The sequence below is a fragment of the Rutidosis leptorrhynchoides genome, chromosome 2 (genome assembly GCF_046630445.1).
Source record: "Rutidosis leptorrhynchoides isolate AG116_Rl617_1_P2 chromosome 2, CSIRO_AGI_Rlap_v1, whole genome shotgun sequence".
Lineage (NCBI taxonomy): Eukaryota > Viridiplantae > Streptophyta > Magnoliopsida > Asterales > Asteraceae > Rutidosis > Rutidosis leptorrhynchoides.
Window position 1 is genome coordinate 397,641,020 of NC_092334.1, and position 72,089 is coordinate 397,713,108.

At 31.6% G+C, this 72,089-nt stretch overlaps 1 non-coding gene across 1 annotated transcript; it reads right to left on the reverse strand.

Moving 5' to 3' along the window:
• Window positions 1–42,275: 42,275 nt before the first annotated feature.
• LOC139894820 (small nucleolar RNA R71) lies at window positions 42,276–42,384 on the reverse strand. Its single transcript, XR_011775301.1, has one exon. It is a non-coding gene; the product is annotated as a small nucleolar RNA R71 (small nucleolar RNA).
• Window positions 42,385–72,089: the final 29,705 nt, after the last annotated feature.

Sequence of the window (72,089 nt, forward strand, 5' to 3'; positions counted from 1 at the left end):
TCAATAAGAACGGGACATTTCACGTAGCCTCCTCAATCATTGGAGACAAGAAGAAGGTGATCCCTTCCATCCACCAAATTGCCCTCTTGACGATGAACCTGAAGCACTTACCGGCGAACCTGTTCGAGAAACCATTTTCTCTCTCATTTTCAGAGTATCTCGTCACGATTATATACTACATCAAATTCTAGATTTTATTTATCCGCTCGTCCGAACCGACAATCACCCTGGTGTAATAGAAGAAGTCAACGAGCTTCGCACTCGGGTAGTGGCTTTGGATAATACAGTACGAAGGTTACAAACACCATCATCAGCATCAGCAGCTTAACCAGTACCGTCAATAACATCAACATCGCAAGCCTCAATACCCTAAGCACCAGCAGCATCACCAGCATCAACGTTATCACCATCATCAACATCAACAGGATCATTACCACCACCAACAATCACATCCGCATCACACGCCTCAATATCACCATCCGTACCTCGGATATCAACGTCACACGCATCATAGATACCAAGAAGTACCAACAACAACAAACGATGAAGTATTGATTCATAACTTTATCGGAGAAACATTCTATGGTGATTATGTAATCTCTAAAGACATAGAGATTACCTATTTCTGCCTTAACCATAAATCAGATGAGTGGACAGAAATGATAAAAGGAAGAGTAGAAACCCCGACAAGAATGATGCGTAAGGTACAAGCTAGACTTGTTTTACCAACAGCATCAGCAGTACCCTTAGCCTCACCAACACAGTCAGTGCTGTCAACATCGCTAGAATCGTCAGCAACTTTAACATCACAAGCTCCACCAGTTCAAGAATCACCGTGGACATCATCAATAACGCGTATATTGCATCAACGAGTTATGAAGTATTAACTCATTCTTCTGAAGAATTTATATAAATATTTTATATATATGAATTCAGAAACCAAAATAAATCTTTTCGTACTAAGCTATTAAGTATGAATTGAAAAAGGGTAGATACTACTCGTTTAAATTCATACTACAAATATGCAATGATGTACGTCCTTCGTCAGCAACTTAATCATCGTTAACTACAATCCCTGTTTCAATTCAATGAATTTCGTTTTATAATAAACCAAGTGTATTATTCAATAATATGTTTGATTTTACACTTTCATCATCAATGTACTCGAAGCTTACTGGGAAACAACATTCATATCTTGCGAAGTTTTGCAAGAGTTCAATGAGTATCAGCATGATTCACTAAGGAAATATATATAAGAATAAATAATGAAGTATTGATCCATAACTTCATTAATATTCTGTGAAGAATATGTGGTTCCTAATCGTTTTAGAGATTACTTATTCTATCTCAAACCGAAAATCAAATGAGTCTAATATTATATTGACTTATTAAATTCATGATTACATCTGAAGAAGATATATATGTACATATATTTTCATAAAGATTGTAATAAAATTCTCTGGTACAAAACATTACTTGTGAAATTTTTTTTAACGGGTAGGTAATACCCGAGAGATATATAAATTCACAATTAATATGATTATATTCTTTGACTCTGATTCAACAATCATCAACTATACTCACTACCTTCACAATAATATACATTCTTTCATAGAAATCAAAACAACCATTCTCATCCAAATTTGATTACGACAAAACGAAATCCAAGTCAAGACTTAACAGAAGACATCACTCTTAGGACTCTTACATCTTTCAAAACTATACTTTGACTTCAAAACTATGCTAGAACATCATTCGATTCTTGGAACCCAGAAAAATATTTGTATCATTCAAAGTCCTAAAACATCATATGTATATTAACAATTACAATCTATGGTCAAACCCTTCGAAATTCCTGAAGACACTTCAAATAATGGACAATCGAGATGATGATCCAACCACACATTACCCGCAATCTTGCACCTGAAAAGCTCTCGAAACCAAGGACATAATTTAACACGTATCCGCGTTAAATCTTTTAGCATTTATTAGCAAAAATAACTTTGCGATTCCTTTTCAAAATAGCAAATTTTGTCACAGTTTCAGCAAGTCAACCTAGACTTTTCATTCGAAGTAGCCTTATTATAACCTGTAATACATACGATTACCCCTTTGTTACCAGGGAACCTTTTATATTCCACGACATTATCAGCAGATGTACCAGCAACTCGTTACCCCTTTAGCAAAATGAACAATTGGTATTTTGAAATCTCGCAGCATTTCTATTTCGACAGTTATATATATATACAACGTCTATCCCCAAGAATTACATATTTCAAATGTGAAGTTTCTGAAAAATGCTCCAGTCTACGAATTAGTGCTATTAAGTTTTGGAAAAGACTGATAAAGTGGTAAAGACAGTAGACAACAATTAAGGTCAGAAGTTTGACAAATAATAGATTGGAAAAGCTCGAACGAAAAATTTGGTACTGGAAAACGGATTGAGAAAAGTATAAAGGAGGTCGTGGACAAATCACAATGACGAAATCTACCTTCAAAGGATTCAAATGATTCAGTGTCTGCTGAAACCGTTAGTAAGAACCTTACTCCTTATTCTAAACCTTCACATACAGATTTTCCGCGTCATTCCCTGATCTTAGATATTCTAAGATATCTTCGTATTTTTAATTATAAATATTTCCGATATTCCGGAAGATATATTCCCAACTATCCTCATCAAAAATCATTTATCTCTTCACAATATTTGCGTTACAACATAAAAGAAACTGTGTTAGTTTCTAAATTCTGAAAAATTCGAGTTTAAAATATGAATGTTTTGAAGTAGTGTTGGAAACTGAAGCATGAATTAGTATAATATAATGACACTTGATCAACGTGATTATATTACAGTAATTCATGCGGAGTTTCTAAATGGAACATAATGATTCACGGATCATAACGTCATCATGTGCCATGTTACACAACTCTTACATTCTACCCAATCTCCAAACATATTAAGAACATATCTCCTTGATAATTCTATCTTTTCGGACATTCTGGTAACTTACCAAATCAAGATCGTTCAATTACTATTTCCTTCTTAGAACATTAACTATGTTTATTTCAAAATCCATACCTACGAATTCCGGACCATTATTCGCTTGACTCGAAGTCGGGAAGAGGAAACAGAAGTATGGAACTGTTGAATATAAAAGAAAATATAAAGCTCGACAAAAACAAATAAATTACAAACCGTGTATATCAATACGTATTGCAACGTAAAGGAACGGGAGAATTAACAATACTATAACCCCAAGGTAATAGTAGAAATAAATAAAATCCTCCGGAGGTAGATGAAAAAGAAGAATGACAGAGATGAAAGTTAAGAATATATCCAGGATCAGTACTGGATGAAGCATACTGATAAATATTTTAAAGTATGAATTGAGGTAGGAAGAATAGAAGGTATGAGTTGTAAGGAAATGAAGGGAGGTGGATTTATAGTAAAAGATCTGACAGAGCAATCAAAATAGATGATCGCATTTAAAGCGGATTCTAATTTCCTTGATTATCGAAGAATCAAATCTCATTATGAAGATTTTACTCCAAATCTCTTGAACTTGGAAATCAATCCTATCTACGTCAAAAGATATGACCAATCTATACCTACTCATTTCACACTTTGGTGATAGCCTCACTCGTACTCTTCACAAAAATCAAATTGCTTTATCAATATTACTTGATGATAATAAAACTCTAATTTCCAACTCGTATACGTCATGAAAACATACTTATTTTCAGCCATGACCATCCCATTCAAATTTCGGGACGAAATTTATTTAACGGGTAGGTACTGTAACGACCCAGATTTTTCCAATCATTTTATACTTATGAGATTAATATTTACATAAATTAAACCTTACCAATATGATAAGCAATCCAAATTGTTGAGACTTGTGTTTTTGAAAAGAGTTTTACACAACGTTTGACCGTCCAATTTGACCGATGATATCACGAACTATATAACATACGATAATTATACGTTTGTGTATATATATGTATTTATATATATTTAACATGATCTAAGGATGGTTTAACATCTCATTGTATACTAATGACAATGAGTTATAAGTATATTTTGAAACTACTAACTTAAGTTTTCAAAACGATAACTATACATAACATTCTTTGATATACATACTTATAACCTATAATGCTTATACATGTATCGTATATATAATGTATTTAATCACTTTTTAAGGACTTAAATACATAAAAAAATATAAGTATATTCACAAAAGATAGCTATATTTGAATTCTCATTCCGTTTCCTCAAGATTTCTATACGTATATCTAGGGTATATGTACCCGTATCATACCCAGCTTCTATATGTATTTACTGTTGGTATATACACATCAAATCAACATCCTAATCAACATTATTACTGCCCTAGATATGAGGTAACTAGGATTTGTCAAGTAGCATGAATTATTAGTAAGAAAATAAAATTAGGAATCTTTTTCTTTCTTTATAAACTAAAAACATTTTTATGAATGAACACCATTTCTTCACTCCATTTTCTCATACCTACACCCTCATTTCTCTCTCAAAATACTCCTAACTTTATACTTGATCATCTCTAAGCATTTTCCCCATCATTTAGCTTCAATTACAAGCCTTAAACACCATAAGAAAACTCTTTCAAGAACATATCAAAATAACCACCCATTTGAAGAAGTATACTTCCAACATTTTGATCTAACTCCACCACTCTTTGATTCCAAGATTTTTTCTTATCTCTTACAGTAATTTTGTCCAAGTAACTTGAGGTAGTAACCTTGTTCATAATCTTGTTCGATTCATAATTATATAGCTATCTTATTTTATGTTGTAAAATTTTAACAACAAGAACATGGTTTGAATGATTTCAAACTTGTTTGCAAACTAAATAGATCCTTCTAACTTAACTTTTAAAACAGTTCAAGACCTGTAATATATCATAATGATATGCTAACTTAACAAGATATAACTTGGTTTTACAAAGAACACCTTAAAAACTGAATCTACATCGTCGGAGTGCAACCGGGGGCTGTTTTGGGTTGGATAATTAAAAACCATCTTGAACTTTGAATTGGAAGTTCATGTTCTGGAAAAATGATATTTCTTATGAATATGTTAACACATAAAAATTTCATGGTTTAACTCAAAGTGTAAGTATTTTTAGAAAAATGATCATTAAATGTTGTTTTTATGATGGAAAATGATCACTTTCATAAGTTTTACCAAAGTTTGACCTATAACCTGTGATTTTGAATACAAACTAAGATATGTTCAGTTCATATTCTTAAAATTTGACTCGATCCAAGGAAGTGGCAAGTTGAACCAACAAAAACGGAGTTGTAATGAAGAAACTACGACTAAAACAAGATTGGGTATCCGAAGCTAGTTTAGCTACGAAAATATTTGGAGATAAAGTAAATTAATCATATATTTTCTAATTAATATGATATTTTATATATAATTACTTATGATTTGATTTTATATATTTCAGGACCACCCGTAAACAACACGAGAAGATTAATCATAAGACCTCATGATTGTACGCAACACGTCATTTAACAACACGGTACTTTATGTACGCAACACGTCATTTGACAACATGGTACCATGGGTCGAGATTAATTCTGATCAATACGAATACGATGGGGTCTTTATTTATTTTATTGAGCAACTAATTGTGGACCACTAACATCGGACTACTAACTACGGACTAAGAAAATATTAAAAGTATTATAAGTATATATATATATATATATATATATATATATATATATATATATATATATATATATATATATATATATATATATATATATATGTAACGATTACTTGAAAAGAAAATATGTTGATATATTATATATATATGGTTAGGTTCGTGATATCTATCGGAGACCAAGTCGAGTTAAATACCTTCAAGGCAAAAGTGAGTATATAGTCCCACTTTTAAACTCTAAATATTTCGGGATGAGAATACATGCATTTTATGATTTACGTTATGGACACAAGTGAAAAAAATATATTCTACGTTGAGTTGTACCACTGGCATACTTCCCTATAGCTTGGTAACTACTATTTACATGTGGTATTGTAAACGCGAATCCTGTTGATAGATCTATCGGGCCTGACAACCCCAACCGGACTGGACGACCAATATTCAACGGTTGCACAGTACTTCGTTTCAGTGACTACACTTGGTACAGTGTAGTGAGATTTCATAATAAAGGGAATATGCGACGTTGATTAAATGTTAAGTATGGTTATCAAGTGCTCAACCACTTAGAATATTTTTATTAAAACGTTTATGTATATGAAATCTTGTGGTCTATATTTATAACACTGCTAGCATTAAACCTATATCTCACCAACTTTATATTGACGTTTAAAGCATGTTTATTCTCAGGTTCCTAGAAGTCTTCTGCTGTTTGAATATATGTTAGAGAAACCATGTGCATGGAGTCATACATGTTTTATTCGAGGAAGCATTGCATTCACAAAATCATCACCGTGTATTTATTTTGACTGCATTGTTAACGGAAGTATTCTTGTAAACTATTATTTACGGTGATTGTCTATATGTAGAAATCATCAGATGTCGAAAACATTGAATTTTAAATATTCATTTATGGTATATCTTTTCAAAAGAATGCAATGTTTATAAAACGTATCATATAGGGGTCAAATGCCTCGCGATGTAATCATATGTTATTGTATTCGTTCCTATGGATTGGGTCGAGTCGTTTCATATACCTTCTACACCTTATAAAGTAAAAGTAAATTTAGGCCCCGCAAAATATAAATATACGATGACACTGTGTGCTACCGAATCGGACATCCTGCGACCTAACGACACCGCACAAATAAAACCGTCCGTTAGTAGCATATCAACTTCTATCGAACCTTGAACGACAACTAGCAAGAAAAGATTAGTGTAAACTCGGTGAAAACTTTTGATGAGTTGTTCAATATGGCCAAGGGTTTTGAGTCGCTCGTTTTGAGAAAGAGTGGCTTTACTTTCGGCAAAAGGAAGTTTGAAGCTACTAGTCATTCGAACAAGAAGAATAGTGGTGCAACCGAAAGTGTCGGTAGTGTGAAGAAGAGTGTTTCTGGAGGTTATCCTTATTCTTGTCACAATTGTGGGAAAAAGGGGCATATGGCTCCTGATTGCCCAAAACCATCTTCAACAACCAAGCTCACTTGTTTTAATTGTAATAAAGGACACCGAAAGTCGGAGTGTCCTAATTTGCGCACCGATCAAGTTAAAAGACTAGAGAAAGTGGCAGGTACGGCTAGGGGATGATATCATTTGATGACGAATGATGAAGCCAAGCTATCCAATGAAGTTGTCTCAGGTACTTTCATGGTTAACTCTAATTCAGCAAGGATACTATTTGATAGTGGTGCTAATTTATCGTTTGTGTCTCTGAGATTTGTGCCTAAGTTAAATAAACCACTAGCTATGTTGAGTCATCCGGTAGAGGTCGAAATAGCGGATGGTAAGACGGTGCTAGGGGTTGATGTGTGTGAAAATTGTAATGTTGTGTTTGGTGCTGAAACCTTTAAAATCGATCTTATTCCGATGACCTTGGGTGAGTTTGATATTGTCATTGGTATGGATTGGCTCGACCATTATAGTGCCGATATTGCATGTCATGAAAAGTCTATTCGTGTAAAGACCCCAAGTGGGGGAGAGTTAATCATTAATGGCGACAAGCGAAGGAGACCGTTAAGTGAACTAACCTTGTGCTAATTATTTTGTGTTGTAATTGCAATCATCAAGGGAGATAGACATTGTACTTGCGAGTTAATGCAACGTTCTCGCGTAACAATGACTAGCTACCATTGTTACGAGTTCAAATCGTGTCAAATAAGCGATGTACAACGATTCTTGAGCAAGATGGGGCGGTGAGGTGTATGTGTATATTTATGTCACATCTTTTCGTCTCGTTGTTTAACCTATTCCGTTTTATAGAATGAAGATAAGAAACGGACATGACACCAATGACGGAAGTACGAGCGAGGACGCCGAGTTCACGGCCAAAGTTGAGGCCAATATGCAAATGCGTCATGCGGCCTTTTTGGAGGACGTTAAGAAGATGTTCTTAGATTCGATTGATGAGCAAGTAGTTAATCTAGTCAAGGAGCAAGTTAAGGTTGTCATTCACGAAGATAATGTTGGAAGGCGGGACTTCTATTATAAGAATTTCAAGGATGCTCAACCTCCCACATTCGAAGGTGAACGTGACCCACTTAAGAGTACCTGTTGGATCTCCGATATGGAGGGGGCTTTTCGTACTTGTGAATGCCCTCTCGATAAGAAGACGAGGTACGAAAGTAGCATGTTGAGAGGTGATGCCAAAATGTGGTGGGATGAAAAGATTCGGCTTTATGGTGAAGAACAATGTATGGAATTCATGTGGGATGAATTCAAAACGGAATTTTTCAAGGAGTACCTAACTTTGGCCTATCTTTCTAGGCTTAAGGATGAGTTACGTGCTCTAAGGCAAGGGTCAATGGATTTGAACACTCTCAACTCCACTTTCTTGTCAAAGACCTAATTTTGCCCGGAGTATGTTGGTAATGATCACATGTTGAAGGAGGACTTCTATCGAACCTTGAACAAAAACTATCAAGAAAAGATTAGTGTAAACTCGGTGAAAACTTTTAATGAGTTGTTCGATATGGCCAAAGGTTTTGAGTCACTCTTTTTGAGAAAGAGTGGCTTTACTTTCAGCAAAAGGAAGTTTGAAGCTACTAGTAATTCGAACAAGAAGAATAGTGGTGCAACCGAAAGTGTTGGTAGTGTGAAGAAGAGTGTTTTTGGAGGTTTTCCTTATTCTTGTCACCATTGTATGGTCGAGTTTCTGTAATGATATTTGAACTATTTTGAAACTATTTTGAATCTGTTATGCTTTAATATACTTGATTGCTATGCTTAATGATTAGATAACATGATTTTAGGATTGATTAATACTTAATCCGATGATCTATTATTCGATTCATGCTACTTGTTTAGATCTAGTCCATCAAATTTGTTAAATTGAATTGCATGCAACTAGGTTAAGCAACATAATAGTGATAAACTTGTTTAATTTGAAATACGCTTATATAATATAGTTTGATAATGTCAGGTTTATTCGAAGATCCTTTGTTTGGATATGTCTAATTAATGATTGCATGAAAACTTAGTAGTAATTGACTTTCAGCTAGTAACTTGAGTTGATCTACTTGATGTTTAATAGCTTATATAATTTGTCAGTCTATTTGCCTGTTGATCCACATCATAAGGTTGATATGTATCATGTAATTGAATTAAACATGAAGAATTGAGATGTTAGTTATGCACATCACATATCTAGCATATGCTTTCAGTCTTGCTTATTGAATGATATGCAAATGCCTGTCTTAACCTGATTAGGGATAATAATTGGTCTATGATTATTATTTTGCCATGTGTGAATATAAGTTATGAAACCTATCTAATATAATTCCTGTACAAGTTATTTGTCCATGTAACTCTTTTTATTCACAATTGCTTTTATTTAATTTCTTGCTTTATTATTTCATTGTTTTGTTTATCTTTAATCATCTCTTTCCTAAGAGATAACAATCTACAACCTAAAACCACATAAAAATCTATCTTTAGTTCTTTAATAAGAACTAAGCTATATAATAAACAACAACTCTTATCTTCTTCCACGCTTTCTTGGGACGATAACCTAAAATACTACATCTGACCGGGTTTTGTTGCTCGTTAGGGTGTTAAAGTGTATTAAATAAAGGTTTTATAAATTTAAAAGTTGAAATTCAAATTAAGCACTACTGCACACACTTTTGACACATCAACTTTTTGGCACCGCTGCCGGGGAGCACGGTAAATACGGAAATTGGATATATTTTGGTTATTGATATTTCTTGAAAATAAGTGATGACGGTCTTTCTTTAGGGGAGGGTTGCTGGGGTTCTGATTTAAAGGCTCCTGCTCGAACCTAGATGCTGACAGTCACTTAAGTATTGAAAGATTCAATAGGCTGATTTATGTTTGATTATTCGTTGTTATGCGATAAAAGTTGTTATTTAATTTATTTATAAGGTATTTATATTTTATTACTTTAAATTTAATCTATTTAGTTATTTTTTAATTACTTAAATTATATTTTCTCATTCAAATCTTAATTCCTCAGATAATTAAAACCTCCATTCTAAAATCTAAATCTCATATCTTATTTAAAAATATGAAATAACCAATAAATAGAAAAGAAGAGAGAACTTTTATGGGAATGGCTAGAGAATTTATTAAAGAAAATGAGGCTGAATATAAGGCTGCTCCATATTCATAAAAACAAATACAATCGATATTAGAATGGAATGAATACATGAGACAAGTAAAGGAAATTAAAGGAAGAAAATGTTCAAACTCAACATACGATAACTGTCACACCATACTTTTCAATGCGTATTATTGGACTAATGATGAGGAAGAGTTGGTTAATGAGGGGTTCAAATAGGTCAAAGAAGAAGTAGAGGGTTTTGGGGTAAGTATTAGAAATATGTCGATAGAAGAGAGGATGTTAGTCGAGGGATTTTGCCCGTGTTTTTGTGGATCTTTGCAATGTTGCACAAATCCGGACGTCAAACATTCGAGTACCCCACCTACTACAAAGCTACCTACCAATTCATACCTAGAACAATTAAGTGTGACAGAGTCTATACTAATTCCACAACCCATAAATCCACCACCTATGCTAGTAGTCTCACCATTTAAGGATGAAATTATAGATGAGGAACCAACAGGTATAGATTGGGACATTTCAGATACAGAGGACGATGATGAGTTTCATCCGATAAAATGGGACTCTTTGGATGATGAAGATGAGGATTTGTATATTAAAGTGTAGGTGGAAAAGTTGCCAGAAAACACTAAGTTAGTGGAAACTGCTCCAATTTTAAGATTATATGACATTGATTCTTCTCTTGAGGAAGACTTTCGGGAATTAATGGATGTAGACACCGGGGATTTTACACCTATAAGTATTAAGGATGAAGATCTAGATACCGAGTTTGACAAGTTTATGAAAGTCAACATCAATGATGAATCCGATGATGAATTGTTTGAAATATTTACTAAGAAAGAACTTATACCGGATACCGGATACACCACTTGAAATATGTATAACTCCGATAGACTTTAAAGACCCATTTTGGAAAGAACCCGCTACGAAAACAAACTTATTGCCACAAGACCTACACAATGGGAAACTATTTATTGACACTCCAGTTAATTTCAAAATTTTGAACAAACAGCAAATTAAATATATCTTTACAACCAGAGATATTAATGACTGGTTAACGTTACTAATTCATGGAACATTTCCACCAATTTTATATGTCACCCGATAAGTGTGGGGGAAGTTAAACTCCACTAAGGAAAATTTAAATGTGGTTGAGTCAAGCTTATGACTTAATAAATAAGCATATTTTATGGTTCGTTTAATGGCCTTCTATGAGCAGTAAGTTGACTGGCGCATGCTGATCTTCGCGCTCATCTTTTCACCTGTTCGCATACAGCTTATAAACTCGGTGATGTTCTCGCTCCTTTTTACTATTACTTTTTCCTTGTTTTATTTTATTGTTGTAGTCTAATTTCATGCAAGTGAGGGCATTGCACGATCTTAAGTGTGGGGGGTGGGGGGGGGGGGGGGGGAAGACGTGAATTCTTCACTTAATTAAAAACTTAAGATATTTTTTTTTTTTTTTTTGAAAATTGTTAAGGAAATACTAATAAAATGAGGTTTTTATGATTTAAGAATCACACTTGATTTTGTTTGTCCTACATTATAAAAAATTGTTGATTTTTGATTAATAATTTATACCTTTCAAAGTAACTAGTTTTTTTTTTTTTTAACTCTCTATATGGTGAAAATTTTGAATTTTGAGATGGAATAAATTGTAAAGCAATATAAAACACCTAAAATTAAGGTAATTAATGTAAATGATAAAAAAATATTTTAGGATTTTAAGTTAGCATTTTTATTTTAAAATCAATTTTTAGCCAGTTTACCCAGGTCGTTAGCACCCAGTATGCGTGCTAAAAACAAATAGTTACCGTGGAAACCAAAACTTTTTTAGGAATAATCTAATTAACCAAATTCTAATTCCTAACACTACTTTGAAAGTATAAATTCTTAGTCAAACTTATGTGTTTTCATTAATCTAATCTTAAAGCTAATAGAAATACTCTCAACTTCGAGATCGGACTACCTGTTTAAGATAGGAAGTAAACGCCAAAAATTGTGAAACGATTGCAAACTTATAGCCAATACCATATGACATAATAAGCATGGACCACTGAGGCAGCAAAAGAGTCCTAATGAGGGCCAATGTTAAATGTAAAGCTAATGCTAAGCATGAAAGCAAAAGAAATGAAAAGCAAAAGAGCCCAATGATGGCCAAAAGGAGTGATGAGAGCGAGAGAAAACAGTTCCAATGAGAACCACACACTTTTAAAAGCTCTAGTTAGAAAATAAAAGAGTCTAATGATGACCAACTGTTGTATAAACCTGGTTTAATGAACATTAGGACCACTTTTACTCCTTGTTCTGGTTCAGACTAGTTCTTATAATAATAACTAAACTTTAATGATTATACATCTTTTTAACTTTGCATTTTGCTTCCACTTTTAAAAAACCAATTTTATCCGTGTCATGACCACCCTGATAAACCAAATTCCGATATAAACTACCCATTAAATATATCTTTTGATACATTAAATAGGTGAAATTCATAAATAAGTGTTAATATTTGAAAAACTTTTGAAGATATTATTCAGCTAAAAACACAAGATTAACCAAAGTATTGTCAAGACATCTCATTAAATACTATGTTTGATAAAAAATCCTAAAGGGGTATACTTTTAAATGTTTAAATCTTTATTTTCTTAGTGTGGGGGATTTGATAACTCCTAAATTATACATATTTTTCATAGCATTTTAAGGAGTTATTTGGTATTTTAAAGGCATTTTAATCCTAAAACACACTAAAACGGGTAAAAAGGGGAAAAAGGTAATTCTAATAATTTTATTGAAATTATATTTCAAACAGGATCAAAAACAGGTAAAAACTACTAGAAAATTGGATGAAGCCGTCGGCTTGGGCAGAATATTCCAGAATGTTCCAGAATTGATCGTAGAATTTGATGAACTTGTTAACCAAGCAAATGCAGTTAAAGCCCCCGGCTTCGCACTAAAGCCGCCGGCCTAAATTATGTGACAATCCGAAAATTTCCAACTAAATTTAAACTTTAATCTTATTATGTTTCCGACACGATAACTAATATTTGTTAAGTTAAATTTCAAGAATTTTAAACTATGTTCATACATTCATTCAACCTCGACCAAATTTCAATGATTCACGAACCATTAAATGAACATATATGAATAGATAGGTTTATGTAAATATTATAACTTGAAAACGTCAACAAAGTATTAAACATATAATACTTTACATAAACGTAATCGTTTCAAAATATATATTCAAATAGTTATTGATGGAATTAGAAGATGTTATCAAATGAGTGATTTAACAGTTACATTGAATTAGGATTACGAGTCTCTGTTAAGAGGTCCACTTTGATTTTGAAAACTTTTCCTTTTTAACGATATCCGGAATATTTGATAAAAGTGATTTACAAAAGTGTCATTAACGTGAGTTAGTCAAAAGTTAGTAATCATTTCCATTTAAATTTCAAAAATATACTTTACTTGATTAACTCGTGTTCCTATATAAAGCAACCCTTTAGTTTTCATATTAAAAACATTATTTGGTAAAATAACTACTATTATTTAAAAACGAGTTAAAACGAACTTTGAAATCTATTTGGTTTTAAATAAAAACATATATATTTTTTTTAACTTAGTCATAAAACGTCCCAATTTAAAATAATATATTTTGGTAAACAACGACTCACTGATTTATAGAAGCAAATGACCACGACGCTCAAATTTTATAAGATACATTTTTTACAAAGTAATTTATTGATGAATAAATCAAACTATTACTAAAGGTACACGTCGCGTAACGTAAAAGGCTAGTTTTCTAAACGTACGAAAGTGCGCTCGAAAAACCAAAAGTGGTACATGAGTCATGAGACCACGATCGTGTCATTTTTGTAAAAATTATATTTTTACCAGGCGCGTAAATATAATATAATATTTAATTAATTCTAAACATTAAATATATTATATATTAATTAATATATAAATAAACGTATATTGTGTAAAGGAAAGAAATGTCGGCAGCCTTATTATGTGAATGTGGCCATGATTTTTTAACCATGCACTCACATGGAATTACTTCACAAACCCCATGCAATCGCATGGGGGGTAGGTGAGGGTCAGGTTGTTTAAAATTACGATTTCGGTTCCAGTTTATTTTTTCATTCATCCATCTTCTCGTACTCTCTCTATATTATATATTTATATTTATATTATGATTATTATTAATATTAAGATTTTTAAATATTAATCTTATTATTATTAGTATTAGTAGTGTTAGGAGTGATATTATTAAGTATTATACATAAAATATTACGACGAGGTCATGAGCGAGCTATTTTTATGAGTAGGATAGGGCTAAGGAAATTATGGGTTACAGCTATGGAGGTGATGGGTATGGTTCATGGGTATGCTCGTGAGGTCAATTTAGTGTTTATCATTTCCGTTGCGTTTACGTACTTTTCCTGCAATATTGAATCTCAATATTGATATGTGAGTACTCGTAAATTAATTTTAAATACTAATAGTGTATCCCTGACTAGTGCTCGAGAATATAGGATTATGCATATTTGTACTTTTGATATTGCCATTAGATAGGATATGTTGAATTATGAAATAGTTACGTATGCGGTTGAGATAAGGTATAAGATATGCATGTCGTTGGAAAGCTAGCGAAAAATTAAGAACTTTTCATTTAGATATCGAACAGTTTCGATGAACGGATTTGAAGTTATAGTCAATCGAATCTTTGTGTTATTATTAAAAATGATTATTACTATCGTCGTTACTATCGTCGTTATAACTTTTATCTAATTATTATTATTATTATTATTATTATTATTATTATTATTATTATTATTATTATTATTATTATTATTATTATTATTATTATTATTATTATTATTATTATTATTATTATTATTATTATTATTTTTATCAATAAAAAGTGTTAACATTAAAAATTGTTATTTTTATTATTATTACTATCGTATTTATTGTTAAAATTATAATTAGAATTTTTATTATTATTATTATCATTAAAATAGTTATTAAGTATTATCATTAAGATTATCATAATATTTATTATCATTAATATTATTAAAACTAATATTAGTAACACTTAATTTTTATGATTACTATTATTATCATTAAAATTAAAATGAACACGTTATAAAAGATAATTAAAAGCTATTAAATGAAACGATTAAGAAATAATGAGTATGAGTATCATGATGAAATTAAAATATTGTAAGATATTGATTTAGATAAAACTATCGTTCTTAGTATTTTTATCATTACCATTATTAAATGTATCGTTAGTATTGAAACTATCATTTTAACAAAAATTATCATTTTAACGAAATGTCATTGTTATTATAAAATATCATTATTATTATCATTTTAAATAGAATTATTATTTTAAAAATAATATTAAAAAGCATCGTAAATATTAAGGTTATCATAATTAGAATTATCGTTTATTCATAATGTCATCTTAGTAATTATAAATATTGATATTTTTATAATAATTATTATTATTACAATATAATACAACTTTTACTTACTATTATTATAGATATTATTTTATCAAATAAATATGTGATACAAACATATTTTACTACGAGTAATAAATTACTTTAATAATACCTATCATATTATCTTTATGATATTAAATGAACTCTATAAATTTTATTATTTGATATATTTAAAAGTATATTTTATTATACAAATTTTAATATAAAATTTTATTTATTAATAAATGAATTATATTATTTACTCTAATAAATCTTTTGAAAATATTTAAAAATATAAAACGACGATATTTAAAATATATTATAATCATGTATAAATTTTGGAAATTATTTTAAATCAAATTGAATTTTGTTGACTTTTGCATATTAGTCTCGAGCATTAGGATTGTGGTACACTATGACTTAACCTAATATTTTTAGACAAATATTAACCAACACATAAAAACATATAATTAATATAGGTTCGTGAATCCGAGGCCAACCTTGCACATGTTCAATGACGTTATATGTATTTTTACTACGAAATACAATAGGTGAGTTTCATTTGCCTTTTTACCCTTTATATTTTTGGGCTGAGAATACATGCGAAATTTTTATAAATGTTTTACGAAATAGACACAAGTAATCGAAACTACATTATATGGTTGAATGATAGAAGCCGAATGTGCCCCTTTTTTCATGGTAACCTAAGAATTAGTAAACCGATCTACTAATTGACGCGAATCCTAAAGATAGATCTATTGGGCCTAACGAACCCCATCCAAAGTACCGGATGCTTTAGTACTTCGATGTTGTTTTATCATGTCCGAAGGATTTCCCGGAATGATAGGGGATATTCTTATATGCATCTTGTTAATATCGGTTACCAGGTGTTCAATCCATATGAATGATATTTTTGTCTCTATGCATGGGACGTATATTTATGAGAACTGGAAAAGATATTCTTATGGTCTATTAAAATGATGAAAATGAATGATTATGATAAACTAATGAACTCACCAACCTTTTGGTTGACACTTTAAAGCATGTTTATTCTCAGGTGTTAAAGAAATCTTCCGCTGTACATTTGCTTATTTTAAAGATATTACTTGGAGTCTTTCATGGCATATTTCGAAGAACGTTGCATTCGAGTCATTGAGTTCATCAAAGATTATTGTTAAGTCAATTTATAATTGGATAGTGGATATTATGAAATGGTATGCATGCCTGTCAATTTTTGACGTAAAGGAAGTTGTCTTTTAAAAAGGAATGCAATGTTTATAAAATGTATCATATAGAGGTCAAATACCTCGCGATGTAATCAACTATTGTGAATCATTTATAATGTATATGAACGGGTCCTTTCAGTTGGTATCAGAGAGGTGGTCTTAGCGAACCAGGTCTACATTAGTGTGTCTAAATGATAAGTCGTTAGGATGCATTAGTGAGTCTGGACTTCGACCATGTCTGCATGTCAAAAGTTTTGCTTATCATTTTGTGTCGGAAATCATCTACTTATCATCCGTAGAAAATTACCTGCTTATCATTCTTAAGTCTAGACACGTCTTGCTGCATTGATTGCATTAATAGTATACATACAAAATTCATATCTTAGCGTATCTGCTAAATCATATCTTATCGTATCTATTACTGTAAACTTTGCCTAAAATATTTCGTAAATTCCTCCATAAACTATGAAATCTTTTGTTCTATATATATGGATATTCTATATAATTAGAATATCATCCGATAGCTGGAAACTCATTTAATATCAAAAAATCCTTTATTCAATCGTACGAAATGGAATTCGTCATTAGTTCAAGTCACTCGGATTCTGAAATGGAATCCCACTCCAGCTCCGAAAGCAATGTGACCGGAATGGATCAACCAATCAGCCATCATCTATTCTGGATGAATTGGGGATAGGTTCGTAGCCTCCTCAATCATTGGAGACAAGAAAAAGGTAATCCCTTTCATTCAACACATTGCCCTCTTGACGAAGAACCTGAAGCATTTACCGACGAACCTGTCCGAAATACCATTTTCTCTCTCATTTCCAGAGTATCTCATCACGATTATATACTACATCAAATTCTAGATTTTATTTATTCGCTCGTCTGAACCGACAACCACCCCGGTGTAATAGAAGAAGTCAACGAGCTTCGCGCTCGGATAGTGGCTTTGGAGAATATGGTGCAGAGATTACAAACACCAGCAGCAGCACCAGCAGCATAACCAGTACCACCATCATCACCGCCAACAGTACCATTACCACCTCCAACCACAACCGCGTCGTAAACCTCAACTTCACAATCTATCCCACGAGCATCAACCTCATACGCACCATAGATACCAAGGAGTACCAACAACAATAACTGACGAAATATTAAATCATAACTTCATTGGAGAAACATTCCGCGGTGATTATGTAATCACGAAAGTCTTAGAGATTATCTAATCTAGCCCTAACCATAAATCAGTTAAGCGAACCAAAATGATAGAAGGAAGAGTTGAAACCCTGACAAAAATGGTGTGTGATTAACAAGCTAAACTTGTTTTACCAACAGCATCAACAGTACCGTCAGCGTCACTAGTATCGTCAGTACAGTCAACATCAGAATCAACAACACCAATAACATCACAAACTCCGTCAGTTCAAGAATCACTGTGGACATCATTACGAATCAATAATGCGTATATTGTATCAACGAGTTATGAAGAATTAACTCATTTCCTCTGAAGAAATTATATGTATATTATATATATATATATATATATATATATATATATATATATATATATATATATATATATATATATATATATATATATATATATATATAGATATATATATATATATATATATTTAAATAAAAATAAATCTTTTCGTGCTAAGCTATTGTGTGTGAATCTTAACTACTCGGTTAATTCATATTACAAATATGCAATAATGTACGTCCTTCGCCCGCAACTTAACTATCGTTAACTACAATCTCTGTCTCAATTCAACAAATTCCAATTTCTAATAAATCAAGTATATATTTGATTTTACACTTTCATCGTAGATGTAACCGAAACTTTTCAGATAACATCATTCGTACTTTGCGAAGTTCACAAGAATTTAACGAAAACCAACATCACGCCTCAACAAATAACGAAGTATCGATTCATAATTTCAATATTATTGAAGAAATACTTATGTAATCTCTAAAGCCTTTAAGGGATTATTCAATTCTGGTTCCAACCATAAATCGAATGAGTTTAATTTAGTATTTAAATCTATGTTACATCTGTGTAGAATATATACATATATATTTTCGTAAAGATTGTAATAAAATTGTTGTGTACAAAATATTAATTGTGAAATTTTTTTTAGCGGGTAGGTAATACCCGAGAGATATATAAATTCACAATTAATGTGGTACATTCTTCGAATCTGATTCTACAATCATCAACTATACATACTGTTTTCTCAACAATACACATTCTTTTATAGAAATCAAAACAACCATACTCATTCAAACTCAATTACATATTCTGATTTTGAAACCTCAGAAATCAATTCGAGATATAACCGGTACCATCACTTTTAGATTCCTACATATTTCGAAGCTATACTTTGACTTCAAAACTGTGTTAGAACATCAAATGTATGTTAACGATTACAATCTGTGTTCAAACCCTTCGAAAATTTCTGAAGACACTTCAAATAATGAGCAATCGAGATGATGATCCAACCACAAATTACCCACAGTTATGTACTTAAAAAACTCTCGAAACCAAAGTCATAATTCAACACATATCTGTGTCAAATCCTTTGACATTTATTAGCAAAAATGACTTTTCAATTCCTTTCCAAAGTAGTCAGTTTTGTCACAGCTCCAGCAAGTCAACTTCGACTCTTCATTCGACACAACCTTATTATAACCCTGATATATATGCGTGCTCTTTTATTGTTACTGGGGAACCTTTCATATTCCACCACATTAGCAATAAACTTATTCATAATTTCACTGATCTTTGACCTTCCGAAGAATCATTATATTTATTGGAACTCCATCATTTACTCATTCGCATCTTGTAACGAGAATTGCCATACGAATCATTGAGAATTTGCAATCAGTATTTTGAAATCTCGCAGCATGTCTACGCCAACAGTTATATGTGTATATATAACGTCTATCTTCTGGACTTAATTTGAATGTGAAGTTTCTGAAAAATACTCCGAACTACGAATTGGTTCTCCGAAAATGGAAAAAATGCTGATAAAGCAGCAAAAACTATAAACGACTTTAAACGGTAAAAGCTGGATGATAATGAAGAAGTGTGCTGGCAAAGCGCAGAAAAAGAGAAGTTTTGGAACTGGAAAACGGATTGAGCAAAGTATGAAGGAGGCTGTGGACAAATCACAAAGACTGAACCTGACTTCAAAGGATCCAAATGATTCAGTTACTGCTGAAGTCTTTAACGAATACTTTGCTTCTGACTCTAAACCCCTGTGAACAATATCCTTCATCATCCTCTGATATTAGAAATTCTAAGATATCATCGTATTTTTTTCATTATAAATATTCTCCATATTTCTGAAGATATTTTCATAATTATTCTTATCAGAAATCATTTACCTCTTCGCGCTATCTGTATTACATCATAAAAGAAACTATTTTAGTTTCTAAATTCTGAAACATTCGAGTTTAAAATAGGAATATTTTGAAGTAGTGTTGGGAACTGAAGCATGAATTAGTATAATATAATGACACTTGATCAATGTGATTATATTACAGTGAGTCATGCCGTGTTTCTAAATGGAACGTGATGATTCACAGATCATAACATCATCATGTGCCATGTTATACAACTCTTGTATTCTATTTAACCTCTAAAATATCAAGAAAATATTTCTTGATGATTCGTCCTTTTCCAAGGTATTTAAAATATCAAGAAAATATTTCTTGCTGATTCGTCCTTTTCCAAGGTATTCTGGTAATTTGACAAGTCAAGATCATGCCATCACAATTTTCTTCCTAGAATATTACCAATGTTCATTCCAAAATTCATATCTGCGAATTCTGGACCATTACAAGCGGTGCTTAATCGCAAGCAGAAGAAACGAAAGGACAAAACTTCGAAATAGAAATTGGAGTATAAATTGCAGCAAATAAAAGAGAGCATTAATTGTGGATGACAATGATTATAGAAGACAAAAGCAGAGACTTTGAAATATAAGGGAAGATATAAAGCCCAACGACAAACCAGAAATTATAAACCATATATATCGATGCATATAGTAATATAAAGACACGGGGGAACTAGAAACACTATAAAACCAAGTGTATAGTAGAAGTAAATAGATTCTTCTAGCGGTAGATGAAAAAGAAGAATGACCGATATGAAAGTTATAAGTATATCGAGAATCAGAACTGGATGGAGCATATTGATGAATACTTTAAAATATGAGTTGAGGGGGAAAGAATAGAAGGTGATGAAACATGACTAGGAACTTAGAAATCAACAGATTTAACTCACACAATGGCGGAATAAGCGAATCAAACCCTCTAGTGAATAGGTTAAGCTTTTTGAGATTAATTTAGTCAAATCACAACTAAATCAAGTATGATTAAATCAACACCTAGACCTATTATTCACCACCTAGGTGATTTGGGCTGAGAGAAAATCGGAGGAACTCACCAGATCTGAGTGTGTGTAACAAATGAGAGGCTTAACCTAAAATGAAGAACATAAGACTTTATATACCCCTGCTGTTGACTCACCCATACGATTCATCCATCACATATACGAGTTGGCTTCATCAGCCGTACGGGTGATCACTCACTCGTGTCTTCTCATTTATGTTGTAATTGTGACTTAGCTCAGCATCAACCGTGCGTATGAGCCTGTTAGCCGTACTAGTGAGGCTTTACTCGTACGTCTGACTAAGTCTAACATAGTCAAACATCTAAATCTTGTTCCTGCAGCTCCTGTAACCACATACAAACACGGATAAGATAATAACGAGCAATCATGGTGGCCTGTAAACTGTTGTACCGGCAATGGACATGGGTAGATGTCTAGGGACTTGTATAAAATGCATCAACAGAAGGTGTGAGTTGTAAGGAAACGAATGAGGTGAATTTATAAGAAAATCTCCGATAGAACAATTAAAATGGACGATTGCATTTAAAGCGGATCCTAATTCCCTTGGTTACCGGAGATTCAAATCTTATTAAGAAGATTTTCTTCAAATCCCTTGAAATCTGAGAATCAATCATATCTACGTCAAATGATAAGATGAATCTACACTTACTCATTTCACTCTTCTATGTTAGCTTCATTCGTACTCTTCATATAAATGGATTGTTTATCCAAATTATTCGCTGATGATAAAACTCTAATTTTCAGCCCGTATGCATAATGAAAACATACTTATTATCATTCACGACCTTTCCAATCAAATTTCGGGACGAAATTTCTTTAACGGGTAGGTACTGTTACAACCCGGAAATTTCCAACCAAATTTAAACTTTAATCTTATTATGTTTCCGACACGATAAGCAATATTTGTTAAGTTAAATTTCAAGAATTTTAAACTATGTTCATACATTCATTCAACCTCGACCAAATTTCAATGATTCACGAACCATTAAATGAACATATATGAATAGATAGGTTTATGTAAATATTATAACTTGAAAACGTCAACAAAGTATTAAACGTATAATACTTTACATAAACGTAATCGTTTCAAAATATATATTCAAATAGTTATTGATGGAATTAGAAGATGTTATCAAATGAGTGATTTAACAGTTACATTGAATTAGGATTACGAGTCTCTGTTAAGAGGTCCACTTTGATTTTGAAAACCTTTCCTTTTTAATGATATCCGGAATATTTGATAAAAGTGATTTACAAAAGTGTCATTAACGTGAGTTAGTCAAAAGTTAGTAGTCATTTCCATTTAAATTTCAAAAATATACTTTACTTGATTAACTCGTGTTCCTATATAAAGCAACCCTTTAGTTTTCATATTAAAAACATTATTTGGTAAAATTACTACTATTATTTAAAAACGAGTTAAAACGAACTTTGAAATCTATTTGGTTTTGAAAGACTAAATATTATATCATTTGATAAATATTTCAAATATATATATATATATATATATATATATATATATATATATATATATATATATATATATATATATATTGTAAAAACTTACAATTTTAAATAAAAACATATATATATTTTTTTTAACTTAGTCATAAAACGTCCCAATTTAAAATAATATACTTTGGTAAACAACGAGTCACTGATTTATAGAAGCAAATGACCACGACGCTCAAATTTTATAAGATACTTTTTTTACAAAGTAATTTATTGATGAATAAATCAAACTATTACTAAAGCTACACGTCGCGTAACGTAAAAGGCTAGTTTTCTAAACGTACGAAAGTGCGCTCGAAAAACTAAAAGTGGTACATGAGTCGTGAGACCATGACCGTGTCATTTTTGTAAAAATTATATTTTTACCATGAGTGTAAATATAATATAATATTTAATTAATTCTAAAGATTAAATATATTATATATTAATTAATATATAAATAAACGTATATTGTGTAAAGGAAAGAAATGTCGGCAGCCTTATTATGCGAATGTGGCCATGATTTTTTAACCATGCACTCGCATGGAATTACCTCACAAACCCCATGCAATCGCATGGGGGGTAGGTGAGGGTCAGGTTGTTTAAAATCACGATTTCGGTTCCAGTTTATTTTTTCATTCATCCATCTTCTCGTACTCTCTCTATATTATATATTTATATTTATATTATGATTCTTATTAATATTAAGATTATTAAATATTAATCTTATTATTATTAGTATTAGTAGTGTTAGGAGTGATATTATTAAGTATTATACATAAAATATTACGACGAGGTCATGAGCGAGCTATTTTTATTAGTAAGATAGGGCTAAGGAAATTATGGGTTATAGCTATGAAGGTGATGGGTATGGTTCATGGGTATGCTCGTGAGGTCAATTTAGTGTTTATCATCTCTGTTACGTTTACGTACTTTTCCTGCAATATTGAATCTCAATATTGATATGTGAGTACTCGTAAATTAATTTTTACATACTAATAGTGTATCCCTGACTAGTGCTCGAGAATATAGGATTATGCATGCTTGTACTTTTGATATTTCCATTAGATAAGATATGTTGAATTCTGAATTAGTTACGTATGCGGTTGAGATAAGGTATAAGATATGCATGTCGTTGGAAAGCTAGCGAAAAATTAAGAATTTTTCATTTAGATATCGAACAGTTTCGATGAACGGATTTGAAGTAATAGTCAATCGAATCTTTGTATTATTATTAAAAATGATTATGATTATCGTCGTTACTATCGTCGTTATAACTTTTATCTAATTATTATCATCATCATCATCATTATTATTATTAATATTATTATTATTATTATTCTTATTATTATTATCAATAAAAAGTGTTAACATTAAAAATTGTTATTTTTATTATTATTACTATCGTATTTATCGTTAAAATTATAATTAGTATTATTATTATTATTATTATTATTATTATTATTTTTATTATTATTATTATTATTATTATTATTATTATTATTATTATCATTAAAATAGTTATTAAGTATTATCATTAAGATTATCATAATATTTATTATCATTAATATTATTAAAACTAATATTAGTAACACTTAATTTTTATGATTACTATTATTATCATTAAAATTAAAATGAACACGTTATAAAAGACAATTAAAAGCTATTAAACGAAACGATTAAGAAATAATGAGTATGAGTATCATGATGAAATTAAAATATTGTAAGATATTGATTTTGATAAATCTATCGTTCTTAGTATTTTTATCATTACCATTATTAAATTTATCGTTAGTATTGAAACTATCATTTTAACAAAAATTATCATTTTAACGAAATGTCATTGTTATTATAAAATATCATTATTATTATCATTTTAAATAGAATTATTATTTTAAAAATAATATTAAAAAGCATCGTAAATATTAAGGTTATCATAATTAGAATTATCGTTTATTCATAATGTCATCTTAGTAATTATAAATATTGATATTTTTATAATAATTATTATTATTACAATATAATACAACTTTTACTTACTATTATTATAGATATTATTTTATCAAATAAATATGTGATACAAACATATTTTACTACGAGTAATAAATTACTTTAATAATACCTATCATATTATCTTTATGATATTAAATGAACTCTATAAATTTTATTACTTCATATATTTAAAAGTATATTTTATTATATAAATTTTAATATAAAATTTTATTTATTAATAAATGAATTATATTATTTACTCTAATAAATCTTTTGAAAATATTTAGAAATATAAAATGACGATATTTAAAATATATTATAATCATGTATAAATTTTGGAAATTATTTTAAGTCAAATTCAATTTTGTTGACTTTCGCATATTAGTCTCGAGCATTAGAATTGTGGTACACTATGACTTAACCTAATATTTTTAGACAAATATTAACCAACACATAAAAACATATAATTAATATAGGTTCATGAATCTGAGGCCAACCTTGCACATGTTCAATGACGTTATATGTATTTTTACTAAGAAATACAATAGGTGAGTTTCATTTGCTTTTTTACCCTTTATATTTTTTGGCTGAAAATACATGCGAAATTTTTATAAATGTTTTACGAAATAGACACAAGTAATCGAAACTACATTATATGGTTGAATGATCGAAGCCGAATATGCCCCTTTTTGCTTGGTAACCTAAGAATTAGTAAACCGATCTACTAATTGACGTGAATCCTAAAGATATATCTATTGGGCCTAACGAACCCCATCCAAAGTATCGGATGCTTTAGTACTTCGATGTTGTTTTATCATGTCCGAAAGATTTACCGGAATGATAGGGGATATTCTTATATGCATCTTGTTAATGTCGGTTACCAGGTGTTCAATCCATATGAATGATATTTTTGTCTCTATGCATGGGACGTATAATTATGAGAACTGGAAATGAAATTCTTGTGGTCTATTAAAATGATGAAAATGAATGATTATGATAAACTAATGAACTCACCAACCTTTTGGTTGACACTTTAAAGCATGTTTATTCTCAGGTGTTAAAGAAATCTTCCGCTGTGCATTTGCTCATTTTAAAGATATTACTTGGAGTCTTTTATGGCATATTTCGAAGAACGTTGCATTCGAGTCATTGAGTTCATTAAAGATTATTGTTAAGTTAATTTATAATTGGATAGTGGATATTATGAAATGGTATGCATGCCTGTCAATTTTCGACGTAAAGAAAGTTGTCTTTTAAAAACGAATGCAATGTTTGTAAAATGTATCATATAGAGGTCAAATACCTCGCGATGTAATCAACTATTGTGAGTCGTTTATAATGTATATGAACGGGTCCTTTCAAATTACATGGTTTTATCAACTTGCTGACCAAGTTCAAGCTAAAAATGGAAAAGAAATCAAGAAGATTGCCGAATCTTTAAAGCTACCGGCCTGCTACCAAAGCCGCCGGCTTAACTTTGACGGTTATGCGTTTGTGTCCTTGCGGCCTAAGTTAAACTTGAAAAAGGAGTCACCGACCTACAGAAGTCGCCGGCTTCTCAATGAACCAGCCGACTTGGCCACCGATTCTAAAAAGTATAAATAGAGGCCTTCTGTTTCAGTTTTAGATATACCAGTTTCGTTTTTCTTTTAGGGTTTTCCCAAAATCACGAAAACTTTTAGATTAGGCTTTTCTTTCCATTGTAATCAAGATTATCAAACTTATTAATTCAAGTTTCTTTTCATATACCTTTTTGAGGTATGATTCTATCTTTATATTACCGTTTATTCTGTTATATTTACTTTAACTACTTCTGTCGTCTATCATTATGAACTAAACGTTCGTAGTGGTTACTTGGACAAAAACTAAATTTTGTCTGGGAATTAAATGAAGCCGCCAGCTTCACTGGAACAAAGCCGCAGGCTTCGTGCTTCATTTTGTGCAGTTTACGGTTCTTTTCCAGAACTGTATGGTCGAGTTTCTGTAATGATATTTGAACTATTTTGAAACTATTTTGAATCTGTTATGCCTTAATATACTTGATTGCCATGCTTAATGATTAGATAACATGATTTTAGGATTGATTAATACTTAATCCGATGATCTATTATTCGATTCATGCTACTTGTTTAGATCTAATATATCAAACTTGTTAAATTGAATTGCATGCAACTAGGTTAAGCAACATAATAGTGATAAACTTGTTTAATTTGAAATACGCTTATATAATATAGTTTGATAATGTCAGGTTTAATCAAAGATCCTTTGATTGGATATGTCTAATTAATGATTGCATGAAAACTTAGTAGTAATTGACTTTCAGCTAGTAATATGAGTTGATTTACTTGATGTTTAATAGCTTATATAATTTGTCAGTCTATCCACATGTTAATCCACATCATAAGGTTGATATGTATCATGTAATTGAATTGAACATGAAGAATTGAGATGTTAGTTATGCCATCACATATCTAGCATATGCTTTAAGTCCTGCTTATTAAATGATATGCAAAGCCTGTCTTAACCAGATTATGGATAATAATTGGTCTATAATTAATATTTTGTCATGTGTTAATATAAGTTATGAAACCTATCTAATATGATTCTCGTACAACTTATTTATCTATGTAACTGCTTTTATTTACAATAGCTTTTATTTAATTTCTTGCTTTATTATTTCATTGTTTTGTTTATCTTTAATTTTTTTCCCTAAAAGATAACAATCTACAACCTAAAAACACATAAAAATCTATCCTTAGTTCTTTAATAAGAACTAAGCTATATAATAAACAACAACTCTTATCTGCTTCCACGCTCTCTTGGGACGATAACATAAAATGCTACATCTGACCTGGTTTTGTTGCTCGTTAGGGTGTTAAAGTGTATTAAATAAAGGTTTTATAAATTTAAAAGTTGAAATTCAAATTAAGCACTATTGCACACACTTTTGACACATCAATTTCCCAATTTCTTGCATGATGACACAGTAGCCTCCATGGACATCGCGCTCTTCACTCGATATGGAATATACCCCGCCGCTTCGGAATCATCCAAAACTTAAACACTCCAAGCTCTATTGTATTGATTTCTAATGCTTCATCCATATCAAACTCTTCCTCTTCAACATCGAATTTAAAGACATAAGGACATTTGTGTTGGTCCTCTTCTTTGATCAAAACAATTTAGTTCACTTGAGCATAATTGGGATTAGGTGTGGAATTTGATGAACTTGCTTGGTTATTGTTTTGGTTGTGATTGGTGCTTTCGATAGGAATGACTCTTGTGTTGTTTTGGTTTTAGTTTTGTTAATTTTGGTGTTGTTGTTGATTGTTTCGGTTGTTGTTATAATTGTTGTTGGGATTCACTTGTGTGTTTGATGGTAAAGTTCCTTGAGGTCTTTTGGCAACTTGATTTGATAATCTTCCAACGTTGCTCTCAAGGTTTTGGAATGATGCTTGTTGATGTCTTAATTGTTTCTTTAAGAACTCATTCTCCTTTAACAAAAATGCCTCAGTTGTCTCCGCCTTCTTTACGTAGTTTTGTATAATCTCTTCTAAGCACTTTGAAGGTTAAGGTGGTTAAGTATTTTGTTGAGGTTGGATTTGATTGTAACATTGGTTATTTTGGTTTTGGCTATAACCTTGGTTTTGTTGATATCTTTGGTTGTTATAAGGTTGGGAGTTGTGTGATTGTTGATTTTGTGTTTGGTAGTTGTTGCTCCGATTTTGGTTGTAGTTTGGGTTGTAGCCTTAGCTTCGGTTTTGGTTTTGGAATTCGGGTGATGGGTTGTTTTGGGTGTTTAAAGAGATTTGTCTTTGGTTTGGGTTAAAGTAACCATGGTTTCCTTGATAAGAGTTGTTGCCTTGGTTTGATGACCCGCCCCTTTGATAATTTTTATTACTCACATAATTGACATGAGCATCCGAATTCATTGGGATATCGTCCATATCAATGTGATTACATTGGTTGATTTGAGGACAATTCTTTGTAAGGTGAGGTCCATCGCACCTTTCACACCTGATAAGGCTAAAAAGGAACATATATTTCATAGCAAAATCCCCCAAGAAAGACAAGATTTTAGTTGCAATTGTTCCATTTTCAAGTAATATTCGTTTATTTTAAATAAGTGCGAAGACAAAAGGCGAAAACGACGAATTGAAGACACAAAGGTCCAAAAAGCTCAAAAGTACAAGATACAATCAAAAAGGTTCAAATTATTGATGAGGAACGTCTAAAAATGACAAGAGTACAAGTTACAAAACGCAAAGTACAAAATATAAAATTGTACGCAAGGACGTTCGAAAATCCGGAACCGGGACCAGAGTCAACTCTCAACGCTCGACGCAACGGTGTAAAAATTACGAGTCAACTATGCACAAGAATAAAATATAATATTTAAATAATTCATAATAAGAATAATATTAAATAATAAAAAGTTGTTAATTGAGCATAGTTCAGGGGTCATAAGTGAAAATTCAATTTCTAAATTCGCCTATAAAAGGCTTTGTAATCGTAATGTAAAAACACACCTTTTTCTATCTTTTTCTTATTTATCAATATCAATTATCAATATCTATATTCTATATCTCTATCATAATGTTAACTTAATAAGATATAACAATAATCTTAATTTTAATTTTAAATTATGATAATAATAAGATTTATGATAGAGATCGTTTGAGTGTGTAAGTCAAAATTCTGTCCGTGTAACGCTACGCTATTTTTAATCATTGTAAGTTATGTTCAACCTTTTTACATTAATGTATCGTAACTAAGTTATTATTATGCTTATTTGAGCCGAAGTAATCGTGATGTTGGGCTAAAATATTAAGAAGGGGTTATTGAACTTTGGACCATAATTAAGGTTTGGGCAAAAGACCGACACTTGTGGAAATTGAACTATTGACTATTAATAGATGGGGGTTATTGTCTAATTGAGTGACAACTCATTGGAGTCTGTCGAACCTATCTTCAAATTAATTAACCTAATAATTAATAATGATTATGGTTGTCCTATTTAGTGACGTTCATATGGAATCTGTTATAATCATTTAATTAATCAATTGGGTTGGGTAATTGATTATTCATTCTGATCAAGTGGATGAATTAATATTCATAAACTAATTAAAACAGGGGTAGATTACATACAGTGATAACTGGTGTAATTGTTGATAGAAGTGATAACTGCGTCACAGTTTAAATCCTTAATCAGTTGGAATATTTGACTTCGGGTATAAGGGTAATTTGACGAGGATACTCGCACTTTATTTTTATGACCGATGGACTATTATGGACAAAAACCAGATAGACGTATCAAATAAACCAGGACAAAGGGCAATTAACCCATGGTAATAAATTAAAATCAACACGTCAAACATCATGATTACGGAAGTTTAAATAAGCATAATTCTTTTATTATATTTCTCATCGTATATTTATTTACTGTCATTTTATTACTCGCAATTTTATTTACTGTCATTTTATTTATTGTCATTATTTTACGCACTTTAATTATCGTCATTTATCTTTACGCTTAAAATATAGAATCGACAAACCGGTCATTAAACGGTAAAACCCCCCTTTTATAATAAGATTACTACTTATATAATTATATATATTTTATATAAATATAGTTAAAAATATAGTAAGTATCACCAGCTCCCTGTGGAACGAACCGGACTTACTAAAAACTACACTACTCTACGATTAGGTACACTGCCTATAGTGTTGTAGCAAGGTTTAGGTATATCCCATCCGTAAATTAATAAAACTTGTGTCATATTTTGTAGTATTTTGTATTAAAAATAATACTATTTCGTACCCTCACGCTACAACATCAAGTTTTTGGCGCCGCTGCCGGGGAGCGCTAAAACGCTATATTTTTAATTATAATAATATTGAAATAAAATATAATAATATAATAATATTGAAATAGAATATAATAATATAATAATATTGAAATAGAATATAATAATATAATAATATTTTAGAATATATTTTGAATCGTAAAAGTTTTAAAAAGTCGTATTTATTAAATACTTCTGGGGTATATTATGTAAATTGTAATTAATAATTTCTATCATGTCGCTTTCATGTGAATAGTAAATTAATTAATTTCTTTTCATTCACTATTCATGAATAGTAAATGAATTAAAAAAAAAAGTTTTGAAAAAAAATAATAATTATAAAAAAAGTATTAATTTGTAAAAAAAAATCATTTTTAAAAAAAAAAAAAAAATTGTAAAAAAAAAACGTTTTTTTTTAGAAAAAAAAAATTCGTTTTTAAAAAAAAAACGTAAAAAAAAAAAAAAAAAAACTTAAAAAAAAAAAAAAAAACGTAAAAAAAAAACAAAAACGTAAAAAAAAAAAAAAAAAACGTAAAAAAAAAAAAAAATTATTAAAAAAAATATATATATTTTTTAAGATTTTGTCTATAAAAAAAAATTGTTTTTTTTTAGTTTTATTACCTTTAGATTTTTAGACTATAGTCGCAACTTTTAGTATTAAGTTTAGTTTTGCCATAGTTATTTTTACTTCTAGAATTTTTAGGCTTTGCAGTAAAATCCCTTAAGTGCTTATTCCTTAGACTAAGATTTAGGTGCTTTAGAATTTTGCGACGCCGTTTTTCGCGTTCTTATTTTTATTTTTCGACGCCTATTTTTCGACCTTTTATTTTTCGTCCTTTTTCGACGCGCAATCTTTTTCTCTCTTATTTCTCGCTATTCTAGTTTTAGGATAAGATTTTTATTCTACTTCTTATCTAAATTTCTTAAAATTACGAAAATTTATTTTAAGTGGTTAAATTGATAGACATCAAAATTTTCTGGTTCGTACTAATAGTTGGATTTGTACGTGGACCGGGTTATTGGAGCCAAACAGTACTCAATTATATTGAGACCAAACGAATCCTGCCCCTCTGCTGCATCTTTTGGCTATTCAAAACGTGGGCAAAATCAGAAAAGTCTATTAATTGGATAACTTATATAATTTTTCTTTCCTTTTAAAAACTAATAGGATATTCTGTGAATGCACCGAGTAAAACGTTCACCACCTTTCATACGTTCACCACCTGTAACTCGATCAAGACATCTAGCAAATATTGTCGCCGTTGATTTTTCTTTGGAATCGTCATCCAGTCGACCAAGTACTTCAGTTCAAATTTTCGATAACCCAGTTTTTGAAACAAACCTCACAATTGAGAATCCGGAGAATACTCAGGGACAATTCCGAGACCCTGATCCACTAATTATTCCTCCAGAACCACCAATCATTCAAACAGAGATTGTTGAGGAAGAAACCATTAAATTAGAAACCTCTAGTGATTCGTATTCAACGAATTCAATTATGGAAGTAACGGAACCTCTAAGTATGGAAGATCGAATGAGAGCCACACGCACGGGCCAAGGTCACGCCATTATTAAGCCAGAAGTTAATGCGCCAGATTATGAAATCAAAGGACAAATCCTACACATGGTAACTAATCAATGTCAATATAGTGGTACGCCAAAAGAAGATCCTAACGAACACCTTCGTACGTTTAAAAGAATTTGTACACTATTCAAAATCCGAGAAGTGGAAGATGAGCAGATCTATCTCATGTTGTTTCCCTGGACTTTAAAGGGAGAAGCCAAAGATTGGTTAGAATCGTTACCTGAAGGGGCGATTGACACATGGGATGTTTTAGTTGAAAAATTTCTTAAACAATTCTTTCCGGCATCCAAAGCCGTGAGAATTCAAGGAGAAATTGTTACGTTCGCGCAAAAGCCAAATGAAACTCTATATGAGGCGTGGACAAGATTTGGAAAGTTGTTGAGAGGATGTCCTCAACACGGTTTAGACACTTATCAAATAGTACAAATATTCTACCAAGGTGTCAACGTTGCTACACGAAAAGACATCGACATAACAGCTGGTGGTTCCATTATGAAGAAAACCGCAACTGAAGCTTACAAAATTATTGATAACACAGCCTCCCACTCTCATGAGTGGCATCAAGAAAAAGATATTTTTCGTTCATCTAAAGCGGCTAGAGCCGATTCTAGCCATGACTTTGATTCCGTTTCCGCAAAAATAGATGCTTTCGAAAGACGAATGGAAAAGATGAATAAAGATATTCACGCAATACGAATCAGTTGTGAGCAATGCGGTGGACCACACTTAATGAAAGACTGTCACATTGAACAAACGATGGAACAACGTGAGAATGTTGTCTACATGAACCAAAGGCTGGAAAATAGTTATCAGAATAATTATCAACCGCCAAGGCCAAACTTCAATCGAAATCAAAACATTCTTTACAATCCAAAAGGACCCGACAATAACTCGTATAACCAACAAGGTCCGAATAACCAACCAACTCAAAACAACACTTTCAATCAATAAAGACCTGGCTTGTATAAACCACCACAACAAACCGACGAGAAGAAGTCAAATCTGGAAGAAGTGGTATTTAAGCTAGTTGAATCTCAAACACAATTTATTGAAACTCAAACCCAAACGAATGAGAGGTTTGAGCAGTCATTTAGAACTCAACAAGCTTCCATTTTGAATCTAGAAAAACAAGTAGGTACTCTTGTTAGATTGATGAATGAAAGGAAACAAGGAAAGCTACCGAGTAATACTGAAGTAAATTCTCGGAATGAAAATGTTAATATGGTTTCAACAAATTCTGAAAAACCAGCATCAGAAGATGGGAAGGTTTTAGATGAGAGTAACAATGAAGAAGTTACACCACCACCACCAGAGTATGTAAAGCCAGTGGTGGCACCATATAAACCACCCATCCCGTTTCCAAGAAAAGGAGTTGAGTATGAGCAAGTAATAGGTAATAAAGTTGGTGATACCATTGGAAAGAAGAAGAAGAAGAAGAATAAGAAAGTGCAAGAAACAAAATCCGTAGAAGTAAACCCGGTGAATACAGTTCCACCAAAACCTCCGCCTAGAGTAGGTGATCCGGGTGAATTTATTGTTCCTTGTCTACTTAGTGATTGTGTCATGTATGATGCACTAGCAGATTTAGGTGCAAGTGTAAGTGTTATGCCTCTTTCCTTATATAAGAGATTAGGTGTAGGTAAGTTAAGTCCAACGGATATGAGTGTTCGACTCCTTGATCAAACCATTAAGCACCCAGTTGGAATTGCTAACAACCTACCCGTTCAAGTAGGCAATTTAACCTTTCTAGTCGAATTTATTGTCATTGACATAGAAGAGGACCCAAACATTCCTCTAATTTTAGGTCGGCCATTCTTTGCGTTCACCGGGGCGTTATTTGATGTAGGAAATGGAAGAATGACACTTAAAAGTGGTGACAAATCGATCACCTTTATGATTCGAAAATCTAAACCTCCACCAACTAAAACCGTTGAACCAATAAAAATGATTGGTAATAACCATGTTGTTTTACCAACTCCAACGGCAGTGCTTAGCAATAATGAAACGCCTAAGTGTGGGAAAAATGAAGTAACACCTAATGATAACCCAATAACAAAGGACCCCGTTGTTGATACGAAATTAGATAATCCCGTTATTAATAGTTCAATGAAGAAACTTATTAAACGGATTCGCGATGCTATAACCAAGGGAAACTTTAAGTTATGTAACCGGTTAGTATCCAATCTATCGCCTAAAGAAAAGGTGAAGCTAGTTGAAATTGTGGATATTACACAGGAATCCGACCAATGGCTTAAAGAGAAAGTCACAGATATGCAAGTTGATTATGGACCAAGAGAAATTGATGATGAAGTTAATCACAATTTTGACACCACAGCTACCTAAGTGTGGGGAGATTCAAGTGTTCTAAAAAGAAAATGCTATCTAGAGTTAGTTGTTCTGTTCTCGTGTAGTTCCGAGAATGGAATCCGAGTGGTCTTTTCCACTAGCAGACACTAAAGAACTAGTTTTCTCCCTCCATTCTGAATTTTTGTTTTGTAGGTTTTATATAAAATTAATATGTTTTTTTTAATTTAAGTTTTGTGTGAATTTTAAAAACAAAATTTACTTTAATTCATTAAGTTGAAAAAAATGATTTCTAAAATTCGTCGTGAGTTGAAGACTAGGTCATTAAGCCGAAATTACTTTACCCGAGGGCGGGGCGACAAATTTTGTTATCATTATTTTTAATTTTATTGATTTAAAGTATGCCAAAAATATTATACTTTATAATTTTTTGAAAAGTGGGGTTATAAACCAAACTTCAAAAATATATATATATATATATATGTTTGTATTTTATCTTATGTACAAAACAGGGTAAAACAGCGCACTTTCAAAGACTGTCATGAAGTTCAGCAAAAGCTACTGATTTTGACAAGACGCAAAAAATCAAATGTGAAATAACAATATGTTTGCAAACTGGGTATTTTTAATCACTTTTCTACACTAATCACCCTCATGAATTTATAATTATAGTCCGATTTCATGCAAATGAGGGCATTGCATGATCTCAAGTGTGGGGAAGGGTTATAAATTCTCTCGGGTTTACACTTAGTTTATTTGCCAAATTTTGTGAAAATTTGAAAAATTTTCAATTAAATGAACTCAAAATCATGTTTATACATATTTATGAACGATGAAAACTAGGTGATAATACCGAAATTATCGTTACCTCGAAAAGGACATAAATTGAGAAACACCCTAAAACGCTTGAATTCATTTAAAATGAAATAGAAGAAAATAAAAAGGCAAAGAAAGAAACTAAGTGTGGGAAGAATGTACCAAGTTATTCAATTTAAAACATATATCACATATTTTTGTACAAGATTATTGCAGGTACTTTTGCTTTGGACGATACTAATCAGTTTTACCCTGTTTACTGTAATACATTTGAAAGAAAGATGGATCTACACGATGAATCAATTCCATCATTAAAAGGAAGTAAAGTCTTCCGAAAAAGACACGCGCTTCTTGATTTAGGTCATGAAGTTGTCGTCCAGACCAGCGGTAGGTTGACGAAAAATCTAGAAAAGTCATCACTAAAATCAGCAGGAAATCCACGGACCTCAGCATCAAACAGGGTCGCCAAGTGGTCAGATTTATCCTAACCATGAGAAGGATTTATCTCGTACAATGGGGAGGCACCGTGCAAATTAGCTTGATAAGACTAATGAATCAGATCCCCAGAAAAGGATAATCTCCTTAAAGATTAAAAATCAGCTTTTAAGACTGATAATACTCAATCCTAGAGATTGACCTTAAAGATTGAGAATTCAAACTCATGGAATTCGATGATATCTAAACTCGAGCATGAACGAGAAAATATTTTGATCAAAAATACAAACCGATTTGTTTTCTGAAAAACCATTTTCAATGCGTTCATTACCATTGAACGTAAAATCCTAAGAAATTCACCTGGAATTCATTAGGTCACCTGAACCAAATCGGGTGTCAACCGTAAGAACGGTGGTTGCATAGCATGGTCGGAGACAGGACCTTGTGCCAGACCGAAAAATTATAGGATGATCTTTACTATCGCTCCTACCAAGGATAGTTCTAGCATCCGACACGTTAATAAGACCATAATCATCTGCATGTCACGGGACATTGCCTTAACAGTTTCTTGTTCATCGCTTTCCTTTACAACCGGACGGTAGTTTACCGAAAGGTAATATACGGAACAAGTAAACTGGATGTGTGCTTTCCGATACCGGGATAGCAGTGGATTACACGAACCTAAAAGTTTTAGCCAAAATATTGATCCACAAATATATTTTGCAACACCGATGATGGATCAAATCAGAAAACTTATCTAGGGTAAAAGCTAGAATGAATTTTCAAAAGATCAAATGTTTTCATAAAGATCCAATTTCCTTAATGGATCTAAATTTTTATAGTCATGTGGGACTGTAAACCATATCGTTACTACCATTGTTTATACTGCCATATCAAAATCACTGATGTACAAAGTGTGAAGAATAAAGAAGTGATTCTAGTATTTCAAGACTGTATTGCTTGAGGACAAGCAACGCTCAAGTGTGGGGATATTGATAAGGCTAAAAAGGAACATATATTTCATAGCAAAATCCCCCAAGAAAGACAAGATTTTAGTTGCAATTGTTCCATTTTCAAGTAATATTCGTTTATTTTAAATAAGTGCGAAGACAAAAGGCGAAAACGACGAATTGAAGACACAAAGGTCCAAAAAGCTCAAAAGTACAAGATACAATCAAAAAGGTTCAAATTATTGATGAGGAACATCTAAAAATGACAAGAGTACAAGTTACAAAACGCAAAGTACAAAATATAAAATTGTACGCAAGGACGTTCGAAAATCCGGAACCGGGACCAGAGTCAACTCTCAACGCTCGACGCAACGGTGTAAAAATTACGAGTCAACTATGCACAAGAATAAAATATAATATTTAAATAATTCATAATAAGAATAATATTAAATAATAAAAAGTTGTTAATTGAGCATAGTTCAGGGGTCATAAGTGAAAATTCAATTTCTAAATTCGCCTATAAAAGGCTTTGTAATCGTAATGTAAAAACACACCTTTTTCTATCTTTTTCTTATTTATCAATATCAATTATCAATATCTATATTCTATATCTCTATCATAATGTTAACTTAATAAGATATAACAATAATCTTAATTTTAATTTTAAATTATGATAATAATAAGATTTATGATAGAGATCGTTTGAGTGTGTAAGTCGAAATTCTGTCCGTGTAACGCTACGCTATTTTTAATCATTGTAAGTTATGTTCAACCTTTTTACATTAATGTATCGTAACTAAGTTATTATTATGCTTATTTGAGCCGAAGTAATCGTGATGTTGGGCTAAAATATTAAGAAGGGGTTATTGAACTTTGGACCATAATTAAGGTTTGGGCAAAAGACCGACACTTGTGGAAATTGAACTATTGACTATTAATAGATGGGGGGTATTGTCTAATTGAGTGACAACTCATTGGAGTCTGTCGAACCTATCTTCAAATTAATTAACCTAATAATTAATAATGATTATGGTTGTCCTATTTAGTGACGTTCATATGGAATCTGTTATAATCATTTAATTAATCAATTGGGTTGGGTAATTGATTATTCATTCTGATCAAGTGGATGAATTAATATTCATAAACTAATTAAAACAGGGGTAGATTACATACAGTGATAACTGGTGTAATTGTTGATAGAAGTGATAACTGCGTCACAGTTTAAATCCTTAATCAGTTGGAATATTTGACTTCGGGTATAAGGGTAATTTGACGAGGATACTCGCACTTTATTTTTATGACCGATGGACTATTATGGACAAAAACCAGATAGACGTATCAAATAAACCAGGACAAAGGGCAATTAACCCATGGTAATAAATTAAAATCAACACGTCAAACATCATGATTACGGAAGTTTAAATAAGCATAATTCTTTTATTATATTTCTCATCGTATCTTTATTTACTGTCATTTTATTACTCGCAATTTTATTTACTGTCATTTTATTTATTGTCATTATTTTACGCACTTTAATTATCGTCATTTATCTTTACGCTTAAAATATAGAATCGACAAACCGGTCATTAAACGGTAAAACCCCCCTTTTATAATAAGATTACTACTTATATAATTATATATATTTTATATAAATATAGTTAAAAATATAGTAAGTATCACCAGCTCCCTGTGGAACGAACCGGACTTACTAAAAACTACACTACTCTACGATTAGGTACACTGCCTATAGTGTTGTAGCAAGGTTTAGGTATATCCCATCCGTAAATTAATAAAACTTGTGTCATATTTTGTAGTATTTTGTATTAAAAATAATACTATTTCGTACCCTCACGCTACAACATCAACACCCTACTTGCATCGCAATGATAGATTGTTGTAGCTTCTTCAAGTCCTTCCTATATGATTAAAATTGGTTATTCAAGCTAGCAAGTGTGATTTGACCATTGTCACTCTCCACTTGAGCTACACTCTTCCTTGGCATATCCCTGGGTGAAGGATTCCACTCATAAGTATGAATCGAGATGTCTTCTAACAAGGTTTTGGCCGCATTTGGTGACTTGTAAATGAACACACCTCCCGCAGAGGCAACAAAAACTTGTCTTGTCAATAAATTTGTACCCTGATAGAAAATGTTGATGTTCTCTCGCTTAGTTAGCCCATGTGGTGGACATGCCCTCAACATTTTCTTATTGTGGAAAAAAGTGATTGAGAAAAGTGTCACTTAAATCTTGAAAAGTTCTAATCGAGTCACAAGGTAGATTCCTTAGCCAAACTTTAACATCACCTTGAAGAGAAAAGGGGAATGCCCTTATTTTATATGCATCTTCGGTAACCTCTTTATGCTTATAGAGATCACAAATGTCATTAAATTGTTGAATGTGTTCAAAAGGATTTTCTTCCATTAACCCGTGAAATTTCACATCCTTTATCATCGTGAAGAAATTACCCCCAACTTTCCAATTGTCGGCCCCGATGGGTGGTTTAGTAATAGCTGGAGGCACCACCTTAGGTGCAACCAACCTAGCACTCCACATTGGTGTATCATTTGGATCTACTTATTGTCCTTGATTAATGATTGGTGGTTTATTGGGATCACCATGATCGAATGGATTTCCCTCGGGTTGAAGTGGTTGACCGTTGCCATCCATCTCTTCAATACAAAATGGTAAAACTTTGAAATTCTTCTTTAATACCCTTTCTTCCCTACGTTTATAAACCCCATGAACGTGCCTCTCCGGATCAGAAAACGGATGTTCAAACTGTTGATCCTTTTGGGATCTCCTTTTAATACATCGTGGTACCTAACCTTCGATCACAACACAAACAACAACGTGTTTCTCCAAACAAAATAATATAAAAAAAACAGAAAAGTAACTTTTGCAAGGATAAATCCTTACAAAAGGATCGAAAAATTAAAAGCTTAACTCAAAGATACAACTAGCTAACCGCTCCCCGACAGCGGCGCCAAGAATTTTGATATGCTCTCAAAAACATACATTATTTCTTTTATATTTATATTCAAATGTGGACTCAACTATGTGAAAAGCATTCGAGAAACAATGACTCGGTAGTTGTAATTAGCAAGTTTTCCATTGAAGATTCGTCCCGAGAGCGGTGATTGCTTGTTGAATCGATGAAAACTCATAATCATCCTAAGGTTTGTTTGATTGGGGGTTTTGAATTTTGAGATATTAAGAAAACAATTGCAAATTAACTAACAACTAGAAATGATTAAGTAAATATCAATAGCATGCACACTTGACTATTCCACGTGAAGCATTCGGGTTATTCTTTTGTTCACTTAAGATCTAATTTTATTCAAACTTATGCTAGTATCCCTACTAGATGTTATAATGATCAAATCAACACTTGCAAATTCCCATAAGCTTATATCAATTAATCTAGTTGAATCATGCAATTATCATTAGTACTTAGCCTAGGTTAAAGTCCCCTAAAATCCTTTGGTAATGAAAATCCCTTAAGAAAACCAAACTTCACTATTTTGACTAAGGACCAATTGAAAACCAATCCAAATCAAGAATACAATCCCTTGAAATCACTAATTTGATTGTCTAGATCACCTAAGTGTTGAAGTACAAGTTGCTTCACTAATCAAATCCCTAAAAGAAGCTACACAACTCATATAATCAAAGTAAAGTCCAAAACAACAATAGCAAAGGATCTTTTAGCTAATTCTAAAAACAAATCACAATCATCAACTCATAGATTCATCTAAACACAATCATAAACATAATTAAGAACAATCCTTTGCTTACAAGATTCATAATCAAGTGTACATCATAAAATCTAACCAATCATGGACAGAACAAGAACAATACAAGTAATAAAGGTAGATTCAAACATCATTAAGCAATAATAAAGGTAAGATTGTAGCAAACTTATGAAAATTACAAAAAAGATACATGAAGAAGATGAAGAACAAGCCCTAGATCTTGATCCAATCTTCAGTCCTTGATGTAGAAATGTAGAAATTGATGGAAACTTGATGAAAACTTTAATAATCTAGCTATCAAACCCTAATTTCCTCAGCCTCCAGCTATTTAATCTAATCCCTAGTTAGTTGTTATAGGAAAACCCACATCTCATTCTATTTATACCTCTTCCAAACTTTCCAGATTTTCCAGAAGGAACGTCGTTCCTCTATGTGGAACGTCGTTCCTGATTCACTCTCTAAATGCCAAATTCTTCTATTTCCATTTCCTTTGTAATGGGACGTCGTTCTTGGCTTGGAACGCCCTTTTTCTCCAGGTGGAACGTCATTTCGGGTATTTGAACGTCGTTCTTGCATGTAGAACGCCGTTCTGGATTATAGGAACGTCGTTCTTGGGCCATTTCCAGTACTTTTCAGTTTTCTTAATCTTTTTCACTCACATTCATAAATCTTGCACCAATTTCACACTTAGAACTGTATTAGCACTCAGAACGCGATTAGTCCCAATTTCTTAACATTTAGAGCCCAAATGATATCAAAAACCGAGTATAACGAGGTAGATATTGTGTGAGAAACATAGTGTGGATGAGCACTATCATGAGTCCACGTTTGAATATAATATAAAAGAAATAAAGTATGTTTGTGAGAGCATATCAAACTTTTTATCGCCGCTGCTGGGGAGCGGTTAGCTTGTTGTATCTTTGAGCCAAGCTTTTAATTGTTTGATCCTTTTGTAAGGATTTATCCTTGCAAAAGTTACTTTTCTTGTTTTTATATATTATTTGTGTTTGTAGAAACCCGTTGTTGTTTGTGTTGTGATCGAAGGTTAGGTACCACGGTGTATCAAAAGGAGATCCCAAAAGGATCAAAAGTTTGAACATCCATTTTCCGATCCAGAGAGGCACGTTCACGGGGTTTATAAGCATAGGGAAGAAAGGGTATTAAAGAAGAACTTTGAGGTTTTACAATTTTGTATTGAAGAGATGGATGGCAATGGTCAACCACTTCAACCCGAGGGAAATCCATTCATGGTGATCCCAACAATCCATCAATAATCAAGAACAACAAGTTGATTTGAATGATACACCAATGTAGAACGTTAGGTTGGTTGCACCTACGGTGGTGCCCCCGGCTATTACTAAACCGCCAAACGGGGCTGATAATTGGAAAGTCTAGGGTAATTTCTTCACGATGATAAAGGATGTGCAATTTCATGGGTTAATGGAAGAATATCCTTTTAAACACCTTCAACTATTCAATGACATTTGTGATCTCTATAAGCATAAAGATGTTACTGAAGATGCATAAAAGTTAAGGGCATTCCTCTATTCTCTTCAAGGTGATACTAAAGCTTGATTAAGGAATCTACCTTCCGACTCGATTAGAACTTTTCAAAATTTAAGTGACACTTTTATCAATCACTTATTTCCACCATTGAAGGTGGAGAGACTTAGAATGGAGATCAATGCATTTGCCCAACGGAGTGATGAATCTTTATATGATGCATGGATACGTTTTTTCAGAAAATATTGAGGGCGTGTCCACAACATGGGTTAACTAAGAGAGAGTACATCAACACTTTCTATCGGGGTACGAATTTATTGACAAGTCAAGTTCTTGATGCCTCCGTGGGAGGTGTATTCATATATAAGTGAGACGTCCCGTTCATATCGAATATAAATGTCACGTATTCATTGGTGTCATTGCGAGGTATTGACCTCTATATGTGACATTTTTTTAAAAAAATCTGCATACATTTTTATGATACAAACCATAAACTTTATTATAACCAAAGACTTAAACAACATAATAATGATTATCGTTTAGCGATAATCTTAGTCTTACAAACTTTACATTTGATAATAACGGTACAATTTCCAACATATTTCACATTACAAATCTTCTGATATGCAGTTTTATTTTTGACACAAATATGCATACTCCAAATCTTGCTTAAATTCAGCATAATGCAGCGGAAGCTTTTAATTATCACCTGAGAATAAACATGCTTAAAACGTCAACATAAAGTTGGTGAGATATAGGTTTAATGCTAGCAGCGTTATAAATATAGACCACAAGATTTCATATACACAAACGTTTTAATAAAAATATTCTAAGTGGTTAAGCACTTGATAACCATACTTAACATTTAATCAATGTCGCATATTCCCTTTATTATGAAATCTCACTACACCGTACCAAGTATAGTTACCGAAACGAAGTACTGTGCAACCGTTAAATACTGGTCATCCAGTCCGGTTGGGGTTGTCAGGCCTGATAGATCTATCAACAGGATTCGCGTTTATAATACCGCATGTAAATAGTAGTTACCAAGTTACAGGAAAGAATGCCAGTGGTACAAATCAACGTAGAATATATATATTTTATCACTTGTGTCCATAACGTAAATCATAAAATGCATGTATTCTCATCCCGAAATATTTAGAGTTTAAAAGTGGGACTATATACTCACTTTTGCCTTGAAGATATTTAACACGACTTGGTCTCCGATAGATATCACGAACCTAACCATATATATAATATATCAACATATTTTCTTTTCAAATAATCGTTTCATATATACTTATAATACTTTTAATATCTATTAGTCCGTAGTTAGCAGTCCGATGGTAGTGATTCACAATTAGTTGCTCAATAAAATAAATAAAGATCCCATCGTATTCGTATTGATCAGAATTAATCTCGACCCATGGTACCATGTTGTCAAATGACGTGTTGCGTACATAAAGTACCGTGTTGTCAAATGACGTGTTGCGTACAATCATGAGGTCTTATAATTAATCCTCTCGTGTTGTTTACGGGTGGTCCTGAAATATATAAAATCAAATCATAAGTAAATATATATAAAATATCATATTAATTAGCAAAGACATGATTAGTTTAGTTTTACTCCAATTAATTTCGTAGCTAAACTAGCTTCGGATACCTAATTTTGTTTTAGCCGCAGTTTCTTCAATACAACTCCGTTTTTGTTGGTTCAACTTGCCACTTCCTTGGATCGAGCCACTATTTATGAATATGAACTGTAAATACCTTAGTTTGCAATTGAAATCACAGGTTATAGATCAAACTTTGGTGAATCTTATGAAAGTGATCATTTTTGTTGTAAAAACAACACCTAGATGATCATTTTTACAAAAATACTTACACTTTGAGTCACACCATGAGATTTTTATATATTAACATATTCATAAAAAATATCATTTTTCCAGAATATAAACTTCCAATTCAAAGTTTAAGATGGTTTTTAATTATCCAACCCAAAACAGCCCCCGGTTGCACTCCAACGATGTAGATTCAGTTTTAAGGTGTTCTTTGTAAAATTAAGTTGTATCTTGTTAAGTTAGCATATCATTATGATATATTATAGGTCTTGAAGTGTTTTAAAAGTCAAGTTAGAAGGATCTATTTAGTTTGCGAACAAGTTTGAAATCATTCAAACTATGTTCTTGCTGTTATGATTTGTATATTCTTAATAAGATAGTTATAATTTAACAAGATGATGAACAAAGGTTATACCTCAAGTATGATGAAGAAAGTTACTGAATAAACAAGATATAAACTTGTTCTTGATGACTTGGAAGATTAATAAGTGAAATCATGAAAACAAACAAAGGTTCTAAGTAAGTTTATATCTTGATTTAAGATAAATAACTTACATGAATTGAATCAAAGTTTAAATATAGTTTTACCTTGATTATGAAGCTAAAAGATGGTGAAAATGCTTGGAGATGTTCAAGTATGATGTTAGGAGTATTTTGAGAGAGAATTTGGAGTGTAAGTATGAGAAAATGGAATGGAAAAATGGGGTGAAATCATAAAAACGAATTTACTTGTTATATAGAAAAAAATCCTTAAGTTTGTTTTTAACTCATAAGTCTTCCTAATTGATCCCACATGTTGTTGACTAACAATGACTGCTAAAAGCAGATAATTGAGGTCTAATAATTGGTATTTATCAATAGTAAATACATCTAGAAGCTGCGTATAATACAGGTACATATACCCTAAGTATACGTGTAGAAATCTTGAGGAAATGGAACGGGAATTCAAATATAACTATCTTTTGTGAATATACTTATGTTGTTTTATGTATTTAAGCCCTTTAAAAGTGATTAAATACATATTTATACGATACTTTTATAAGCATTATAGATTATAGGTATATATGTCAAAGAACGTTGCGTATAGTTACCGTTTTGAAAACTTAAGTTAGTAGTCTCAAAGTATACTTATAACTCATTGTTATTAGTATACAATGATATGTTAAACCATCCTTAGATCATGTTAAATATGTATAAATACATATATGTACACAATCGTATAATTATCGTATGTTATATAGTTCGTGATATCATCGGTCAAATTGGACGGTCAAACGTTGTGTAAAACTCTTTTCAAAAACACAAGACTCTACAATTTGGATTGCTTATCATGTTGGTAATGTTTAATTTATGTAAATATTAATCTTATATGTATAAAACGATCAGAAAAATCCGGGTCGTTACAGTACCTACCCGTTAAATAAATTTCGTCCCGAAATTTTAAAGTTGTACCTCTTTTGCGTTCTCGGGAAACAAATGTGGGTACTTTTGTTTCATCTGATCCTCTAGTTCCCAAGTAAACTCGGGACCCCTTCGAGCATTCCAACGAACCTTAACGATTGGTATGTTGCTCTGCTTGAGCTGTTTAACTTCACGGTCCATGATTTCGACTGGTTCTTCTATGAATTGTAGTTTCTCGTCGACTTGGATTTCTTCAAGGGGAATGGTGAGGTCTTCCTTTGCAAGACACTTCTTAAGGTTTGAAACGTAAAACGTATTATGTACTCCGGCGAGTTGTTATGGTAACTTGAGTCGATAAGCTACCGGTCCAATGCGTTCGATGATCTTGAACGGGCCTACATACCTTGGGTTCAGTTGACTCCTTTTGCCGAAAAGTATTACACCTTTCCAAGGTGACACCTTTAGCATAACCATGTCACCGATCTGAAACTCTAATGGTTTCCTTCGGACATCGGCGTAGCTCTTTTGGCAACTACAGGCTGTTTTCAATCTCTCCTTGATTTGTACTATCTTCTCAGTAGTTTCGTGTATGATCTCGGGACCAGTTAATTGTCGATCTCCTACTTCATTCCAACAGGTAGGGGATCTACACTTCCTTCCATACAGTGCTTCAAATGGTGCAGCTTTAATGCTCGCATGATAACTATTATTATACGAGAATTCTGCTAACGGTAGATATTTATCCCATCCATTTCCAAAATCGATCACACATGCCCTGAGCATGTCTTCAAGAGTCTGAATTATTCTTTCACTCTGCCCGTCAGTTTGCGGATGATATGCGGTGCTCATATCCAAACGAGTTCCCAGGGCCTCTTGTAGTGATTTCCAGAACTTTGATGTAAATCTACTATCACCATCGAATATAATGGAAATAGGTATTCCATGATTTGAAACAATTTCCTTTATGTATAATCGTAATAGTTTCTCCATTCTATCCATTTCTTTTATAGGCAAGAAATGTGCAGATTTGGTGAGACGATCAACTATTACCCAAATGGTGTCATAACCCCATGTAGTCTTGGGTAACTTCGTGATAAAATCCATGGTAATACCGTCCCACTTCCATTCTGGGATTTCTGGTTGTTGAAGTAACCCTGACGGCTTCTGGTGTTCTGCTTTGACTTTGGAACAAGTTAAACATTTCCCGACATATGTTGCAACGTCTGTCTTTAAATTAGGCTACCAATAATGCGTCTTAAGATCTTGATACATCTTTCCAACTCCAGGATGTATCGAGCATCTTGTCTTATGTGCCTCGTTCAATATCAACTTCCTTAATCCACCCAACTTTGGTACCCATATACGTTTTGCAAAATATCGAATTCCATCTCCCCGTATAATGAGTTGCTTCTCATACTTCTTCATTGTTTCATTTCCTATGTTTTCTTTAGTAAGAGCTTCTCGTTGAGCCTCTTTGATTTGTGATTTGAGATTCATGCGAATTTTTATGTTCATCGCTCGTACTTGAATTGGCTCTCATTCCTTTCTGCTTAGAGCGTCGGCCACTACATTCGCTTTCCCAGGATGATAGCGAATCTCACAATCATAGTCGTTTATCAGCTCGACCCACCTACGTTGCCTCATGTTCAGCTGTTTTTGATCGAAAATATGTTGAAGGCTTTTATGATCGGTAAACACAGTGCATTTAACCCCATTTAAGTAGTGTCTCCATATCTTCAATGCAAACACTACTGCTCCCAATTCTAGATCATGCGTCGTATAATTTCGCTCGTGAATCTTCAATTGTCGGGATGCGTACGCAATAACTTTCTTTCGTTGCATAAGGACGCAACCAAAACCTTGTCGCGAATCGTCACAATATATCTCAAAATCATCGTTCCCTTCAGGTAACGATAAAATAGGCACCGTAGTCAACTTCTTCTTCAGTAATTGAAATGCACTCTCCTGCTCAGAGGTCCATTCATACTTCTTCCCTTTTTGCGTTAACGCTGTTAATGGTTTAGCTATTAGGGAAAAATCTTGAATAAATCTTCTATAATAACCGGCTAAACCCAAAAATTGACGTATTTGTGTTAGTGTCTTAGGAGTCTCCCATTTTTCAATAGCCTCAATTTTAGCTGGATCAACCTGAATTCCTTTGCTACTAACAACGTGGCCAAGAAATTACACTTCTTTCAACCAAAAAGCACACTTAGAAAATTTGGCGTATAACTGTTCTTTTCTTAACAATTCTAATACTAACCTTAAATGCTGCTCATGCTCTTACTCATTTTTGGAATAGATGAGAATATCGTCAATGAAAACGATAACAAACTTATCTAAATACGGACTACAAACTCGATTCATGAGGTTCATGAATACAGCTGGCGCAATCATCAATCCAAACGGCATGACCAAAAATTCGTAATGACCGTCGCGTGTCCAGAAAGCAGTTTTCAGAATATCTTCTTCTTTGACGCGTAGTTGATGATAGCCCGATCTTAGGTCGATTTTCAAATAAACACATGATCCTTGCAGTTGATCAAATAAGTCGTCAATTCTTGGTAGTGGATACCGATTCTTGATAGTTAACTTATTTAATTCACGGTAATCTATAAACATTCGGAAGGATCCATCTTTCTTCTTGACGAATAAAATCGGAGCTCCCCACGGTGAAGTGCTCGGTCGAATGAAACCACGGTCCAGTAATTCTTGTAACTGGCTTTGTAACTCTTTCATCTCAGATGGTGCAAGTCTGTATGGAGCACGAGCCACTGGTGCCGCCCCTGGTACTAGATCTATTTGAAATTCTACAGATCTAAATGGAGGTAATCCCGGCAACTCTTCCGGAAATACATCAGGAAAATCTTTTGCTACAGGCACGTCGTTGATGCTCTTCTCTTTTTCCTTCATTTCGGCTTTATTAACATGTGCTAAGATAGCATAACACCCTTTCTTCAAGCACTTTTGGGCTTTCAAACAGCTAATGAGTTTTAGCTTTGAGTTACCCTTCTCTCCATAAATTATTACTGGCGTTTTATCCTTACGAGGAATGCGAATTGCCTTCTTGGCACACACAACTTCAGCTCCTATTTTGGACATCCAGTCCATGCCGACTATTACATCAAAATTTCCTAATTCTACGGGTATCAAATCAATTTTAAACATTTCTCTGGCTAAATTTAGTTTACAATCACGGCAAATTTTATCGAATTTAATTAGTTTACCATTAGCTAACTCAATCATGTACTTAGCATCTAGAGGTAATGATGAGTAATTCAATTTAGCGTAAAAGTCTCTACACACGTACCTTCTATCGGCACCAGTATCAAATATAATAGATGCTGATAAGTTATTAATGGTAAACGTACCCGTAATAAGCTCCGGGTCTTCACACGCCTCTCTAATATTAATAATAAATGCTCTTCCAGGTGCAGATCCGTTATTCTTCTCTGGATTCAGGCACTGGCTCTTATAATGACCATGTTTCCCACACCCATAACAAGTAACAGTGGCCAAGGCAGTTCTATTTGCATTGGTGGCAGGAGTCTTGGTGCCATTGGTATTTGTAACAGGAATCCTACAATCTTCAGCAAGATGACCCCTTCGATTACAATTATCGCACACCACATTACAATAACCAGAGTGATGTTTGTGGCATCTGTTACATAAAGGATTTCGTCCTTTGTAACCTGAGCTTGAACCACTACCCACACCTTGCGTGGTTTCTTGTTTCTTGTTGGATTGTTGATTACCTTCCCACTTTCTTTTATTTTCCGATGTCTTGACATCGGTGTTCTTATCCAGAATAATCTGGTCCATCAACTCGTTTGCCATAGTGATGGCTTCATGAATAGTCTTGGGTTTCGATGCTGTAACATTTGCCTTGACATTTTTAGGCAAACCATCTTTGTACAGTTCTATCTTCCGTTCTTCGGTTGGTACCAATTCGGGACATAGCAAAGCTAATTCCATGAATCATTGATTGTAGTTGGTGAGTTCAGTACCAACAACTTTTAGGCTTCGTAATTCAGCTTCCAACTTCCTAACCTCGTTCCTTGAACAATACTCGTTGATTAGCATTGTTTTGAATTCTTCCCATGTAGTATCATAAGCTACATCTCTTCCTACGGCCTTCACATAGTTATTCCACCATGTGAGTGCACTATCTTGTAAGGTGCACGATGCATACTTGGTCATGTCCTTCTCAATACAACCACTGATTTTAAACACAGACTCAATCTTTTCGATCCACCGGGTTAAACCGATCGGTCCTTCTGTTCCACTGAATGATGAGGGCTTGCAACCTTGAAAAATTTTGTAGGTGCATCCCACACGAGGATTTGGGTTAACTGCAGCACCTCTTGCAGCCTCGATCCATAACATTCTGTCGTTCACTCGCTGATTGATGAGTTCCTCGATTTCTTGTTCCGTCATTCGGTTCATTCGCACCATATTCTTCAATAAGAATGAAAAAATAATTATTCACATGGAATATTATAGATGTAGTGTGTATTTACAGTACATCGTAGCCTATTAATAATATGAACCAGTTATTATTATAAAAGCCTTTTCTTCTTATTAGCGTTTTATAATTATATCTAGGGTAGTACTGTGACGACCCAGAAATTTTCGACCAAATTTAAACTTAAACTTTATATGGTTTCAACATGATAAGCAAAGTCTATTAAACCGAGTCTCAAAATGTTTGAACTATTTTATGAAATCATATGACCTTTGACTGTTCTCGACGATTCACGAACAATTAATTGTAAATAGATATGTGTGTATATAAATGGTAGTTAGAATATAATATTATATGTTGTTGTTATTAGAACGAATTATGTAAAAATAAAATAAAAATAGGATATTATAATAATTATCTATATGATCCTCCCACTTGTTTCAATTAAATCCATCTGTGATAAACTGTCGGTAGAGTAAATCATTTGAGGCTGCTAATTATTTGTTTATTATTATTTCTTTTGAACATCCTATTTTCTATCCATCCCATCTTTTCTATATTATATATATATATATATATATGTATTATTAAGTTGAAATATAAATTAAATAAATAAATACATGAAAGTCATTATATATCATTTAATTATTAAAAATTCTCTGATCACCAGTGAAAATGTGTCGACACACATATAATAAAATAGGAAAAGATTTTCATCTATATCATATCCGTGTTTACTTTATGAAGGTTTGTTACACATCTTCTTTCAACTTTTAACTTTATGAATTATTTCATCAACCGAACCTTCATCTATCTATCACTACCTTCTATCAACTATCATATATATCAAATATATCTATATAACTTATACAAAAACTTAGGAAGATCATTACAAACACACCACTTTCTAACACTCACTAATATTTTCTTATTAATGTTTTCTGTTTCTCCTAAAACTACTATACTTGATCGATCACCAAGAACCATGGCTACCATCGAAACCCAACCTACCTTGTCTTCAAACCATTCGGCAACCATCAAGAACCACCTTCATGATCAACGGCAACCACACCCATCTTGTCCCCTTCGTAACCCATCAATACAACACCACAACCATCATCAACAAACTATCACCTCCACCCTCACCATGTCGACACCCACTCAAAGAATCACCACCATGACACCATCCTCCTTTCTTCTCTTGAAACCGTCACCAACATTCATCACTAAACCCACTTGATGTAGCTTCCTGTTTTTCTGGTCTAGAAATAACCAAACCACCTACAAACAATCACTAATTCTTTGTATTATTTATATACATACAATAAACATGCATACAATTTATAGAAAGGATATGTGCTTAATTACCTCTTCCACTCTCGAACCAACAAACCGGCCCTCACCATTATCCGAAACCTTGCAAACCACCATTCCATTCATCATTAAACAAACCACTCTAGGCCACCTTAACTGCTGCTATCGGATCTTGTTTCTGCTGCAAAATAGTCGCTGCTATTGCTATTATTACTATCGAACTGTCTGTGAACCTCCCTTGTTACTGTCGCGGCTGCAAGTGTGTTTCTGTTCGGGCGGGAACCTCACCACAAAACAACCTATACTCGTTCGTTTTTTTTTCTCTGCAACATATAACACGTTATATAAGATGATAATTGATATGATTATTTAACTTGAAGAAAAGTTATAAGTGCTCCGACCTTTACCCTTTGGCCGACATATACCAACCTAACAAACCCGACATCCCTTTCATAATTGAGTGTCGGTTTCTAATTCCATTAAGCTCAGAAACCCCACCCTAAAACCTTTATTCCTTTTTGTTTCTTGGGATCACCCATTTTTTTTTATTATCTTTATAAACCGAAAACTATCTGATTTATGCTAATGGATTGATTAGTTGGGCTGCCTTTGAACTCTTGAAACATAGGCCACGAATTGTTCTTTTTGGGTCTCGTAACCTTTTGAGGTTTTAATGGACTAAATGGTTTTGGGCCGAGTTCCAACACGTATTTTTCTATTAAACCTAAATGATGATGATGATCAGTGTCTCCTGTTTCTATTACAATAATGATAAAGGTGATTCACTTGTGAAAAAGAATGATGCCGTGATACATGGAGATGATGATATAAATCGCTATATATGATAATGATATTACTTATAAATAACGAATGATCATGTTATCGATTTGATGATGATGATGGCGAATAATGATATAGATGTTGATTATGATGATTAGGGTATTGACTATGGTAATATTTATACTAGATTATGACGAAGAAATTGTTAAATGGGGTTTTGAATTTAAAGAAGAGGGTGATATCAGAAAATAGATTAAATTAATATAAGGGTCTAATTAAAACAGAAAGGATGAAATGGAGGAATGGTTAGGAGGTTGTCCGGTGAACGAGAGGTCACGGGTTCGAGTCTTGACAGAGATAATTTTAGTTTATTTTGGGAGATTATGCCTTAAGGTAGTTTATCTTTATTTTTAATATTAATATTATTATTGTTATTATTATAATTATTATTATTATTACTACTAATATCATTATATGTATTTTTTTATTAAAATCATTAAGATTATTGGTATTATTATTAAAATTATCATTTTTGTTACTATTTTTATCATTAACATGATTCCTATTATTATTATTATTATTATTATTATTATTATTATTATTATTATTATTATTATTATTATTATTATTATTATTATTATTATTATTATTATTATTATTATTATTCTCATTACTAACATTATTTTATCAAATACATATTAGATACATAAAAAGATATTTGATACATAATATAATTATATTAATATTACATAAGATATTAGAACGAACATATTGACATTAATTATATAAATATAACCTATAACAAATTACTAATTTTTGATATAATACTAACTACTTATATACATATAATAATATAACTATATGTATAAATATTAATAACTATATGTAATACATAATGGAAAACATAATATAAAAGTAAAGTATATACATATAGATATATATATCTTAAATAGAATTTAGTATAATTATTATATAATTAAAATACTTAAATAAATATCATATGATTAATAAATGGAATTATGTGTTTAAATGTTTTAATATATATTACTGATATAGGTTCGTGAATCCAAGGCCAACCCTGCATTGTTCAATATAGTCATATGTATTTTACTACAAAATACATTAGGTGAGTTTCATTTGATTCCCTTTTACTCATTACATTTTTGGGCTGAGAATGCATGCACTGTTTTATTAACTGTTTTACAATATTTATATGCGTGAGTTTCATTTGCCCCTTTCACTCTTTACGTTTTTGGGCTGAGAATACATGCAAATGCTTTATTAACTATTTTACAATATTTACATGCGTGAGTTTCATTAATCTCTTTTTAAATGCTTTTGCAATATATATTTTTGGGACTGAGAATACATGCGCTGTTTTTATAACTGTTTTACGAAATAGACACAAGTAATTGAAACTACATTATATGGTTGAATTATCAAAATCGAATATGCCCCTTTTTATTAAGTCTGGTAATCTAAGAATTAGGGAACAGACCCCCTAATTGACGCGAATCCTAAAGATAGATCTATCGGGCCCAACAAGCCCCATCCAAAGTACCGGATGCTTTAGTACTTCGAAATTTATATCATGTCCGAAGGAGGATGTAGTGACCCGAACTTTTCCGAACCTTTCTATGATTATATGTTTAATGAAAACTATATTTACATGATTAAATATTTCCAACATGTTAAGCAATCAAACTTGTTAAGACTTGGTTAATTGAAACGAAAATTTTGTAAACGTCTGATTACCCACTTTGACCAATGATTCACGAACGCTATAAGTTGTATATGACATGATGATACATAAATGAATAAATATATATGTTTAACATGATATAATGATCATCAAGTATCTCATTAAAAATAGTAACAATAAGTTATATACTTAAAAAGGAGACTATTGACGTATGAAACTCGAAACGATACATATAACGATTATCGTTATAACCACGTCTTACTAAATATATATGAAGCATATTAATACATTGTTATATTATATATAACATGATAATATGATAATTAAATATATCATTAAGTGTATTAACAATGAACTACATAAGTAAAAACAAGACTACTAACTTAAGGATTTCGAAACGAGACATATATGTAACGATTATCGTTGTAACGACATTTAAATGTATATATCATATTAAGATATATTAATATATCATAATATCATGATAATATAATAATTTAAAATCTCATTTGATATTATAAACATTGGGTTAACAATATTTAACAAGATCGTTAACCTAAAGGTTTCAAAACAACACTTACATGTAACGACTAACGATGACTTAACGACTCAGTTAAAATGTATATACATGTAGTGTTTTAATATGTATTCATAAACTTTTGAAAGACTTCAAGACACTTATCAAAATACTTCTACTTAACAAAAATTCTTACAATTACATCCTCGTTCAGTTTCATCAACAATTCTACTCGTATGCACCCGTATTTGTACTCGTACAATACACAGCTTTTAGATGTATGTACTATTGGTATATACACTCCAATGATCAGCTTTTAGCAGCCCATGTGAGTCACCTAACATATGTGGGAACCATCATTTGGCAACTAACATGAAATATCTCATAAAATTACAAAAATATGAGTAATCATTCATGACTTATTTACATGAAAACAAAATTACATATCCTTTATATCTAATCCATACAACAACGACCAAAAACACCTACAAACACTTTCATTCTTCAATTTTCTTCATCTAATTGATCCCTCTCAAGTTCTGTCTTCAAGTTCTAAGTGTTCTTCATAAATTCTACAAGTTCTAGTTTCATAAAATCAAGAATACTTTCAAGTTTGCTAGCTCACTTCCAATCTTGTAAGGTGATCATCCAACCTCAAGAAATCTTTGTTTCTTACAGTAGGTTATCATTCTAATACAAGGTAATAATCATATTCAAACTTTGGTTCAATTTCTATAACTATAACAATCTTATTTCAAGTGATGATCTTACTTGAACTTGTTTTCGTGTCATGATTCTGCTTCAAGAACTTCGAGCCATCCAAGGATCCATTGAAGCTAGATCCATTTTTCTCTTTTACAGTAGGTTTATCTAAGGAACTTAAGGTAGTAATGATGTTCATAACATCATTCAATTCATACATAAAAAGCTATCATATTCGAAGTGGTAAACAAGTAATCACTAGAACATAGTTTAGTTAATTCTAAACTTGTTCGCAAATAAAGTTAATCCTTCTAACTACACTTTTAAAATAAACTATACACATGATCTATATCTATATGATATGCTAACTTAATGATTTAAAACCCGAAAACACGATAAACACCATAAAACCGGATTTACGCCGTCGTAGTTACAACCGGGGGCTGTTTTGGTTTGGATAATTAAAAACTATGAAAAACTTTGATTTAAAAGTTATACTTATGGGAAAATAATTTTTATTATGAACATGAAACCATATCCAAAAATCATGGTTAAACTTTGTGACAACCCGGAAATTTCCAACCAAATTTAAACTTTAATCTTTATATGTTTCCGACACGATAAGCAATATTTGTTAAGTTAAATTGAAAAAATTTTAAACTATGTTCATACATTCATTCAACCTCGACCAAGTTCCAACGATTCACGAACCATTAAACAAATATGATTATATATGTATATGTGTATATATATTATAACTTGAAACGTAAACAAAATATTAGATTAAATACTTTATATGATTGTATCTATTTCAAAATGTTTATCAATGGAATTAGAAGATAAGATCAAATGATTGAATTATCAGATATATTGAATTATGATTACAAGTCTCTGTTGAAAGGCCCACGTTGATTTGAGAAATCTTTCCATTTTAACAATATTCGGAAAATGGTAAAGTGATTTATAAATAAGAACAAATTGTCAATCATTGAGAACTAGACAAAGGATAGTGGAAGATTGAATCTCATAAAGACTCGATTGATCTATTTAGTTTCAAATGTACAAAAACGTTTTCAGTTTAAAAAGAACTTTATTATTAAAACGTATATAACTTTTATAAATATCTAGAACCACTTTTGACAACTCATTACTTAACTAGTATGATAAAGATAACGATATTTATATTTTATTTTATTAAATATATATAACGATTTAAATTAATATTATATATATTTATACGCGTATTATACGTACATAGTTTTATACTTTTACTATACTTAAACTTTACCTTTACTTTATTTTTACTTTACTTTAACTTTAATAATTCACTTTAATAATTCATACTTTAATAATTCACTTTAATAATTCATACTTTAATAATTCACTTTAATAATTCATACTTTAATAATTCACTTTAATAATTCATACTTTAATAATTCACTTTAATAATTCATACTTTAATAATTCACTTTAATAATTCAAAAATCTATTATAAATAGAATTCAATAGGTTTCATTATTTCATAGAAAATTGAAAATATTTTTCTCTAAACTCTCTCAATCGATTTACATATATATATTTACTCCGTATTATTTCAAGATATTATTAGTATACATAAAATATTACGACGGAGTACTGTCCGAGTGATTTCGAAATTGTTTTTCGAGTAGGATATGATTAAGGAAATTATGGGTTATAGCTATGGAGGTGATTGAGTATGGTTCATGGGTATGCTCGTGAGGTCAATATAGTGTTTATCATTTTCGTTGCGTCTACGTACCTTTCCTGCAATATTGAATCTCAATATTGATACGTAAGTACTCATAATTTAACTTTTACATACTAATAGTGTATCCCTGACTACTGCTCAAGTATTTAGGATTATTCATGCTTGTACTTTTGATATTGCCCTTAGACAAGTTAGGTTGAATATTGAATTAGTTACACTTGCGGTTGAGATAAGGTATAAGATATGCATGTCCTTGGAAAGCTATCGAAAAATTAAGAACTTTTCCTTTAGATATCGAATGGTTTCGATGAACGGATTAGAAGTTATAATCAATTGAATTTTCGATATTTTTATTAAAAATGATTATTATTATCGTCGTTTTTATCGTCGTTCTAGTTTTATCTTATTATTATCATTATTATTATCTTTATCAATAAAAGGGATTTATCATTAAAAATTGTTATTTTTTTATTATTATTACTATCGTTATTATCGTTAAAGTTATAATTAGTATTATTATTATTATTATTATTATTATTATTATTATTATTATTATTATTATTATTATTATTATTATTATTATTATTATTATTAGTATTATTATTATCATTATTAATATATATATCATTATTTAAAAATGGTTATTGTTATTATTATTATTACTGTATTATCATTAAGATAATTATTAGTATTATCGTTAATAATGTTATAGTAACTATCATTATTAATATTAGTGTAATTAAAACAAATATTTGTAACACCTAATTATTTTGATTACTATTATTATCATTATTATGGACACGATATAAAAGACGATTAAAAGCTATTAAACGAAACGATTAGGAAATAATGAGTAAGAGTATCATGATGAAATTAAAATATTATAAGATATTGATTTAGATAAAATTATCGTTCTTATTATTTTTATCATTACTATTATTATTAAAAGTATCGTTAGTATTAAAACTATCATTTTAATAAAAATTATCATTTTAATAGAAGTGTCATTGTTACTATAAAATATCATTATTATTATTATTTTAAATAGAATTATTATTTTAAAGATAATATTAAAAATTATCGTAAATATTAAAGTTATCATAATTAGAATTATCGTTTTATCATAATGTCATTTTAGTAATTATAAATATTGATATTTTTATAATAATAATTATTATTACAAAATAATACAACTTTTACTTACTATCATTATAGATATTATTTTATCAAATAAATATGTGATACAAACATATTTTACTACGTGTAATAACTTACTTTAATAATACCTATCATATTATCTTTATGATATTAAATGAACCCTATAAATTTTATTACTTAATATATATAAAAGTATATTTTATTACATAAATTTAATATAGAATTTTATCTATTAATAAATAAATTATATTATTACTCTAATAAATCTTTTAAAAATATTTAAAAATATAAAACGACGATATTTAAACTATATATTAATCATGTATAGATTTTTGGAAATTATTTTGAGTCAAATTTACTTTTGTTGACTTTTGCATATTAGTCTCGAGCATTAGGATTGTGGTACACTATGACTTGACCTACATTCTATGGTTGAATTATCGAAATCGAATATGCCCCTTTTTATTAAAGTCTGGTAATCTAAGAATTAGGGAACAGACACCCTAATTGACGCGAATCCTAAAGATAGATCTATTGGGCCTAACAAACCCCATCCAAAGTACCGGATGCTTTAGTACTTCGAAATTTATATCATGTCCGAAGGAGGATCCCGGAATGATAGGGGATATTCTTATATGTATCTAGTTAATGTCGGTTACCAGGTGTTCACCATATGAATGGTTATTTTTGTCTCTATGCATGGGACGTATATTTATGAGAACTGGAAATGAAATTCTTGTGGTCTATTAAAATGATGGAAATAAATGATTATGATAAACTAATGAACTCACCAACCTTTTGGTTGACACTTTAAAGCATTTTTATTCTCAGGTGTTAAAGAAATCTTCCGCTGTGCATTTGCTCATTTTAAAGATATTACTTGGAGTCATTCATGGCATATTTCAAAAGACGTTGCATTCAAGTCATTGAGTTCAATAGAGATTATTATTAAGTAAATGAGAGATTAGGTCATTTATAGTTGAATCTTATGAAATGGTATGCATGTCTGTCAATTTTCGATGTAAAGAGAGTTTATCTTTTAAAAACGAATGCAATGTCTGAAAAATGTATCATATAGAGGTCAAATATCTCGCGATGTAATCAACTATTGAGAATCGTTTATAATGTATATGAACGGGTCCTTTCAGTTGGTATCAGAGCGATGGTCTTAGCGAACCAGGTCTACAATAGTGTGTCTAACTGATAAGTCGTTAGGATGCATTAGTGAGTCTGGACTTCGACCGTGTCTGCATGTCAAGACTTTTGCTTATCATTTTATGTCGTAAATCATCTACTTATCATCCGTAGAAAATTACCTAATTATCATTCTTAAGTCTAGATACATCTTGCTGCATTGATTGCATGAATAGTGTACAGACAAAATTCATATCTTAGCATATCTGCTAAATCATATCTTTTCGTATCTATTACTGTAAACTTTGCCTGATATATTCCGCAAATTCCTCCGTAATCTACGAAATCTTTTACTCTATATATATGGATATTCTATGTAATTAGAATACCATCCGATAGCCGGAAAATCATTTTTATATCGAAAAATCCTTTATCCAATTGTACGAAATGGAATTCATCATTAATTCAAGTTCCTCGGATTCCGAAATGGAATCCCACTCCAGCTCTGAAAGCAGTGTGACCGGAATGGATTAACCAATCAGCCATCATCTATTCTGGATGAATTGGGGATGGGTTCTTAGCCTCCTCAATCATTGGAGACAAGAAGAAGGTGATCCCTTCCATCCACCCCATTGCCCTCTTAACAAAGAACCTGAAGCACTTACCGGCGAACCAATCCGAAAACACCATTTTCTCTCTCATTTCCAGAGTATCTTGTCACGATTATATACTACATCAAATTCTAGATTATATTTATCCGCTCGTCCGAACCGACAATCACCCCGGTATAATAGAAGAAGTCAATGAGCTTCGCCCTCGGGTAGTGGCTTTGGAGAATATGGTGCAAAGATTACAAACACCAGCAGCAGCACCAGCAGCATAACCAGTACCACCATCATCAACGCCAACAGTACCATTACCACCTCCAACCACAACCGCGTCGTAAACCTCAACTTCACAATCTGTCCCACGAGCATCAACGTCATACGCACCATAGATACCAAGGAGTACCAACAACAATAACTAACGAAGTATTAATTCATAACTTCATTGGAGAAATATTCCGCGGCGATTATGTAATCTCTAAAGTCTTAGAGATTATCTAATCTAGCCCTAACCATAAATCAGTTAAACGAACCAAAATGATAGAAGGAAGAGTAGAAACCCTGACAAAAATGGTGTGTGATTAACAAGCTAAACTTGCTTTACCAACAACATCAACAGTACCGTCAGCGTTACCAGCATCGTCAGTACAGTCAACATCCGAATCAACAACACCGATAACATCACAAACTCTGTCAGTTCAAGAATCACTGTGGACATCATTACGAATCAATAACGTGTATATTGTATCAACGAGTTATGAAGAATTAACTCATTCCCTCTGAAGAAATTATATGTATATTATATATATATATATATATATATATATATATATATATATATATATATATATATATATATATGTATATTATATATATATATATATATATATATATATATATATATATATATATATATATATATATTTTGAAATAAATCTTTCCGTGCTAAGCTATTGTGTGTGAATCTTAACTACTCGGTTAATTCATATTATAAATATGCAATAATGTACGTCCTTCGGCCGCAACTTAACCAGCGTTAACTACAATCTCTGTCGCAATTCAACAAATTTCAATTCATAATAAATCAAGTATATATTTGATTTTACACTTTCATCATCGATGTACCCGAAACTTTTCAGATAACATCATTCGTACTTTACGAAATTCACAAGAATTCCACGAACCGAACATCATACATCAACAAATAACGAAGTATTGATTCATAATTTCAATGTCATTAAAGAAATATTGCGTAAAAGTTATGTACTTTTTAAAGCCTTTAGGGATTATTCAATTCTAGTTTCAACTGTAAATCAAATGAGTTTAATTTAACATTAACTCATTAAATCTATGTTACATCAGAAGAAAATATACATATATATATATTTTCATAAAGACTGTAATAAAATTCTTTTGTACAAAATATTAATTGTGAAATTTTTTTTTAACGGGTAGGTAATACCCGAGAGATATATAAATTCACAATTAATATGTTACATTCTTCGAATCTGATTCAGCAAATCATCCATTATACTCCCTACTTTCACAACAATATACATTCTTTTATAGAAATCAAAACAACCATACTCATTCAAAATTTAATTACATATTCTGATTTTGAAATCTCAAAATTCAACTTGAGATATGACCAAAATCATCACTCTTAGATCCTTACATCTTTCACAAGCTATATTTTGACTTCAAAACTGTGTTAGAACATCAAATGTATGTTAACGATTACAATCTGTGTTCAAACCCTTCGAAAATTTCTGAAGACACTTCGAATGATGAGCAATCGAGATGATGATCCAACCACATGTTACCCACAGTTATGTACCCGAAAAACTCTTGAAACCAAAGTAAAAGTTTAAATAACGTATCCGCGTCAGATTCTTTGGCATTTATTAGAAAAAATAACTTTGCGACTCCTATTCAAAGTAGCCAGTTTTGTCATAGCTCCAGCAAGTCAACTTCGACTTTTCAGTCAGACTAACCTTATTATAACCTTGAGATATACACCATTGTTACTAGGGAACCTTTTACATTCCACCACATTATTAGCAGATGTACCAACAACGTCATTACCCTTTGACTTTAGCCTCTCCAAAAAGTCATTATAATTATTCATTGAAACCCCATCATTTACTCATTCGCATCTTGTAATGAGAATTGCCATACGAATCATTGGGAATTAGCAATCAGTATTTTGAAATCTCGCAGGATGTCTACGCCAACAGTTATATGTGTATATATAACGTCTATCTTCTGGACTTAATTTGAATGTGAAGTTTCTGAAAAACACTCCGAACTACAAATTGGTTCTCCGAAAAAGAAAAAAAAATGCTGATGAAGCAGCAAAAACTATAAACTACTTTAAACGGTAAAAGCTGGATTATAATGATGAAGTGTGCTGGCAAAGCGCAGAAAAAGAGAAGTTTTGGAACTGAAAAACGGATTGAGCAAAGTAGGAAGGAGGTTGTGGACAAATTACAAAGACTGAACCTGACTTCAAAGGATCCAAATGATTCAGTACCTGCTGAAGTCATTAACGAATACCTTGCTCCTGACTCTAAACCGCTGCGGACAATATTCTTCATCATCCTCTGATATTAGAAATTCTAAAATATCATCATATCTTTCATTATAAATATCCTCCATATTTCTGAAGATATTTTCTTAATTTTTCTTATTTGAAATCATTTACCTCTTCGTGCTATCTGTATTACATCATAAAAGAAACTATTTTAGTTTCTAAATTCTGAAACATTCAAGTTTAAAATAGGAATATTTTGAAGTAATGTTGGGAACTGAAGCATGAATTAGTATAATATAATGACACTTGATCAATGTGATTATATTACAGTAAGTCATGCTGAGTTTCTAAATGGAACGTGATGATTCACAGATCATAACATCATCATGTGCCATGTTATACGACTCTTGTATTCTATTTAACCTCTAAAATATCAAGAAAATATTTCTTGATGATTCAGCATTTTCCAAGGTATTCTAGTAATTTGACAAATCAAGATCGTGCCATCACAATTTCCTTCCTAGAACATTAACAATGTTCATTCCGAAATTCATATCTGTGAATTCTGGACCATTACAAGCGATGCTTAATCACAAGAAGAAGAAACGAAAGGACAAAACTCCGAAATAGAAATTAGGGTATAAATTGCAGCAAATAAAAGAGAGCATTAACTGTGAATGATAATGATTATAGAAGACATAAGCAGAGACTTTGAAATATAAGGGAACATATAAATCCCAACGACAAACCAGAAATTATAAACCATATATATCGATGCATATAGCAATATAAAGACACGGGAGAACTAGAAACACTATAAACCCAAGAGTATAGTAGAAGTAAATAGATTCTTCCGACGGTAGATGAAAAAGAAGAATGACCGATATGAAAGTTAGAAGTATATCGAGAATCAGAACTGGATGGAGCATATTGATGAATACTTTAAAATATGAGTTGAGGGGGAAAGAATAGAAGGTGATGAAACATGACTAGGAACTTAGAAATCAACAGATTTAACTCACACAATGGCGGAATAAGTGAATCAAACCCTCTAGTGAATAGGTTAAGTTTTTTTTTTTGATTAATTTAGTCAAACCACAACTAAATCAAGTGTGATTAGATCAACACCTAGAGCTATTATTCACCACCTGGGTGATTTGGACTGAGAGAGAATCGGAGGAGCTCACTAGATCTGAGTGTGTGTAACAAATGAGAGGCTTAACCTAAAATGAAGAATATAAGACTTTATATACCCCTGCTATTGACTCACCCATACGATTCATTCATCACACGTACGAGTTGGCTTCATCAGCCGTACGGGTGATCACTCACTCGTGTCTTCTCATTTAGGTTGTAATGTGACTTAGCTCAGCATCAACCGTGCGTATGAGCCTGTCAGCCGTACTAGTGAGGCTTCACTCGTACGTCTGACTAAGTCTAACATAGTCAAACATCTAAATCTCGTTCCTGCAGTTCCTGTAACCACATACAAACACGGATAGGATAATAACGAGCAATCATGGTGGCCTGTAAACTGTTGTACCTGCAATGGACGTGGGTAGATGTCAAGGGAGTTATATAAAATGCATCAACAGAAGGTGTGAGTTGTAAGAAAACGAAGGAGGTGAATTTATAAGAAAATCTCCTACAGAACAATTAAAATGGACGATCACATTTAAGCGGATCCTAATTCCCTTGATTACCGGAGAGTCAAATCTTATTAAGAAGATTTTCTTCAAATCCCTTGAAATCTGGGAATCAATCATATCTACGTCAAATGATAAGATGAATCTACACTTACTCATTTCACTCTTCTATGTTAGCTTCATTTGTACTCTTCATATAAATGGATTGTTTATCCAAATTATTCGCTGATGATAAAACTCTAATTTTCAGCCCGTATGCATCATGAAAAATACTTATTATCATTCACGACCTTTCCACTCAAATTTCGGGACGAAATTTCTTTAACGGGTAGGTACTGTGACAACCCGGAAATTTCCAACCAAATTTAAACTTTAATCTTTATATGTTTCCGACACGATAAGCAATATTTGTTAAGTTAAATTGAAAGAATTTTAAACTATGTTCATACATTCATTCAACCTCGACCAAGTTCCAACGATTCACGAACCACTAAACAAATATGATTATATATGTATATGTGTATATATATTATAACTTGAAACGTAAACAAAATATTAGATTAAATACTTTATATGATTGTATCTGTTTCAAAATGTTTATCAATGGAATTAGAAGATAAGATCAAATGATTGAATTATCAGATATATTGAATTATGATTACAAGTCTCTGTTGAAAGGCCCACGTTGATTTGAGAAATCTTTCCATTTTAACAATATTCGGAAAATGGTAAAGTGATTTATAAATAAGAACAAATTGTCAATCATTGAGAACTAGACAAAGGATAGTGGACGATTGAATCTCATAAAGACTCGATTGATCCATTTAGTTTCAAATGTACAAAAACGTTTTCAGTTTAAAAAGAACTTTATTATTAAAACGTATATAACTTTTATAAATATCTAGAACCACTTTTGACAACTCATTACTTAACTAGTATGATAAAGATAACGATATTTATATTTTATTTTATTAAATATATATAACGATTTAAATTAATATTATATATATTTATACGCGTATTATACGTACATAGTTTTATACTTTTACTATACTTAAACTTTACCTTTACTTTATTTTTACTTTACTTTAACTTTAATAATTCACTTTAATAATTCATACTTTAATAATTCACTTTAATAATTCATACTTTAATAATTCACTTTAATAATTCATACTTTAATAATTCACTTTAATAATTCACTTTAATAATTCATACTTTAATAATTCACTTTAATAATTCAAAAATCTATTATAAATAGAATTCAATAGGTTTCATTATTTCATAGAAACTTGAAAATATTTTTCTCTAAACTCTCTCAATCGATTTACATATATATATTTACTCCGTATTATTTCAAGATATTATTAGTATACATAAAATATTACGACGGAGTACTGTCCGAGTGATTTCGAAATTGTTTTTCGAGTAGGATATGATTAAGGAAATTATGGGTTATAGCTATGGAGGTGATTGAGTATGGTTCATGGGTATGCTCGTGAGGTCATTATAGTGTTTATCATTTCCGTTGCGTCTACGTACCTTTCCTGCAATATTGAATCTCAATATTGATACGTGAGTACTCATAATTTAACTTTTACATACTAATAGTGTATCCCTGACTACTGCTCGAGTATTTAGGATTATTCATGCTTGTACTTTTGATATTGCCCTTAGACAAGTTAGGTTGAATATTGAATTAGTTACATTTGCGGTTGAGATAAGGTATAAGATATGCATGTCCTTGGAAAGCTAGCGAAAAATTAAGAACTTTTCCTTTAGATATCGAATGGTTTCGATGAACGGATTAGAAGTTATAATCAATTGAATTTTCGATATTTTTATTAAAAATGATTATTATTATCGTCGTTTTTATCGTCGTTCTAGTTTTATCTTATTATTATCATTATTATTATCTTTATCAATAAAAGGGATTTATCATTAAAAATTGTTATTTTTTTATTATTATTACTATCTTTATTATCGTTAAAGTTATAATTATTATTATTATTATTATTATTATTATTATTATTATTATTATTATTATTATTATTATTATTAGTATTAGTATTATTATTATTATCATTATTAATATATATATCATTATTTAAAAATGGTTATTGTTATTATTATTATTACTGTATTATCATTAAGATAATTATTAGTATTATCGTTAATAATGTTATAGTAACTATCATTATTAATATTAGTGTAATTAAAACAAATATTTGTAACACCTAATTATTTTGATTACTATTATTATCATTATTATGAACACGATATAAAAGACGATTAAAAGCTATTAAACGAAACGATTAGGAAATAATGAGTAAGAGTATCATGATGAAATTAAAATATTATAAGATATTGATTTAGATAAAATTATCGTTCTTATTATTTTTATCATTACTATTATTATTAAAAGTATCGTTAGTATTAAAACTATCATTTTAATAAAAATTATCATTTTAATAGAAGTGTCATTGTTACTATAAAATATCATTATTATTATTATTTTAAATAGAATTATTATTTTAAATATAATATTAAAAATTATCGTAAATATTAAAGTTATCATAATTAGAATTATCGTTTTATCATAATGTCATTTTAGTAATTATAAATATTGATATTTTTATAATAATAATTATTATTACAAAATAATACAACTTTTACTTACTATCATTATAGATATTATTTTATCAAATAAATATGTGATACAAACATATTTTACTACGTGTAATAACTTACTTTAATAATACCTATCATATTATCTTTATGATATTAAATGAACCCTATAAATTTTATTACTTAATATATATAAAAGTATATTTTATTACATAAATTTAATATAGAATTTTATCTATTAATAAATAAATTATATTATTACTCTAATAAATCTTTTAAAAATATTTAAAAATATAAAACGACGATATTTAAACTATATATTAATCATGTATAGATTTTTGGAAATTATTTTGAGTCAAATTTACTTTTGTTGACTTTTGCATATTAGTCTCGAGCATTAGGATTGTGGTACACTATGACTTGACCTACATTCTATGGTTGAATTATCGAAATCGAATATGCCCCTTTTTATTAAAGTCTGGTAATCTAAGAATTAGGGAACAGACACCCTAATTGACGCGAATCCTAAAGATAGATCTATTGGGCCTAACAAACCCCATCCAAAGTACCGGATGCTTTAGTACTTCGAAATTTATATCATGTCCGAAGGAGGATCCCGGAATGATAGGGGATATTCTTATATGTATCTAGTTAATGTCGGTTACCAGGTGTTCACCATATGAATGGTTATTTTTGTCTCTATGCATGGGACGTATATTTATGAGAACTGGAAATGAAATTCTTGTGGTCTATTAAAATGATGGAAATAAATGATTATGATAAACTAATGAACTCACCAACCTTTTGGTTGACACTTTAAAGCATTTTTATTCTCAGGTGTTAAAGAAATCTTCCGCTGTGCATTTGCTCATTTTAAAGATATTACTTGGAGTCATTCATGGCATATTTCAAAAGACGTTGCATTCAAGTCATTGAGTTCAATAGAGATTATTATTAAGTAAATGAGAGATTAGGTCATTTATAGTTGAATCTTATGAAATGGTATGCATGTCTGTTAATTTTCGATGTAAAGAGAGTTTATCTTTTAAAAACGAATGCAATGTCTGAAAAATGTATCATATAGAGGTCAAATACCTCACGATGTAATCAACTATTGAGAATCGTTTATAATGTATATGAACGGGTCCTTTCAAACTTAAAGTGAAAGTATGTTCTTCAAAACAGTCATCAAGATGTCGTTCTTTCGACGGAAATGACTACCTCTTTCAAAAACGACTTGTAACTTGTATTTCCGACTATAAAACTATACTTTTTCTGTTTAGTTTCATAAATTCAAGTTCAATACAAAACCGTGGCCGCTTAAATCACTCAAAACGGATTAGAAACGAAGAAATGGCGACAAAACAAAATTGGTAAAAACTACTCATTTTAGCTACGTGAAAATTGGTAACAAATCTATTCCAACCATAACTTAATCAACTTTTATTGTATATTATGTAATCTTGAGATATCATAGACATGTATACAATGTTTTGACCTATCATGTCGACACATCTATATATATTTCGGAACAACCATAGACACTCTATATGTGAATGTTGGAGTTAGCTATACAGGGTTGAGGTTGATTCCAAAAATATATATACTTTGAGTTGTGATCTAGCCTGAGACGTGTATACACTGGGTCGTGGATTGATTCAAGATAATATATATCAATTTTTTTCTGTACATCTAACGTTGGACAACTAGTTGTAGGTTACTAACGAGGACAGCTGACTTAATGAACTTAAAACATCAAAATGTATTAAAAGTGTTGTAAATATATTTTGAACATACTTTGATATATATGTACATATTTGTTATAGGTTCGTAAATCGACCAGTGGCCAAGTCTTACTTCCCGACGAAGTAAAAATCTGTGAAAGTGAGTTATAGTCCCACTTTTAAAATCTAATATTTTTGGGATGAGAATACATGCAGGTTTTATAAATGATTTACAAAATAGACACAAGTACGTGAAACTACATTCTATGGTTGAATTATCAAAATCGAATATGCCCCTTTTTATTAAGTCTGGTAATCTAAGAATTAGGGAACAGACACCCTAATTGACGAGAATCCTAAAGATAGATCTATTGGGCCTAACAAACCCTATCCAAAGTACTGGATGCTTTAGTACTTCGAAATTTATATCATATCCGAAGGGTGTCCCGGAATGATGGGGATATTCTTATATATGCATCTTGTTAATGTCGGTTACCAGGTGTTCACAATATGAATGATTTTTATCTCTATGTATGAGATGTATATTGAAATATGAAATCTTGTGGTCTATTGTTACGATTTGATATATATAGGTTAAACCTATAACTCACCAACATTTTTGTTAACGTTTAAGGCATGTTTATTCTCAGGTGAATATTAAGAGCTTCCGCTGTTGCATACTAAAATAAGGACAAGATTTGGAGTCCATGTTTGTATGATATTATGTAAAAACTACATTCAAGAAACATATGTCGATGTAATATATTTCTATTGTAAACCATTATGTAATGGTCGTGTGTAAACAGTATATTTTAGATTATCATTATTTGATAATCTACGTAATGCTTTTGAAACCTTTATTGATAAAATAAAGGTTATGGTTGTTCTAAAAATGAATGCAGTTTTTGAAAAACGTCTCATATAGAGGTCAAAACCTTGCAACGAAATCAATTAATATGGAACGTTTATATTCAATATGAACGGGACATTTCAGTTGGTATCCGAGCGTTGGTCTTAGAGAACCAGAAAATTTGCATTAGTGTGTCTTATCGAGTTTGTTAGGATGCATTAGTGAGTCTGGACTTCGACCGTGTTTACTTGAAAAATGATTGCTTAACAAATTTTGTTGGAAACTATATATTTTTAACATGTGAATATTATGTGATATATTAATCTCTTAACGTGTTTGATATTATGTGATAGATGTCTACCTCTAGAACAAGTCCCATTGACTCACCTAATAATAATGAAGAGTCAAATGTAAATTGGAATGATTCGTGGACTGATTCACAAGTTCCCAAAGAGGAACCGGAAGAAGAGTCTGAACCGGAAGAAGAATCGGAACCGGAAGAAGAATCGGAACCGGAAGAAGAAATAGAACCAGTGGGGGAAATAATAAAATGGTTAAGTAGAAGAAAATCCTCAACCAACCGACCAAAGTTAATTATGGTCAATGGTGTTTCCGCCAAGGAAGCAAAGTATTAGGAGGATTACCAATTCTCCGATGAATCGGATCCCGACAAGGATTCCGATGATGTTATAGAAATTACCCCAATACAATTTAATAAGACAAAAGAGAACAATAAGGGAAAGGGCATAAAAATAGAAAAATTTGATTCCAAACCCGATGAACTTTATATGTATCGTCAACACCCGTATTTCTTAAGTTGTGACAATAACCCAGGAACCTCTAAACCACTAGGTTTTTCTAAACCAATGTGGAAAACGACGGCTCGTATTAGGGAACATCATATATCCCTAGAAATTTGCAAAACTAACCAAAACCGAAGAAGAAGAAACGAGCGAGTCAGAATAACATAGTTGTATTCGTGTGGTGTAATATATGTAATATAGTGCGCTTATGCTTTATGATATATGTAAAAATTGCTTGTATTAATAAGTATTTTTTTTATAAATCTAACTCTTGTCTATTTTACAGTATAAAAACACAAAATGGATAGACAACCCAATACTTTAAGAGACCTACCCGGAGACATGATTGATGAAATCTTGTCTAGAGTCGATCAGAATTCCTCGGCACAACTATTTAAGGCGAGATCAGTTTGTAAGACATTCGAAGAACGTTCCAAGAATGCCTTGGTTTATAAAAGGCTTTCGTTCGAAAGATGGGGGATATTACATTGGTAAATCCATAAGTTACGATGTGTTTACTTTGATGCATATATTGCGGGGAACCCAAATGCTATTTTACGCAACGGGTTAAGAAATTATTTTGACTCAATATATCCGAATATAGGACTTTGTGATTTAGAAAAATCAGCTAACATGCAACATAAAGAAGCATGTTATGCTTACGGGTTAGTAATGTTCGCTTCTCACCAAAGTGAGAACAAGAACATCGGGCTACAACTATTAAACAAAACATTCCCACAAGTGACAGACTCAGTAGTTGGGGTGAGAAACAAGGTTTTTAGATTGTTACGGGACTGTTGGACATTATGTAACCCTCGTCCCTTTGACGACGTTACAACACGCTGTCTTATCAACGGCCATAACGGTTATGTTCCACAAGACCAAGGATGGGAAGTAGTCCTAGTAAAACCAGAATGCATGACTTGTTTCTGGACGTATGAATTACATGTCTTTATTGCCTTTGTTGAACGACTTGTGTACTAGCTAGAATTATCTTCACAACTATCTTGTATCAAAGCTATTGTGTGCTATATTTCATGTTATATGTAAAATAAGCGGTATTGTAAGTTTGTAAAATATTGTGAAAAAGTTTGAACGCAAAATATTATTATAATCAGTTTTTCATATAGAATTGTAGTAGTTGAATTGTATATTAGCTACTAAGTATGAACTTAACGGGTAGGTACTACCCGAATTTAAACTTATAAAATGCTAATATGAAAAAAAAAGCTTTTATAAATGAGTTCATATAATGCTACGAGATACTATTGACTACTCTTGATATTCTATATGATTAACTCGTTTCATTTGACTATTTTGAAGGAAATGGCACCGACTACTCGACACACCTTGAATATGAGCGAAGAGGAATTTCGTGCCTTTCTTGCTTCAAACATAGCTGCAGTACAGGCTGCGCTACATACCAACAATAACCTTGGATCTAGCAGTACAGGAAATCGTGTAGGATGCACCTACAAAGAATTCACTGCCTGCAAACCTTTGGAATTTGATAGAACCGAAGGACCGATCGGATTGAAATGGTGGACCGAGAAGGTCGAATCGGTGTTTGCCATAAGTAAGTGTACTGAAGAGGACAAAGTGAAGTACGCTACGCATACCTTCACAGGTTCTGCGTTAACATGGTGGAATACCTATCTAGAGCAAGTGGGACAAGATGATGCTTACGCACTACCGTGGTCAGCATTCAAGCACTTGATGAACGAGAAGTACCGTCCCAGAACCTAGGTCAATAAGCTCAAGACAGAACTTAGAGGGTTACGAACCCATGGATTTAATATTACCACGTACGAAAGACGATTCACAGAATTATGCCTATTGTGTCCGGGAGCGTTCGAAGATGAGGAAGAGAAGATCGACGCGTTTGTAAAAGGATTACCCGAAAGAATCCAAGAAGATATAAGTTCACACGAGCCCGCCTCCATACAACAGGCATGTAGAATGGCTCACAAACTAGTGAACCAGATTGAAGAAAGAATTAAAGAACAGACTGCTGAAGAGGCCAATGTGAAGCAAGTCAAAAGAAAGTGGGAGGAAAACGGTGATAAGAATCACCAATACAACAACAACAGCAATTACAACAATAATCGCAACAACTATCCCAACAATCGCAACATCAATCGCAACTACAACAAACGGCCCAATAACAACAACAACAACAACAACAACAACAACAACAACAACAACAACAACAACTACTACTACAACAATCATCCCAACAACAATAATAACCGCAACAACAACAACAATCAGAAGCAGCTATGCCAAAGGTGTGAAAAGTATCACTCGGGGTTCTGCACCAAATTTTGCAACAAGTATAAAAGAAATGGTCATAGCGCGGCGAAGTGTGAGGTCTACGGAACAGGGGTTAATAGAACGAAAGGAACAAATGGTGTCAGAACGAGTAATGGTTGAGCAAGTAGTGT